Source organism: Triturus cristatus, chromosome 6 (assembly GCF_964204655.1).
Source record: "Triturus cristatus chromosome 6, aTriCri1.1, whole genome shotgun sequence".
In the NCBI taxonomy this organism is placed as follows: domain Eukaryota; kingdom Metazoa; phylum Chordata; class Amphibia; order Caudata; family Salamandridae; genus Triturus; species Triturus cristatus.
In genome coordinates, this window is record NC_140589.1 from 184,964,271 (window position 1) to 185,036,359 (window position 72,089).

A 72,089-nucleotide genomic window follows, 5' to 3' on the forward strand; every position below is an offset into this window, starting at 1 on the left:
GTCTCCTCCGGCCTTCTCATAGTCTTTCAAACTACTTTTAGTCTAATACCAGACTTCATTCATTCGATCATCTCTGGAATAACAGCAACAGTGCCCATAATTCTCGCTCTGTTTGCGGCCATCCTGCTACTATTTTAGCTTGTTAAAAATGGCTATGCTCCCTGTAGTAACAAGCATGTCTGGCAGAATACGCCTGTACGTGAAGCTACATCAATACCCTGAAAAAATTGAACAATTTTTCTGCTGCCTACCTCTATCTATTATCGGAGCCAGCTACAACATGACATTTATTTCCACATATACAATCTGCGTGCAACCATCTTTTTATTGTAAAACTTGCCCAATCAGCTGGTGGATGGATCTATGCCTTGCCAACATCCCAGCAAACGCTCCCGATATCCAGCAGGTAATGGAATATCTTGAAAACCATGAACTTGATTGTTCGGGCAGTGGAGCAATGGCGGATGCAACGCAAAAAAGTATCCTGGCGGGATGGGATTTCTGCGTAGCTGCAAAAGATCTCCTGCAATGTGCAACCTTTGAAAGATTGCCTGCCAATTCAAATTGCCACTCCAACATTCGAGGAACATTACTGTCCCTTCGAGGATATGAATTGGATCGCTTCGCTTTTCTCACACGATGGCAACAATCGCCTCTTGGAACTTTTCGCATCTCAAGCCGCTTAAGAACTTCCGGACTGCAATCTCCAAGACTTGTAAAACATTCACTTTATTCTTGGATTGATTTTTTCCAACTTTTTTGACATTTTCCTATTACATTTTTTAATACACTTCAATTGAACTATTTTCATGTAATAACTTTCTAAGTATGCTTAGGCATTTGAACTCTGATTTCATTATTGGCCCTTGCGTCTCCACACTAACCAGGGATGGATGATGTATGGCCTATGCAAATACGCTATTTACTTGCTAAATTAGCCTAAACCCGACATCCATTTTGAAACCATATATATTCTTTGTACACACTTCTCTCTGCCTGCCTCTTATCCACAAAGCCCTTTCACACAAATTAGCTCATCCTCAGCCTCTGCTCACGAACTAACGATCAAGATAAAAAACACGGCATTGTTTAGGAACTGGTTGGCACAGTGTGGTAATTGTATCCTACCTTTATTTTCATTCTACAATTTACAGTCATTCATGTCTAATAGGTATTGTTTATGTCACATGGAACTGTAACATGTAATGTGGAATTGACTGATGCAGAAACTTAGCTTTGAATACAGCAGAAGCAGTTGGAGTTTGCCTCAGCTGAATGCCTTAGCTCTAGTACCAATGGGTCCATTTATGGCACTTAAATAAAGACACTTTTTATATAACTTGCAGTCTCCATCTCTTTATCCCACACAGCCACTTTCTTAAACACACCTGATTTCACCATTTGTCTTCTGTGGCATTGCAACATTCTGCATTATATTCTTTACGATTAATTCTTTATTCCTGCTTGCTAAAACACTCCATTCGAGTCTTCAGACAGGTAGGGGTGAGTAGTTTGCTTCACACTCCTGCTATAGAATAAACCCATACTAACACCACTTGCACAGCTATGCTAGAGCGGTCAGTATGCTACAGCGCCCAGAGCACATCAGTTTACAGCAATCAGCTCACGGTTTCATTCCCGAGTGTACTGGCACCTCACCTCAGCACCATCTCACTCTGGGCAAATCAGCAGTTTCACACCGGTAGGGGTGAATACATCACTTCACACTCCCTGTGTAGCACACCCTAACCACCCCACAGACCTACCCTCCTCTTTCCTACTCTTTTTTCCCTTTTTTCCCCTTACTCGCTTCAATGGAATCACAAAATGGCTGCCAACACTTCCTAGTTGCAACCGCTCGCACCGCTCGCAGCCAATAAGCAGCAAACTTGTGCTAGTAACGCCTCAGCCAATCAGAAGGCAGAATTCCCAAATATTTGGGGTAATTCCGTTCACCCGTTCGACCTGTAGCCTTGTCTAAAGTTTCCTATGGAAATGAACATGGAGAAAACACGTTTTGGGACCCACTTTTTTGTGGCCCCCCTTGACGAATCACCCCCAACCGCTCAACATAGGAACTGATATGAACAAAGAATTAGTTTGGAAAATTTCATGAAGATTCATCAAAGGACACCAAAGTTATAAGCAAAACAAAAAATGCTCTTCCTATGGAAACTTGGTCCTAACTATAACTGCCTACTGGTGACTGCCAGTAGGTAATATATATATATATATATTATGTACTCAAGGTCGCCAGTAGATAGTTATAGTTAGGATCGTGTTTCCTTAGGAAATCCGCAACATTCTATTTGGAATAACTTTGGCGCCGATTGACGAATCCTCGCGAAATTTTCAAAATAGGTGGGGCGCTCCGCTCCGCGCCTTCCCTGAAAGTCTCGGGGGGATTCGTCAAGCGGGGGCTGAGAAAAAGGGGGGGTCCCAAAACGCGTTTTCCCCATGCATTTTTCCATAGGACCTTTAGTCCAAGCTACAGCCCGAACGGCTGAACAGAATTACTTGAAATTTGGCAGAGAGGTAGTCCTCAGGTCAGGGATGTGCCTTTTGCAGGTCTGGTGTAAATCTGTTCAGTATTTTCTGAGAAAATAGCATTTAAATCAATATATATATCTATAGTCGCGCTCCGTGCGCGTACGGTAAAATGTACCGTATGCGCACGCTGCCGTGCGCGAGCACGATTCTGATTGGTTGTTAGATCTTAGTAAACATTCGAATCGGTCGAAACCAGGAAGTGTCGGCCGCCATTTTGTCTCTCGCAGTCTGAGGGGGTGAAAAACAAAGGTGGAGAACGTGAAAAGGGGGCAGGATGGACAGTTCCTGACCCCCTAGCCTTTGTCAGGGGGTCCCAGAAGGACCCCCAAGGGCCAAAATTTCGTGAAAAACCATTGAAATTCCCCCGTTATAGTTAGTGCAGGCAACTATAACTCACGCGACCGCAATCCTCTGCTGATGACGTCAGATATTACATCACTGATGACATATGTGTCTTTCTGAAAAAAAAATATTTGTAATATATGTATAGCTAAAGATTAATGGAAGAAGACATGGGTAAATAGGTGTCTAAATACAGTGATGTAATATCTGACGTCATCAGCAGAGGATTGCGGTCGCGTGAGTTATAGTTGCCTGCACTAACTATAACGGGGGAATTTCAATGGTTTTTCACGAGTGAAATGTCCAGCTAACTATAACATGTGTGAAACCTATGGTTTTTTAAGTGAATTTGCAAGGTTTTTTAAATGCTAATTCCTAACTATAACATGTGTGAAACCTATGGTTTTTTCAGTGAATATATAAATATATATATGTATATATATATATATATATATATATATATATATATATATATATATATATATATATATATATATATATATATATATATATATATATTACCTACTGGCGGTTACCAGTACGTAGTTATAGTTACAACCTAGTTTCCATAGGAAAAACTTTTTTTGATTTGCTAATAACATTGGCATCGTTTGACAAATCTTTGCGAAATTCTCCCAAAAACAAAGTCTATCCAGGTCAGCTCCTATCCTAAATGTTTGGGGGTGATTCATCAAGTGGGGGCTGAGAAAAAAGGGGGGTCTCAAAATGCGTTTTCCCCATGTTAATTTCCATAGTAAATTTTGGGACAAGCTACAGCCTGAACTGCTGAATTGAATTACCACAAATTTGGCAGAAAGGTAGAGCTTGGTTCAAAAAGTGACCTTTTTTAAAAATTGTGCAAATCTTTTCAGTAGTTTTTGACAAATTCAAAGAATAAGAGTCAAAAAATCAATTTCCCATAGGAAACTTTGTGCAGGGCTAGAGCCGAAACTACTGAACGGAATTACCCCAAATTTGGCAAAAAGGTAGTGCTTGGATCAGAAAGCGACTTTCTTTTAAATGATGTTAATCCGTTCACTAGCTGCTGAGAAATTAGAGAAATAAATGTTTCGATATCTGGGCGGAGCCTAAGTCCCGTGCACTAGCTTCACTGTGATTGGCTGTCAAAACTCAAATCCAGGAAGTGTTCGCAGTCATCTTCTAGAAGCGAGTCACCAGAAAACAGAGAAACAAAGGTATAAAACAAGAGAAGGGGGCAGGGTAGAAACACCGTGACACCCTAGGCCTGCTCAGGGGGTCCCTGAAGGACCCCCAGTGCCAAAGAAAGCATTTAAAATAAATATATATATTGGCACCATTCGTGCTGGGGTCGCGGGTTCCCGCATTTTTATTTTAATGAGACCCCGGGGTGCGTTAGGTCCCGGGGGCATTTCTTAAAAAATAATAGTGGGGGCTCGCTGGGGCTGCGGGGGCCCGCTGGGGTCCCTGCAGACCCAGGACTTCACTTATGTTGGGAGGGTGGTTGAGCAGCCCCCCTCCTGGAGCCCTCCATGTGCTTATAACTTTGGCGTCATTTGACGAGTCTTTATGAAATTTTCCAGAAAGTTTCTCTTTTTTGATCAGCTTGTATCTTGAAAGTTTAGCGGTGTATTGAGGACGTACAAGGTTGGTTGCTGATTGAAAGCAAGTTTATTGCGAGATATTTGCACCCACGACTGGAGCCATCCAGCTGCGGAGACATATTACAAGGTGATTGGTCAAGGGGGCTGAGAAAAAAGGGGGGGTCCAAAAAAGTGTTTTCTCAATCAATTTTCCATAGGAAACTTTAGACAAGGCTACAGTTTGAATTATGCCAAATTTGGCAGGAAGAAAGGTCTTGGTCCAGAAAGCGCGCTTTTGTTAAAATGGTGTAAATCCGTTCAGTAGTTTTTGAGATTTTAAAGGAAAGAAGATATATACATCTGGACGGTGCCTAACTCCCGAGCACGAGCTTGCCTCTGATTGGCTGCTAACACTTCAAACCAGGAAGTGTTAGCAGCCATCTTGTGCCTCGCATCGGGTGAAAATATAAAAGAAAGGTACCGGGGGCTCTGTCTGTGCGAGATACCTCTTTCACGCTGCGTCTCCCTACATCAGCAGGTAACGCACCCTTTTCCCCCATCAACAGCATACCTCCAACAACATTCTTGGGCCCGCAAGTCTCCCTCTACGAACCACTTGTCGGCTCACAGCTCATCGGGTGCGAGTTCTCGGGCCCGCAGTTGTATCTGTGAAGCCAAGACTGGAAATATACCGCAGGTCTCTCTCTGCGGGATACCCCGTTCAAGCTTCCTCTCCCCACATCACTGTTGCTCAGCTATCCCTTTGGAAGCCGACGGCCCGGGCCGCGGTTCTCCCTCTATGAGCCTGCCAGTCAGCTCGCAGCTCTTCATCTACGAGCCAGCCCGCCGGCTTGTAAGTCTCTGAGAACAGATGCAATGGAGGCAACGATCATGTAGGTAGGACACCCAACACTGCTCCGACATTCTCCAGCAGGAGCTCCTTGTCCCCTCTCAACCCTCACCCCTACCCCCCCACAAACAAATGTGACAGTCACTTTAGGTTGGACAAATAAGAATCTTAGTCATGTATGGATTTACATATAAAAAAATGTATTTAAAAAAACCCAACAACAAATAAAACTATGTACAGCCATGTTGTGTCATCGTTGGACCATTTGTGAATCACAGCCTGCAAGACAAAAAGAAAGATAAGATGGTGTGTCATAAGTCCAGCAAAGGAGAAAGAGAGAAAGAGTGAGGGAGAGAGAAACAAAGAAAGAGTGAGAGAGAGAAAAAGACAAAGAAAGAGAGAAAGAGTGAGAGAGAGAAAGAGTTATATACAAGGAAGAGAGTAACAGTGTGGGAAAGAGGAAGACATAGAGAAGGAGTGAGAGAGAGGAAGAGAGAAAGATAAACAGTGAGAGAGAGGAAGAGAGAAGAAAGAGTGAGAGAGAGGTAAGAAAGAGTGAGAGAGGACAGAGAAAGAGTGAGAGAGAGAAAGAGTGTGAGAGAGGAAGAGAGAGAGAAACAGTGAGAGAGAGGAACAGTGAGAGAGAGGAAGAGAGACAGAAAGAGTGAGAGAGAGGAGAGGTGAGGTGAGAAAGGGTGAGAGAGGAAGACAGAGAAAGATTGAGAGAGAGAAGAAGACAGAGAAAGAGAAAAAGAGTGAGAGAGAAAGAGAGAAAGAGTGAGATACATGGAAGAGAGAACTAGAGGAACAGTGTGAGAGAGGAAGAGAGAGAGATAAAGAGTGAGAGAGGAAGAGAGAGGAAGAGACAGAGAAAGAGAGATAGACAGTGAGAGAGAGAAAGGAAGAGATAGAGAGTGAGAGAGAGAGAAAGAGTGTGAGTGTGAGTGACAGAAAGGAAGAGATGGAGAGGGAGAGGGAGTGTTGACACAGTGGAAAAAATCCTCACATCTCACCTTTCTGCCACCAGTGTGTCTCCAACCACATGCCAGGATATAGGACACCCCTCAAGCTTAGTCATCTGAAACATAGTATGGAATCAGTAATGGATGAGTACATACAACTGCACAAAACCGCCTTTGTGTATCTAGGCTAGTGTACCCCATCCACTTCCACTGCCCAGAGGTGTGTACTCGCTGTCTGGATCACTGGAACGAGCCATGACAGTGCATGCGGTGGGAGCAACTCTAAAATGGCATGTGCCCGGTCTTTTTTATTGGTAGGATCACGTGTCCTGTGACGCCTGTGCTGGATCGGTGTGGCATGGGTGTATACCAGCCATGAGGGAGTGGTTGTGGCATACTGACAAATAGACCTGTGACCAGCAGATCACTACAATGAAAATCTGGCCCATGTAGCATTGTTGTCCTTCCCTGTAAGCGTAAGCTGAGTGGGCTGGCCTGGCATATGCCAGTCCTGTGTGAGGCTCTGAAGAATGACTCCGGAGCTATGGGCGTGGCTCTATCGTGAGCTGTATGAGGAATCAAATGATGCGGCACTGTTGCCAGATTGGGCTAGATCACGCACAATTGGGCTATATTTTTCCCGGATGTGCAGTAAAATTCTGGTTTGTGCTAGTTGGATGTGAATGTTTATTGCACATTCAGTGGAGTATTGCAGCTGTAGCAATACTGGGCCATGCAAAGTCCAAAATTCAGTTTTTGGGGCATGGAGGGCAGCCAATTAGAGACAAGCTTGTTGTCGGAGTTAGGCTGCGCCAACATATTTACTTATACAATCACTCCGCCAATCCCCACTCACTTATAAATTTCACTATACACTCTCCTTGCAATACTCTAGTCATCCAGTCTCTACGTGCGTACTTATACAATGACGAGACAAAGTTACATAACCAATGTTTTCTCCCATTGTCAAAGATTAGTTGGTTGCATACGCTGTCCAGAGCACAATGTAATGTAGTAGGGCCCAGGGGCAGCATGTTGCATACATAATAAACACACGGACACAGATAGATAGTGGAACTGGGTACGGACACGTGCGCTCGACTCCTTTTTGTTACCAGGGTCACATGTCAAGTGACGTCTGTGCTGGATGCCTGTTGGGTGAGTGTAACCAAGCCCTCCGGGAATGGTTGGTGCTAGACACAAGTAGTTTGAGTTTGAGTTTAAAAGCATTTATAAAGCGCACGTATACCGGCGGTTTCTTGGCGCTGTAGCTAGTGGGGACTGAGGGTTAAGAGCAGGGAGAGAGGGATGGGCATTTATTCAAAGGATTTTGTGAATAGGTAGGTTTTAAGACTTTTACGGAATTGGGGATAGAGGGTGATGGCACGGAGATGAAGGGGAAGGGAATTCCAAAGGATTGGTGCTAGAATGGCAAATTTGGAGCCGCCCCACTTCTTTCTCCGGAAGCGAGGGATGGTGAGGAGGAACTGAGAAGAAGAACGTAGGTCCCTAGAGGGGACATAGGGGACAATCTCAGAGGAGATGAAGGCAGGTGCCAGGTCCAATCGGGCCAGGAAAGTGATGGATGCGAGTTTGAATTGAATTCTAGCCCACACTGGGAGCCAGTGGAGAGATTTCAGGAGTGGGGTGGAGTGGTGGAATTTGGGAAGGTTGAAGGCTAGGCGGGCCGCCTGGTTTTGGATCTGTTGTAGGCGGCGCAAACTGTATGCAGGAATACCGGCATACAGAGCGTTCCCGTAGTCCAGGCGGGACACCACCATGGCCAGAATAATAAGTTTGAGAGCGGAAAAAGTAAAGAAGCGGGACACCTTGCGGATAGTACGCAGTGAAAGGAAAGAGGAAGATACCACAGAGCTAACCTGGGAGTGGAGGGTGAGTTGGGAATTGAGCTTGATGCCTAGTGTTTTAACAGAGGAGGAGGGGACAGGAGGAGAACCAAGAGAGGGAGGCCAGCAAAGGGGGGACCAGGGGCTGGATGAGCCGCCCGTCAAAACCAACTCGGTTTTGTCCGGGTTAAGTTTGAGGTGATTGTGGCCCATCCAGTCCCTGATGTGAAGCATGACAGTTTGAAAGTTGAGGACAGCAGAAGGAGAGGAGAGATCAAAGACCAGCTGGAGGTCATCCGCATAGTTAAATACGGCGACCTCCATCTGTTGGAGAGAGAAGATAAGAGGGGCGATATATAGATTAAACAAAAGAGGGGAGAGAGATGAACCTTGAGGAACCCCGCACTGGACTTTCCGGAAGTCCGCTGTAAAGTCACCCAGGCGAACAGCCTGGGTGCGGTCGCTCAGGAAGGAGGACAACCAGACCAAGGCAGTCCCCTCGATCCCCACCGCCCTGACACGGGAACGTAGGATGTTGTGGTCCACCGTATCCAAGGCGGCTGAGAGGTCGAGGAGCACAAGGGCCTGGTGATGATTGGTGTCCATACCCTCCCTGAGGGTGTCGAGGACCGACATGACCACGGACTCCGTGGAGTGTGCGGGGCGGAAACCAGCTTGGCGGGGGGCAATGGCTCCATGTTTCTCCACAAAGGAGCTCAGAGTAGAACAGTAATCATTGGATCAGACACTGAGATTCAGTCATAAAGGGTCAATGATTTGTGCTGCACTAAGGTAAGGGCACCAGATGTGAAATAATACACAAAATATTATATTGTAAAGGGCCCATGACTTGTGGTACACTGAGGTAGGGGCATCAGATGTGAAATTATACACAAAATATTGTATCATAAAGGGTCCATGAGTTATGCTGCACTGAGATAGGGGCATTGGAAGCATTTAGAGTGTGCACAGCCATCGATGATGCATGGTCCGGGCGGGCCGCACTGGAAGCAATGTCTCTTACCTACTGCACTGCGTCATCTGCAATTGCGACTCTATGTGAATTTGTGAGCCCTGCTATCCGCAATGTAGATGGAAGGCACTAGTCAGCACAGAAATCAAGGAATGCTTTTTGGCACTTTGTCTTGACAAAATCTGAGGACATAGAGTACAATTCTGTCCCAATTAATAAATCATTTCTCAATGTAAATTGTGAGCTCTGCTGACCGCAGTGTAGGTAACAAAAGATGAAATATGTATGGAATACATTGTCGAAATTTGTAGGTTTCGGGCACATTATAGTTAGTTGCCTACTGGACTCTGAAATTCATGAATCAAGACTGAATTTGAACTGTGAGCTCTGCTGGCCGCAGTGTAGACTGCCATTCAGTGTTCCTTTGGACTTGCAAGATGAATTTCCTTATTGTTGTAAAGCTATAATTGATATCAAAAAAGTCTTGAAGCAAGGATACTAAAAGGATATTATTTAGGTTTCAAAGACGTTGAAGTTAGTTGCCTACTGGACTCTGTAATTAATGAATAAACACTCAATTTTAATTGTGAGCCCTGCTGACCGCAGTGTAGGCCTGAGGCAGCGGTCAGCAAGGGCCCACAGCCATGTGGCGTTCAGTAGAGCTGCACAGTTATTGGCAATTCAGCATGAGTGCAGCCAGCGATGATAAGTGGTGCACTGAGTTCGTGGCACCTGAAGCAACCAGCGTGCGCACACCCTGCGATGATGCGTCGTCCGAGCAGGCTGCACTGGGAGAAATGTCTTTTGCATACTGAATTCTGCCTTAATAAGTCCACGTGGCGATGACTTGTGGTGCAGTGAGTTAGTGGCACCTGAAGCACTCAGCGTGGGTGCACCCTGCGATGATGCTTGGCCCGGGTAGGCCGCACTGGTAGCAATGTCTTTTGTGTAATGAATTCTGCCTTAATAAGGCCACGTGGCGTTGACTTGTGGTGCACTGAGTTAGTGGTACCTCTGGTGCTCAGCGCGTGCGCAGCCTGCGATGATGCCTGGTCCGGGCGGGCTGCACTGGTAGCAATGTCTGCTGCCTACTGGACTGCGTCATCTGCAATCCCAACTCAAAATGAATTGTGAGCCCTGCAGCCCGCAATGTAGATGGAAGGCAGTAGACAGCACAGACATCGAGGAATGCTTTTTGTCACTTCCTCTTGACAAATTCCGAGGACATAGAGTACAATTCTGTCTGCAATTAATAAATCATGTCTCAATGTAAATTGTGTGCTCTGCTGACCGCAGTGTAGGTAACAAAAGATGAAATATGTATGGAATACATTGTCGAAATGTGTAGGTTTTGGGGACTTTATAGTTAGTTGCCTACAGGACTTTGAAATTAATGAATCAAGACGGAATTTGAATTGTAAGCTGACCACAGTGTAGGCCGGAGGCAGCGGTCGGCAAAGGCCCACAGCCACGTAGCGTTGAATTTAGCTGCACAGATTGGGAGCATTTGGTTTTCTTAATGGATTCTAGTCTCTTACACAATTTGCATCGGAACTGATCTTGAATTGTGAGCCCTGCTGACCGCAGTATAGACCGGAGGAAGTGGTCAGGAAGGGCCCAACGCCACGTGGCGTTGACTTGAGCTGTATAGAGTTAGTGGCAGGTGTGGCACTGAGCGTTTGCGCAGCCAGAGTTGATGCGTGGTGTGGGCAGGCTGCACTGGGAGGAATGTCTTTTGTCTAATTAAATCTGCCTCAGTAAAGCCACGTGGTGTTGATTTGTGGTGCACTGAGTTAGTGGTACCTCTGGCGCTCAGCGTGTACACAGCCAGCGATGATGCATGGTGTGGGCGGGCCGCACTGGGAGGAATGTCTCTTGCCTACTGGACTGCGTCATCTGCAATCGCCACTCCATCTGAATTGTGAGCCCTGCTGTCCGCTTTGTTGTTTGAAGGTAGTAGTCTGTACAGACAAAAGTCTGCGGTGTTGTACCACTGTGTTCGCAGGGGGCCTGTGTCGTGGAGGCCGGCGGATATGGCGGCAGCCATGTGGCATGGTGAGAGCCGCTGCTCTGGCAGACGCATTGGCTTTCACACAAGTGAACCACGCCCAGAGTCCCGACCTATTTATTCACACTTCTATGCTGGAGTGGCGTATGTTGGACCAGCCCACTGCGCTTCTGCTTACAGGGGACGACAATACAGGTACATGACTGAGATCTTGCCCACTGCCTGAAGTAACATGGTTGCGTCCACTGTTCACAACACTACAAGTACCAGCAGTATATGTACACATGGAGAGGTTTGTGCTCTGCATAGTGTAGTCTGTCCAGCACATCACCGCTACACTTGGTATTGTGGGCGTTATTATTGGTGGGTGACTTGCGTCCTTCACACATGTTTGGTTGCCAGATCTCGCAACATTCAGCTATTGTGTGGCTGAGGGGCCATGCCATTTTTGGAACGTCCACTGTCCTGTTGTGCACTGTCTCGTGGTAGTTGGGGGGTGGTCCGGGGTGGTCCTGAGGGTGGTGGCAGTGGGTTTTTGTGGCCTTCTTGGGTGCTAGAGGTGCATGATCAGTAGCTCTACGACATGTGTTGGTCTTAGATGTGATTCTGGGCTGGGCTCCCTTTTACACTGTAGGTAATTGTCCTGCTTTACACCAGTCATGAGTGATGTAATATGTGATGTCATCAGCAGTGCATTGCGGGGGCGCAAGTTATAGTTAGCTTACTAACCATGACATCTGAATTTCTATGGTTTTGTACGAGTGAAATGTGCAACTAACTATAACGTCCCTGAAACCTATGATTTTTTCAGTGAATATATATTATCTGCAAAAGGTTCCTTGTTGGAGCCCATAGCAAATTATAGCGACTTTGGGAGCAGGCTTAAGTGAGAAAAAACCTAAATTGAAATACTATCCCCAACTGACACCAGGGAACAAAGTCGACATATTTCAGGAAGCAGTGGTACAGGATATACACAAAATGAAAAACAACAAAATATATGGACAATTTGACAAAAGCAGAAAGGGAAGCACTTACATGCCTCACAAAGGATAATCATATTGAAATAAAAATTGCAGACAAAGGAAGCAACATAGTGATTTGGGACCGTAGTGCCTATGTAAAAGAAGCTCATCGTCAGCTGAAAGATGTTGAATATTATGAAAAATTAAAATCTAATCCAACTGCAGACATAAAAAGACACTTGGAAAAAAAACTTTCAACATGGGCCTCAAACAATTTGATAGATGAAGATGAAGTAAAGTACCTTACAGTCCATTTTCCTGTAACAACAACAATTTATTTCCTTCCTAAACTACATAAAGATCCCAAAAGACCACCGGGAAGACCAATTTTAGCTGCAAAAGGTTCCTTGTTGGACCCCATAGCAAATGATATCGACTTTTTTCTAGCACCATACGTATGCAAGTTGAACTCATACATAAAGGACATGACAAATCTTTTGCGAAATTTGCAAAATACCCCCTGGCAAGAAAGCTATCATCTTATCACAATGGATGTCATAGCCCTATATACCAACATTGAAAATGAAATGAGCATGAAGGCGTGTGAATCATTCTTAAAGGAAAGAAATATACACTATAGTGATCACAACAAGATGGTGTTAGAATTGATATCAATCTGCCTCACGCAAAACATCTCTGTCCTTGGGGAAGAAATCTATCGCCAAAACATGGGTACGGCCATGGGTTTTTCCTTCAGCCCAAGCAACGCTTGCTTAGCGATGGGTTGGTGGAAGAAAGAAGTAGCCTGGCATCCAAAACATGATCATTATGTAAATAAAATAATAATGTGGATCCGCTTCATAGATTATCTACTAATAATTTGGGATGGTACCAAAGCAGAATTCAAGGAATACTTTCAGATTCTAAATTCCACTATGACAAATCTCAAATTCACCTATGAGATAAGCAATGAGACACGGAAATTTACATCAAAAATGGCCATATTGAAACAACACTGCATCGGAAAACCACAGCTAGAAATGCTACACTGGAAGCAACAAGTTTTTATCAACCCTCCCTCATTGGGGAATTCCTAAGAATCCGTAGGATCTGTACGGAAGAACAGGAATGGAAGTGAAGCAACGGCAAAAAGATTCGAACAAAGAAAATATAATAAAACCATGATCAGAAAATGCTGGAAAAGAGCGGATGAAAGATCAAGAGAGGATTGTTTAAAACCCAAACAGGAGACAAAATCAGATAAACCTGAACCCATAAGAATGATTATGGATTATTCCAATGACACCAAAAAGATAACCAAAATATTGAGAAAAAATTGGAAAATCTTACAAATGGATGAAACTGTGAGCAAAATCAAACGGAATCATCCGACGATAACATATCGCAAAGCCAGGAATCTGAAAAGATCGATTAGTGCATAGTCACTACAAAGGGAAAAAGAGCACACAATGGTTAAAAACTAGTGGCTTTATTAAATGCCACAATTGCAAAGTGTGCGAAATTGCAAAACCGACAAAGGAAATCAAATTAGCCAACAACAAAAACTGGCAAATCAAAGAACTGATCTAATGCAAAAGTCAATGTACGATCTATGTCATTGAATGTCCATGCAAATTAAAATATTTTGGGAGCACTACTTGCGAACTAAAAAAATGTATATTAGAGCATGTCCGGGGGACAACCAACAAGGACAAAACAAATGCAGTGGCCAGACATATGGAACAAGCCCATATGAGCAATTGGAAGCTTTTGAAATTTTATGGCATTGAAACAATTCCACTAAACATCAGAGATGGAAACAGAGAAAAGATTCTGCGGCAAAAAGAATCATGGTACATCATTAATCTCAGGACACTGACACCTAATGGCCTCAACCTGAGTGAGGAACTGTATAGCCACCTGTGAAGGAAATGTTTTAAAATTAATGAAACTGAACTCTCTTTTTTCATTTCTTTTTTGACTTTTCGTACTACATGTTTATTGGTACGAACCCTTATAAGAAACGAATTAAATGAATAAAGGAGATACATATGAGAATGTTAATGATATCCCTCTAGAGGGATTTTATTGTCCTTGGAGCAAAAAGTAAAGGTTTTGTATATACAAGAACATTGAAAACTCCTTGAAACAATGGGCAAATTGAAACGAAAAATGAGCGAAAAAGAATAAGCTTTAAATTAATGGTGTGTACCAACATCCTAAGAAAACATGTTTTTAAATTATGATTTGTTATCCTTAATCACATAATTTCACATGTATATAAATTTATCACGTTTTGTTTCACTAATGGTACTATATAAGTGCATTTTTTTCTTTAAGGACTGCAAATCCCATAATGCTTTGCCTAACCATCTGACAGGAAATGATGTCTGTTTTCAAAAGTACTCAAATGTTGGGAATTGGGTGTGTAACATAATCGTGATCAAGTTCTTGTGCCAAGACCGAAACAAGTCGATTTGTGGCTTTCACAATCAATAATGAGCTGAAGAAATGAAATAAAATACTCTCACATTACCAATTTTTTGCGGAGTGCGACCCTGTGCCTTCTTGAAGGAATTTGATGAATACGTAATGGTCAGGCTCGACCGTAAGGATACCGCACGGGTATTGAGCGCTAGGAACCCGACAAGAGGAGCCAACGTGGGGGAATATATATATATATATATATCTCGCTCACTGCCCCAAAGCACTTTTTGGCGAATAGCATGTCACTCCTGACCCCAAAAAGGATTAATGGTGGGTTAGTATACGAAAAGTGGGAAATATATGTTCATTTGAGTGGTGGACATGTGAGTCTGTTAGTTTAATTGAATAGGATAATGGAGGTATGGAAGAGGGAAGAGTCTAGAAAGTGTTATTTAGGAGATCATAGCAGTAAATTGAGGATTGTGAGGTGTAAAAGGAAAGATGGAGGTGGGACGAGTCTCCAGAAAGCGATTAGGGAAATGGCAATAGTAAAATGAGGTTTGGGATACATGAGGGATAGATTCAGAAAGAGTTGGTTGGGAGATCATAGAAGTAAAATAAGGTTGAATATATTGAAAACAACACCAAAACATACTGCAACTAATTACGCTTTCAGAGGCTCTGCTCATCTTAAAACCCATAAGTTGTTTTAAAAATAAACTCAATGAAAGAAATTCAACACTGGAATTTACATGCTTTTACGCTGTGAACAGAATAAAATGTACCCCATGTTAAACCAATTGTGTTTAATTTGACAACCATTGAACCAACTCAATTGTGCACAAAATAAACTGGTCATTGATTACCAATTTAGAACAGAGCAAGTGATGCTAATTCATTCAAATCATGCAGTTTAAATTAAACACTTGACTCTAAAGGCTATATAAAACATTTAAAAAAAACAATCCAAATCACGAAAAAAGGAAAGAAACATTCAGACACGCCCTGTACATCAAACCCTTTAATGAATCAAACGTGCTGTGATAATATGATGTGAGCATAAAATTCCATGAAAAACAATTGTAGACACTAAAATACTGAATAAATATTGTGAGAAATAATGATAATTGGCAATAAAAAATATTTAACAACCAAATTTTGTTCAAATGTTGACCTTGACATTAACAAAAACAGTACTCTGTAACTTATTGTTTAAAGCTTTGATGATGTAAAGATAACTCCCGCTGATGGACTAAGTGCAACCCAGTTTTTTCAAGAGGCCTCCGAGATGGCATTTTCCTTGTTTATTCCGTCTTCTCTTCCAGAGAATGTAAGAATGTCAGATGTTTTGGTCCCCCTAGTATTTACACAAATTACAATGTAAATGCCACTATTTTGTTTTATTTCTTTTATAGCGCTTTAGCACTACAGTAGTGGTAAAGTGCTGTAAAAGAAAAAGTAAAATAGTGATATTTAAAATATTTGTGTACGTGCTCTGACTTCCTGCATTGGGATGGAAAGTGCCACAACTCATCCCAATGAAGGGTATCAGATCACCTTACATCACACGACAATCTTTTCATGAACATTTGCAGAGTGATCTTTATCTTGCCAGGAGCAGTGAGTGGAATGGAACCCTACTCGTAAATGACGCCACAAGTAGAAAGCGTCTTTAAAAAATAAAAAAACAGACGTGCTCTGCAAGTCAAACACGGAGCAATGCAGATTGTGCGGCCTTTTAAATATATTTAGGGATTGTGAAAGTGCATCATGCTTTGAGACAGCTCTGCTATTGTGTGACTTTTTAAATATATCAGGGGTATATTCACAAGAACGTGTAATAACTACCGCAAGAGTAGCGTAACGCAACTTTCAATATCGCAGCCTATCACGGGAAAATAACCCTGTGTCAACGTGGAATTCACAACAAGGCGGTAGCATGCAATAGTCATCAGATAACGCACCAAATCTCCGCGTGAAAATCAACACCACGCCGCATAACTGCGATACGCCGCGGTACAAAAAGTAGCGAAAACCAGCCTCAGGCCTGCAAATCCCACGCGTCTGGCGGAACAATGCACCATAAAAACCACAGAATAAATACACCAAAAACAATCCAAAGTGCATAGCAACATGGATGCACCCTGACACAGCGCAGGGGCCAACTCGAACCCCACAACTCTCACAGACTACCAGCAAGGAATAACGGGGTCGGGGAAGGCCAAGGAGAAGAGGGAGAGGAAGACGGGGTGCAGACAGCAGAAAAATAAGACCAGCGTCACGGAGGTGACAGAACACTACCAGCAACTGACCCACTAGCAGACCACCTGGATTGCAGTGGGAGTGCTGAGGAGGCCAATCCAGGAGGCCAATAGGCGCCGGCATGACGTGACTACCTAAACAAGGCACAAACCAGCTGCCAACAGGAAGGCAGCAACGGCGATAGGAGGTGGCAGTCCAGCGCCACCGGAGGAGCTGAAGGAAACCCAGGCCACAGTCATCAGTGTGGACACCCGGCCAAGGAGTAGGGAGTACGGACACGGCTCGAGAGGACCTGACACAACATCAAGAGGGAGTGCAATGAACAGGGACTGGGGGGCCGGGGGGAGTCGGAACAATGGCATACATGCACAATGAGCTGTAGCACACTGCACACCCACAATCACCCAAGTCCATGGGCCCGATCCCCTTGGCAAACTGCAGCACACACATAGCACGAACAACACACCCACATTGACGACAATGAGGAACAACGGGCATAGCCGACACTGCAGAACAGAGGACACAACTGGCTTCGCACATGCACAGAAACATGCCTACTACATCTGACGGAGCCGGAAACTCTGAAATGGAAATATACATGTACGACCTCACATCCGTCATGTAGACCAAATGAACACTGTCCCGCAGAAGAATCCAGCATCCCCAAAACAGGCACAATGTACATTGCCATACAGTCTGCATGCAAACCTGCACAATGGGCCAACATATATGTCAACACAAAGTCAATACGCACCTCCCCTTCACATCGCTGAAGGGCACACAACACCTTCAGCAGAGCACAGAATACAACACATCAGTGATGCCGGAGAGGACCACCACACCATTGACACCGACGCCCTACAACAGCACATGGATATACCATGCAACCCCCCACCAGGACCCAGACAGCCAAGCTACTCAGAGGAGAACACTGTGCCTGCAACAGACCACACAGCAGGAAGCACCTGCAAGCACAGCTGGCTCACGACACTTCACCTACCCACACTTCGCACCCCAATGCCATGTTCCTGCATGCCAAAGGAGGTGGCCCAATAGGTGTTGGTGGGGGCCGAACCCATGGAATGCGAACCAGGACACATACGTAGGTGTCCATCACCCTTCAGAGGCCACCAACACCCTACTAAGGAGACCCACACTGCCACAGAGACACATGGAGATGCACATTCACAGTACAGAGCCACGGGCAGGGGCGCTCAAATAGCAGTCACACACCCATGTTGGCTCTGCGTACAACGGCCCTGGCCACTACCCTTACGAATTGAGTGGGTGACGCCAAAGCTACAGGTCCAAGCTCCAACCCGCTGCCTGCGCTGACACGTTTGCATCCGATGTACACAGCACAATGTAATGGTGTAGGGCCCAGGGCCCTCACGCATACAACAAGACCACAGGGACACACACAGATATCATGTTGAACTGGCTACAGGCACATGCGGCCAGCCCCTTTATTGGCAGGGCCAAATGTACAGTGACGCCTGTGCTGGATGTGTGTGGGGTGAGTGTAAGCCATTCCGCACAGAATATCTGGTGCTGGCAACCACTTGAACATTAGACACCAGTGCAATGGAAACAGAAAACACATGCATAAAAGAGTCAACTGCTGAGCAACATGGAGGGAGCCGGAGAAAGTCCAGTGGACTGCCAACATGCAAACAGAAGTGTCCGTGAGTTGCAGTGCACTGGGAATGGAACACTAGAGATGAGCGCGCCCATGTGAAGAAAAGTCTCAGATTGTGTCCCTCCAACAGATACTTGATGCAGATGCAGTGGGGTGTGTCATACCTGGATCATCTTCCCCATCAATGTCTCAGGGCCCCAACACTGTTTGAGGTGACTTTGCTGCTCAACCTCTCCACAGCTCAAAACTCAATCAGTAACAGACAATGGCTTGCAGTGCACTGAGTCCTTGGCACCTCGAGTGCTGAGCAGGGTATCAGGCCGATGATGGCATCCACAACAGGTCTGAGCAACTCTGTAAGTCTGTCAGGACCACCGTGTTGACTGTGGCAGATGACTGTTGGAGGTGGTCCTTGCGGTGGTGGTGTGTGCCTCCTGCGGTGATGCCATGTCTGGGCCGGTCAGGACTCGATTTGGTGTGTGAGCCCTGGTGGGTCGCTGTTGGGCCCGGAGGCTGCGTACAGCACAGGGCTACAGAGATATGGAGTGGATGACCCCAAGGCCAACTCATCAGGGGCCATCCAATATCTCAGAAGAAGGGGTCCCGGACCTGACAAGTACAGAGTTAGTGGCCCCGGATGCACAGCGGCCGACACAGGCACCCAGCCACGGGACGGTGACTTGCGGTGCAGTCAGATGGGCCATGCGACCTGAGTGGGTCACCATCAATGTTGCGGAGGGCTTCAGGGGACAGTGGAAGGTGTCCTCCAGGGCATGACGCCGAAAGGTTTGATTTTAGCCTGAAGCAGCAAATGGAGGGGTGGAATGCAACAGCCTCATTGCCACCACCAATTCGGTATCAGCTACATGAGGATGAAAACTGCCCCCTAGTCCATAGACTCAGACACCACCAAAGTTCGACCAGAGAGTGTCCATGATTGTCGGGGAACAGACTTAGGGGCACCAGGGCTGAGAGGGAATGCTGTCTGCGATGATGCCGGTATGCTGATATGAACTCTGCCATTGCAAAGTGAAGAGTCTGTGACCTACTGGACCGCAGTGTAGGCCGGAGGCAGTGGTAAGCAGTGGCCCACAGCCATGTGTCGTTAACTGGGGAGGCACAGAGTTAGTGACACAAGGGCAGTTGTCGGTAGTGTTCGATCACCTCCATAATGATGATCTTGTTCCCTCCGGACTGCAAAGCGTCATCCTCTTATGTCTCTCCGTGCGTGCGATGACATGTATTCTGCCTCTTGAATAACCGGTGTTCAGTTCCAAATCTGTGACCCACTCGTGCGCAGCATAGGCCGAGGGCAGTAGTCCGCGTAGGGCCACAGACACGTGTGGTTGTGATGCCATGCACAGTCTTGTTTGCACACTTCGAAGTGAGTATAGTGACTTGTCCTATGCCTTAAATTGTGTTCACTCCAATGGTGTAATCAAGACTCAGTTCCAAATGTGTGACCTACCTGACCGTGGTGTAAGTCTGAGGCAGCAGTCAGCATTGGCTATTCAACGAGTGTCGCCGGCATAGGTTGGATGGCCCCACCGGCCTGCGTAGTTCAGGTTCAGTGGCACCATGTGTTCGGACACCTCCGTATATGTGACCCGGGTTTCGTCCGGACTGAGTCGTATCTTCCTCTTACTCCTCTCCACGCGACCACTGTTGTGGACTCTGCCATTCGTGAATTGTGCCTAGGTGCTGAATGTGGGACCTACTGGTCCGCAGGGTAGTCCTGGTCCCTCATCCACGTATCGTCGGCTGGCGTTGAACAGGGTTAGTGGCACCACATGTCTCAGGCTGGCGTTCAACAGGGTTAGTGGCAACACGTGCCGCAAGAAGTCCATATGGAACTATGCCTCACTGATCGGGTGTGGCCTGGTGCTGTTGCCGCTTGCCCGGATTTGGGGTCACCGCCATTCATGATTTAGGACACAGTTTCACACATGAGACCTACTGGACCGAGGAGTAGGCCTGAGGTGGCAGTAGAGTACGTCAACAAAAAAGGAGTAAAGCGGGCTCATATCGTGGAGACCGTGATGGTCTGAGGAGGCTGCCAAGGTCATGGGACTCGGGCCTGGAGCTTGCGCCGGAACGTGGTGGGCCCTCCTTGACACACGCCGGTGTCGGCAGGTGCTCAGTGAGGCCTAACTGCGCAGGGGCGGACCTGACGGGTTCGTGGTCCAGCGTGCCGGGGTCCAGCAGGCGCACAGCATTGCAGGCAACTCCGCTCTAGAGGACGGTGTCAGCCTCATGGCAGGGTGAGACGCACCCGCCATGGCAGAGACGTTGGGCTTTCCGGAAGGGGACCATGCCCAGGGCTACGTGCTTCTTATTCACACCCCTACGCTGGTGTGGCGTACGCCGGGCCATCCCACTCCAGTCACGCTTAGGGGGGGCGTAACAGGTAAGATATCCACAAGTTCCCCCACTGGCTGTGGTGACACAGTTGCGTCCACTGTCCACTACACTCCATACACCAGAGGTGTATGTCGCCATGGATATGGGTGTTTGCTGCATACTGCGGTCTGTCCAGCACATCTCCGCCACTCTTGGCATTGTGTACTTTCCCAATGATGGTACTACTTCAACCTTCACACATGCCTGTTTGCCACCTCTCACCACATTTGGTTTTTGTGTGGCTGAGGTGCCATGCCGTTGACGGCTCATGTTCACGGCTTGGCCAGGTAACGAGTTGTTCTGTCATTGCTGGTGGGTGGGCATGTTGTTGTGCATGCTGGTTGTTATTTTGTGATGTGTGCATTGCCAGAGTTGTGATTTGCATGGTTGTGGAGTTGAGGTAAGTGGGGTGTTCATTTGGAACTTGCCAAGGGGCTGTGCATTTCCCTTGGTGCAATCCTGGGAATGCTGGTTGCTGATGGGCTGTCGGAGGTTGAAGGAATCATGCACACTGGCTGTGTATTTGAAGGCGACATTGTTGGAGGTTCCACGGTGTTCTGTTATTGCCTGCACATTGGGGTGGGACGTGTGGTTTCTGTTGTGGTGATTGTGTGCTGTGTCACCAGGGGGCACAGGTGGGACATGTGTGCTGTGGATTGCCCCCAACACGTGCTTGCATCTAGCTATGGTGTATTGTCCTTTCTTGGTCTCCAGCGTGACCTGCTCATTGTGTTGGACGTATGGGGACTGGGGTACCAGGGTGATGGTGATGTCCAGGGCAGGTGTAAGGGACTTGGATGTGGCCGGCAGTGAGACTCCTCGGACTCTGGTGGGTGTTGGTTGGGGGGTGCCAGGGGCCAACAGGTGCAGCCCAGCCAGCAGCTTGGTGTGGGGTGGGATGTTGGTTGTCCGCTGTGTTGGTGCCATAGGCCTGTTGGGCGATGATGGTCGGGATGCATGAGATGGTTGTCCCTTTCAGTGTGGTGGACGGAGACATTGTCAAAGGGTGGGTCTGTGCTGCTGGTATGCTTCCTGGGGGTCTGCTGTCTTTGTCTGCGCTGCATCTGTGGTGGTCTGGGGGTGTTCCGGGTGTGGGTTGTGGTCCTGGGGTGGTGTCGGTGGGTGTTGTAGCCCTCTTGGATTTTCGGGCCGCATGATGGGTGGCTCCATGGCATCTGTTGCCCTTTCAAAGTGGCCCTGGGCGATGCTCCTTTTTGTTCTGCAGGCTGCCCTCCGACTTTACCCCAGGTCAGAGCAGGTGTAGATTTCCTGGTGCTAACACGCCTTATCGCCTGTTTTGTGTTTTCATCGCAGTTCTGTCTGGTCATTGAGAATGTTGAGGTGTGATGTTCTCGCGGCTTTTGGCACAGGAATGCCCACTTTGCATATCATTGGCGATAGTTGCGGAGGGCCTCTGTGGCGATGTGTTTTGCGGCTGCTATCGCGGGTAAACTGGTGCTGTGGGCTGTTAACTCCAGCTTGTGAATGGGGCGATATTATCACAACTTAGGCTGCAATAAAGTGCCATTGACTCGGCTATAGTTCCTTGTGAATATGCCCCTCAGTGTGTTCATGAAAGTGAGATAGCAGCGCTGTCTCAAAGCATGATGCGCACTTTCATGATCACTAAGATATTTACAAGGCCATGCAATAATTTGTTTCAGAAGCCTGCAGCCACGCTCCAATTACTAAATAGAATGCAGCAAGTGGCATGCCGGAGCATCTTGCTGCTGAACTTGTTATGACCATGGCAGGGTGAGACGCACCCGCCATGGCAGAGACGTTGGGCTTTCCGGAAGGGGACCATGCCCAGGGCTACGTGCTTCTTATTCACACCCCTACGCTGGTGTGGCGTACGCCGGGCCATCCCACTCCAGTCACGCTTAGGGGGGGCGTAACAGGCAAGATATCCACAAGTTCCCCCACTGGCTGTGGTGACACAGTTGCGTCCACTGTCCACTACACTCCATACACCAGAGGTGTATGTCGCCATGGATATGGGCGTTTGCTGCATACTGCGGTCTGTCCAGCACATCTCCGCCACTCTTGGCATTGTGTACTTTCCCAATGATGGTACTACTTCAACCTTCACACATGCCTGTTTGACACCTCTCACCACATTCGGCTTTTGTGTGGCTGAGGTGCCATGCCGTTGACGGCTCATGTTCACGGCTTGGCCAGGTAACCATTGTGAGTTGTTCTGTCATTGCTGGTGGGTGGGCATGTTGTTGTGCATGCTGGTTGTGATTTTGTGATGTGTGCATTGCCAGAGTTGTGATTTGCATGGTTGTGGAGTTGAGGTAAGTGGGTTTTCATTTGGAACTTGCCAAGGGGCTGTGCATTTCCCTTGGTGCAATCCTGGGAACGCTGGTTGCTGATGGGCTGTCGGAGGTTGAAGGAATCATGCACACTGGCTGTGTATTTGAAGGCGACATTGTTGGAGGTTCCACGGTGTTCTGTTATTGCCTGCACATTGGGGTGGGACGTGTGGTTTCTGTTGTGGTGATTGTTTGCTGTGTCACCAGGGGGCACAGGTGGGACATGTGTGCTGTGGATTGCCCCCAACACGTGCTTGCATCCTGCTATGGTGTATTGTCCTTTCTTGGTCTCCAGCGTGACCTGCGCATTGTGTTGGACGTATGGGGACTGGGGTACCAGGGTGATGGTGATGTCCAGGGCAGGTGTAAGGGACTTGGATGTGGCCGGCAGTGAGACTCCTCTGACTCTGGTGGGTGTTGGTTGGGGGGTGCCAGGGGCCAACAGGTGCAGCCCAGCCAGCAGCTTGGTGTGGGGTGGGATGTTGGTTGTCCACTGTGTTGGTGCCATAGGCCTGTTGGGCGATGATGGTCGGGATGCATGAGATGGTTGTCCCTTTCAGTGTGGTGGACGGAGACATTGTCAAAGGGTGGGTCTGTGCTGCTGGTATGCTTCCTGGGGGTCTGCTGTCTTTGGCTGCGCTGCATCTGTGGTGGTCTGGGGGTGTTCCGGGTGTGGGTTGTGGTCCTGGGGTGGTGTCGGTGGGTGTTGTAGCCCTCTTGGATGTTCGGGCCGCATGATGGGTGGCTCCATGGCATCTGTTGCCCTTCCAAAGTGGCCCTGGGCGATGCTCCTTTTTGTTCTGCAGGCTGCCCTCCGACTTTACCCCAGGTCAGAGCAGGTGTAGATTTCCTGGTGCTAACACGCCTTATCGCCTGTTTTGTGTTTTCATCGCAGTTCTTTCTGGTCATTGAGAATGTTGAGGTGTGATGTTGTCGCGGCTTTTGGTACAGGAATGCCCACTCTGCATATCATTGGCGATAGTTGCGGAGGGCCTCTGTGGCGATGTGTTTTGCGGCTGCTTTCGCGGGTAAACTGGTGCTGTGGGCTGTTAACTCCAGCTTGTGAATGGGGCGATATTATCACAACTTAGGCTGCAATAAAGTGCCATTGACTCGGCTATAGTTCCTTGTGAATATGCCCCTCAGTGTGTTCATGAAAGTGAGATAGCAGCGCTGTCTCAAAGCATGATGCACACTTTCATGGTCACTAAGATATTTACAAGGCCATGCAATAATTTGTTTCAGAAGCCTGCAGCCACACTCCAATTACTAAATAGAATGCAGCAAGTGGCATGCCGGAGCATCTTGCTGCTGAACTTGTTATGACCATCCATCCAGGATCTCTGCCACTACTACATTTTCATACCCTACAAAAAGGAACAACCGTTTTGCTCGCGCTGCTCTCGTTTCTTAAGCTGCAGCGCAAATCGGTCTCTGTGTAATGGGTTGTACAGTGAAGTGTGCGCGCTTCACAGGAGACACTGCACACTTGTGGTAGAACTAGTGCACGCGCGCACAGGTGTGCAGCTTCCAGGGAGCACTGCCCATAAACCTCTTGGTTTAAAACTGCAGGTCATGGGATGCCTTTAAGAAGGTGATCATGTTAGGATGACCGGCGTATGAACTCTTTTCTAGGATAGTGTTCATGGTTTAAAAAGGAAGTAACCCCATTAAAGTCTATAGAGGCAGTTTGTTTTTGAATGGCTGAATGCCAGTAAAAAGAAGGTAATATCCACTAGATTTTGGAGGCTTGACAGATTTGCTTTGTGTAGAGCATGTTATCAAAGGTTATGCCCATTTTCATTTGATTTAGCATTTGTATATCTTGTAAATTACTTCAAGTCCACAAACTTATAGGACACTATGAAAAGTATTAAATGAGCACTCAGTGATATCGCTAATGATGCCTACTGAGTGGTGTGATATGTGAGTTCATAAGCAGTGCATGACTGAGGCACAAATTACAGTTGGTCACTAAAATTAAAACTGACGATTTTCAGTGCTCTTTGTTATCTAAATATTTGTTCTTATCTCATTTAAACACCTAACTATAATTTCCCGTAAATTCTTGATTTTTTCAATTTCAGTTCACTCAGACTCTGGGACTGGGCTTTGGACACCTTGGGACACACCCCATTCCCACTCCTTCTCTTCTGAGAAAGGACATTGGTCCCTACACCCCTCCCACTACATTATGACCATTTGGGCTACTATTAACCTTTCCTACCACCCTCGGTTGGGAATTTCCTGAGCCACTCCCCTTAGGATCACTACCAAATGCCTTTCCAGACTCTCTGGTACACACACAGAGGTCTGCCTTCTGTACAAGTTCCCTGGATCAGAGAACTCGCACTCCAACAGGTGTTGGCATAGCCCTGGAAAACAACAACGGAACATGTGCCCTCTGACAATCAGATTAAACAGCCTTTCAAAATTGTTTGCTGTACTACCCGTCACCCAACCCTCCAGTGCATGACAACATTCTTCCACAAACTCCCACCAAGACTGGTGAGAGAGTTTCCTACTGCCCCTGAACCTCAGCCTATACCCTTAAGGCGTGACACCCTCTTCCTTGGAACTAGGTACCACGCTCTGGGATCTGGCAGTGGAATTTCTACACTGGACACAAGCACACAACATTGCTGCCACCACTGGACTCCACCCTCACTGGTGAATCCAGAACACTGAAACTACGCTCAGGGGACAGCCTATCCTCAAAAACTAGTTTCTCTCTAGCAAAGGACCTCTCTGCCTCCGCCATCCTGTCCTGAACTACGGCTCTCTCAACATCAGCCTTTTTTCTCTTTCACCACCAGCTGTGCTAGCTCCTTGACATGCTCCAATCTGAGCCTTTCCAATGCCAGCTGGTGCTCTCTTTCTTTACTCCAGTCCGCCAACTCCTCTGGGGACAGAGAAAGGAAGAGGACACTATCCCTGGCACCGGACCCTGCAAGGGACTCAATTTCCACAGGGTCCTCACTGACTACTGGCGTCCCTGCCTAGTCATTTCCTCCCTCCTGTTCAGACTCTTCAGGGTCTCCCTCAAAACTGCCACTTAGGAATGTGGGTGGGTAAAACACAGTGTCCTCCCTTGTCTCTAATACTACCCCCCTGCGGTCCAATTGAAAGAGGAACAGAGCTCTGTGAAAGTTGCCCTCTATTGGTAGCCCCCTTTCTCTACAGAGACCCTTTACCTCCTCCTCAGTGTACTCTCATAGGTCATCTTCATTATAGACTAGCCCCATTCTGGCAAGGTACACAACCAGAAGTGCAGTAGTAAGATTCCGATGCATAAGAGTGAAGCAGGAGTATGCAATAAAAAATTACTACTGAGAAAAAGCAGGAGAAATCAAAACACATGATTATCTAAATGCACAGTTTGTAGTGCAACCATGCGTCAATGTGGTACTGCGCAAACGCAAGTCCTATCCTCACTGCTGACAACAAATGTTAGAAATGGTGTTTCTGTTTGGCTAGGGTATGCACCTAAGCCAGGCAGAACGTGCCACTCTAGTTAGAGCAAGGGAGTTACCCCTGTAGTAACCCCTGCTCACCTCTTTAGTAGGTTAGCAGAGCAGTCAGTCTTATCCCACAGGCAATGGATGAAGTGTTTGCGCAACACACCCACATAGCAGTGACACACTAGACACACCACAAAAGAGACTCCACACAAGGTTATATTCAAATACCCTTTGTATTATTCAAAAAACACACTAGACCACAACCACATAAAGCACTGTGACACTAAGCACTTATCATGATGTCACAGATTACATTAATCACTTGGCTAGTTGGCCCAGTGTTATAAACATCACAGTTAGCACAACCCAGTAACTACTGCTAGAATTGCACTTAGCACAACACATTATGCATAACCATCATCAGCAGTGCACAATAGTAGACACTGACCAGTTGCACACATTAGGGAAATTTCATTCCCACATCAGGCATCTTCCTGAACTAATAATCAGTATCCAGATACTGTAAGGTAACAGGACCTATATATCACAGTATTAGGGCATGTAACATGCAGCGACAACCTAAGACCGCGCTCTTTCATTCCTGGTGCACATTATCTGGTAACACCCACTAGGGTACTAGGCACTGCAGCACCGGCATGCCTCTCCTGGGTAAAGCACGTATTACATCCACTGTGTAATCACTGGGTGAAAAAGTAGACTTTTTGTCAATTGATCGTTGGTTATTTTGAATAAGGGAAGCAGCAGAAAAAGATTTGATTGTTTTTTTCTGCTCTATTGATGTTGATCTACTCAATATATTTACTGTGCAACCTCACTAAAAAATGAAGTCTTCAAAAATGCTATTTATTACATAAAGTTGCACCCGTAATGCAAACTGAATGCAGATTTCACACCAAAGGGTTTGCACTATGCGTGGTACATGAGTAAAACAAACCCAAATAGTGATTTATGAAGCCACACAAGGTCACTATGCATGGTCCTGAGTGGCTTGATGAATCAGGAGTAATGCAGCTCAAATTACTACGTAGCATTACTGTGGCCCAGGGTGGCGTTGTATGTGTGTTCCCGTGCAGCTCCCATGGGATTTTCACACATTCTCAGATTTACCATTGCTGGAAGACCTGTGAATTCTCCAAAGTACTGCGCCTTCTCAGGTATGGCATAACATGGACAAATATGTTTTTCTCCTCATTACTTTCTATCTGTGCTGCATTCTGCAGAGCACATAGATAGTGGAATATGTCTCAGGGAATTGTTTTTGGGCAGGATGGTGCCCCTTCCTGCACAAAAAAAATCCTGCATGCAACGGAGGGAGCCTTGCACTATGGTGCAAGGGTGCATACGTTGGTGCTAGGCCCATTGTGCGCCAGCGCCGGGGAAAGAACAGGAATACGCTGTATTGGAATAAATACAGCACATCATTGCCCTTTCCCTGTAACTCAGCGCAGCAAGGCGACTTGCTGCACTGCATTACTTTGCCATCAATATTCCCGTGCATGTTTAGTAATGCTCCACCAGTGCACACTTTAATGTCCAAGGGCTACTATTGGCGCAGAATGACACGTATTGCTTCTGAGGAAAATGATTCTTGGCATTTTAATGAGGGACGGTCTGATCATTTGGACAGTCTGCCATTTCCCCAGTGAGGTATAAGCTAGGAGGCTGAATTCATGGCTGGATGGGATGCAAAGACACAACCTTACAAGTGAATATGCCATATATTTGAAAACATTTGTTGTAACCTGAACCAATCAGTCCTAGCCTTTTCTAAAAATCTTTGTGGGGGGGGGGGCATCCCTCCCGAACCCACTGCAGAGGTCCATGCTCTCTCACAACACTCCCTGCCAGATCTGAACTTTCTTTTTAACAGGGCTGGGTTTGGTTCAGATAAAGCATTGTAATGAAATCTAGAAACATGAGTAATATTTTTTAACAAATATGTTTTTCAAATCTAACATCTCTGTAAATCTGGTGCACTTGATTAACTGAAATCTGTGGCTTTCTTTTTCAGAAAATAAAAATGTTGGCATTATTGATCATGTTCATGGCTTTTGGTCTGCATCAATGCAATGAGGTATGGCACCAATCTTTATATTTAATAGCCTTTCTTTAGTTCAAGTGAGCAATCATGCTCCCAGAAGAAAACCATATGGCAAATGCAGTAGGGTTATTTAATGGTTTACACAATCCTGGTGGGAATTTCGAGTTGATAATTTACAAATGATAAAAAAAACTCATTCCCTTGAAGACAGATCTTATCGAGAGAGAAATCCGAAATTTTAAAAATTGGTAAAGAACGTGTAGAAATGTCCTTGAACAAAAAGCAGAACACATTTTCCATATATACATTTACATTAATGCAAAGATCATTTGTTCAATTGCTCAATACATGTAACCACCCTTTTCCTTGTCGATGAAGAGGAATGCCCTATTAATTGCCAGTAATCTTCATTACTCCTGGTCCTGTTGTTCTCATCCCATTAATTACAAAGTGAGATATGACTATCTCGTAGACAGAAAAAGGATCAAAAGGAATACTGGAACCCTTACCCCATACCCTCCCATTGGGAGTACTTAAGTCATACTTACCCAGCATTCCTTCTGAAGTACCAAGTCCAACATATGAAAGATGGCTGTTTGGGAGGACAACAGGACCAGGGGTAATGAAGACTGTTGGTAAGTAATAGGGCATTACCCCCCGGTCTATCATGTCCTCAGCCCATTTATTACAAAGTGAGAATACCCAAGCCAAGCACTCAACATTCATATATAAAAAAAAAATCACAAAAGATGCAACACCATACAGCAGCACATAAAACTGATTTATTAATACAAAACAACATAAATCAGTAGGTAACATTCTCCAACACTCCCAACCCAAAATGTGTATCCTCACCCAGTAAACTCTGGAACCTATAATGCCTGACAAAAGTATTAGAGGAGAATCTAGTAGCAGCCCTGCAAATCTCTGGGAGGGAGACCCCCTCAACTCTGCCTAGGAAACTGCCACTCCACGAGTAGAGAGACCCTGCACCCCAGTTGGAACCCAGACACAGATTAAGCCAGCTCAATCACCTGCTTAATCCACCAACCAAGGGACAAAGAAGAATCCTTCTCACCACAGTAGGAAATCCCAAAGGAAACAAACAAGGAATCAGACTTCCTGAATGATCTTGTGCGACCCAAATAAATTCTCAAAGTCCGTTACACATCCAACAAGGACCATGGAACACCATGTGCAGACTCTGAGTCTGCCCCCAAAGAAGGCAGAATCACCTCCTGACACCGATGGAACTGAGAAACCACCTTGGGCACAAAAGAAGAATCTGAACAAAGTACAACCCTACCAAAAACAGGAAGAATTCCCTTGCCTTCCGAGCCTCCAATTCACCAAGACACCAGGCCATAGTGATGGCCTCTAAAAAAACAACCGTAAAAGTTACAAACTTAATGTCCACCGGTTTTAAAGGCTGAAAGGGAGCAGCAAGCAGAGCCTGCAATATTTGAAGCACATTTCACAACAACAACAGGGGTTCACTAAAGGCTGAGAAAGATAGAAACTCAACACACAAACGAATTGAGGGGTAAGAGGAAATATTCACACTCTGACTTCCTACTCATGTATCTGAAACACAACCTAGAAGAGGGACTTAAAAATCTGATAGCTGTGAGTGCACGTTGGGGGAAAAACACATACGTGTATTAAAACTGCCCTTACACACAGCAAGCTGTGTCATGCTTCATCAAAGGGCTGCTAGCACACCTGCGTTTAAACCAACGCTGGATGTGTAGCAATAGGGAGGGCGAAGACAATACAACACAAAATAGACAATATTGTGGGATCACAGGTGAGAAATGTGCAGAAAAACGTGATTTAAAACTGGTTCCAAGGAGTCCCTATCATAATTCAAGAGGCGGGTTCCCCGACTGCAGCCGCCATTTTAGGTGTACGCAGGTCAGCGGGCTAGTCCCCTGACTGCGTATACAGCGACGCCCTGGCGAGAGCGCGCAGCGTCTAGAACTCCTGAGGCTTGAGCCGGGAGCACTTCCGTGTGACTTATGTGATTTGCGTTTTTTGCACTGCATACTTGCATTTTAACTTGTACTCCGTTTTTATTCTATTTGCTGCCACAGTTTTTAAAATTACACTGAACCGATCCTTGCTTGGTTACTTACTTGGCTAGGGGCACGTCTGATTCAAGAGGCGGGTTCCCCGACTGCAGCCGCCATTTTAGGTGTACGCAGGTCAGCGGGCTAGTCCCCTGACTGCGTATAAAGCGACGCCCTGGCGCGAGCGCGCAGCATCTAGAACTCCTGAGGCTTGAGCCGGGAGCACTTCCGTGTGACTTGTGTGATTTGCGTTTTTTGCACTGCATACTTGCATTTTAACTTGCACTCCGTTTTTATTCTATTTGCTGCCACAGTTTTTAAAATTACACTGAACCGATCCTTGCTTGGTTACTTACTTGGCTAGGGGCACGTCTGATTCAAGAGGCGGGTTCCCCGACTGCAGCCGCCATTTTAGGTGTACGCAGGTCAGCGGGCTAGTCCCCTGACTGCGTATAAAGCGACGCCCTGGCGCGAGGGCGCCGCTGGCGCGCCGAGGGCGCACCTAAGGCAAGCCCGTCTGCGCCCGTCCGCGCCAGCTCTGCGCCCAGTGCCAGAAACCCTGGCCGGATCTACCCGTGCACTAATGTAATCCTCAGATACGACGCTTGCACATTGTTGAATCTGAGGAAAAAGGTCAGCCCGGCCTGCCATTGCTTGGTGCCGTATGAGCTCCCCCTATCTCCTCTTAATTACTGTGTTGCTTGCAACTCGCCCATCCCAAAAATTTTCGACTCCCCCATTCATATTAAGCAAGGGATTGTGGGAGAGACAAAAAAATAAAAATTACAACTATTTAGCATGTATTTTGCTAAATGCTAAATCATTAGTCAAGCACAGTCTGGAGTGCGCTAGACTTTTGGACGAATTGGAGATTAAAGTAGCCTTCATCACTGAATCATGGACCGACCCTGCCGCTGGACCGGATATGGTGAAAGCCACTCCTCCAGACTTTCTCTCCTATAATATGGATAGACCTTTAAGAAGAGGCGGGGGTCTGGCGGTGATATATCACCACTCCATCAAAGGATCCTTCCAACCCTGCCTCTTACAGTCATGCGAAGCACTATTTTTTAATTTTACGCTCACCCATCATGAATCCTTCAAGGGCTGTTTGGTGTACAGACCACCGGGGAATCGGAATTCTTTCCTGGCCACGGTTGGTACCTTATTGGAGGAGGGGATGCTCTCTCGAGCCTTCACAGTCCTGGGTGATTTTAACTTCCATCTTGAATTAAGAGAAGATAGGGATACCATTGCTTTACACGATCTTATGATGTCAGGAGATTTCAGGCAACATGTGATAGGACCTACGCACAGGGGAGGGCATACCCTGGATGGGATATTTTCCAACTTTAGTAACCTCCACTTTAGGGGCCTTCTCCCTTTAGCCTGGTCCGATCATTTCGCAGTTAAGTTTGATATACGGCTAGACATTCCTGGCAAGGAAGTTGCCAATCGAAAGAACTATATAAAAATCCGAGCCTGGAATAAGCTGAATGAAGTCTCATTTAACAAAATGCTATCGTCTCCAACAGATTGTGTGCTGGATGACGTGGACAGCGCCTGCCAACACTATACGCGTTGGCTGCAGCGGGCTTGTGATAGTTTAGCACCGACTAAAGAACTTCGACCGAAGAGAGCACAGCCCTCTGCCCCTTGGTACTCACAGGAATTGAGAACTCAAAAGGCCATCTGCAAGAAACTTGAACGTGCATGGAGGAGCAATTATAATGAGGCCGATCGGAAAGCGTATAGATCCAGCCTTCAAACCTACAAACAGATAATTGCATCTGCAAAACAAGTATATTTTGCTGCTCAGATTTCAGAATCTAAAAATTCAGCAAAAGAACTGTTCAAGACTGTCAAACTGTTGGCCTCACCAAAGCCAAGCCCAGTCCAACCTAGCCAACAACTCTGTGAAGAGCTGGCCAACTTTTTTCTGACCAAGGTAGAACGCATTTTTGAGGTCTTTAACCCCTTCCATGCCCATGACGGAACGGTTCCGTCATGAGCATCGGTTGCGCTGTGCTCATGACGGAACCGTTCCGTCATGGCCCCGCCCGCGCTCGAACCCTTCAGCACCGCGGGGGAATTCCCGCCGCGCTGAAGGGGTTAACAAGGGATGTAGTGACACTCTGGAGTTGTGGATGGAAAGCCCAGGGCCTGAGCTTGTCTCTGGACCAACTTTTGATAAATTCCGGACCATCCCTATTTTAGATACTCAAACTGGCATGAGGGAAATCAACTCTGGCTCCCCTTTTGATCCTTGTCCCAGTAGAGTGGCAAAACTCGCATCGGGCCCGATTGGAGTGAAGCTTACGAGCATATTTAACCTCATGTTCGAAACCAGGCGATTTCCTAGGCAGTGGAAACTTGCTTCTATTCTACCACTCCTAAAAAAACCTAACCTGCCTTCAGATGACCCTAATAGCTTTCGCCCAATTGCCAGACTCCCCCTTCCGGCTAAATTGGTTGAAAAATCTATGAACAAGCAACTTAGTCTCTTCCTAGCCAAAACTCAAGCACTCGACCCCACACAATATGGTTTTAGGCCAGGTCATAGTACAGAATCTGCCTTGATCAAAGCTACGGAAGAAATCAGAGAGGCGGTGGACCAGGGAGGGAAAGCAGCTCTGATCCTGCTTGACTTATCGGCAGCTTTCGACACCGTCCACCACTCTATTCTTCTGAATCGTCTAAAAAGGTGCGGAATTGCTGGAAAAGCATGGGACCTTATTAGATCCTTTCTCACAGACAGGAAACAAGTGGTCACCTTGGGGGAATTCCATTCTAAACCTTTTTCCACACCCTGCGGCGTCCCTCAGGGGTCGTCACTTAGCCCCACGCTATTCAATATTTATGCGAGTGCCTTAGCCCCTGTGATCAGCGCTTATGGATTTGGGATCACTTTTTAAGCAGATGATACCCAAATCGTGGTCTCTTTGACCCCAGGGGGTGAGCTTGACACGGAAAAGCGCCTGCAGGACTGTATGCTAGCAGTGGGGAGTTGGATGGCAATGAATTGCCTCAAACTAAATTCAGATAAAACAGAGGTTATTCTGTTCGGAAATATTACTAATTTCTGGACCCCCGCTTGTTGGCCGGACTCTCTTGGCACGCTTCCAGTCCCGGTCGTCAAAGCAAAAAACCTCGGCATAATCCTGGATGATAGATTGACCTTGGACTCTCACATTAAAGAGGTGACATCCAAGACCATGTACACCATTAGGATGCTGAGGAAAGTGCTACCTCTGCTTCCCTTGGACAGTAGACAAACAGTGGTCAGGGGGCTGGTACTTGCCAGATTGGCTTACTGTAACGGTCTGTATTTAAATGCGCAAAGCAGAGCATTAAGCAAACTTCAGATCCTACAGAATGCTGCTGTCCGTCTCCTCACGGGCACTTCAAGATTTGCCTCTGCGTCCGTAGGAAGAAAAACCTTGCACTGGTTACCGGTTAATAGCCGCATTCAGTTCAAGGCCCTGACCCTGACCTTTAAGGCTCTGCATGGCCTAACCAGGCAGAAACCTACGTTCTAAAGAAGCCAATCTGGCGCAGGTCCCGCGCATCAGGAAAGCTCGCTGGGGAGGGAGAAGTTTTATTTACGGGGCTGCCAAGGCCTGGAACGAACTTCCTTTGTACCTCAGGTCGGCAACGGATTTGCTGTCTTTTAGAAGGGAACTCAAGACTTGGCTGTTCCGTAATGAATAATCCCGTTCTCCTCCTCCATTTGCCTCGACTCAGCTTCCTCAGGATCTTTCTAGACAGCGCCAGGACGCCTCCGGGTAATTGTCGCGCTATATAAAAATCAATAACATAACATAACATAACATAATTTTAATACTGGGTACCCTGTCCAGAATAAACACTGGTCACAACAGGACCAGTGGATGATGGACTGGGGAGCTTATAATGAGACATCAGTCCCTCCACTCTGCAAAACCATCAACATGTTTCAGCCGGCCAAATGTACTACCCCGGCTTTCATCAGGACTCACACCAATATGATCCCCTGGGTGCTAACCCTGCCTCCTTGCGATCCAGGGGTGAAGGATAACCACCCTTCTGAGTAACTGCTCAGGTCAAATGGTCAAATGTGGGAGAACCTCTTGCTCTCCACGAGGAACCTGTAACAGAATCAAATAAAAACAAGTGAAGTGTCGAGTGCAGTGCCCTCAGTGCAACACATAATACCAACTGAAATGGTATGTAACTCCCGCCTCACACACACAGTCGTCATTCAAAGACAAGTCAACACCAGCTCAGGCTAGCAAAAGTGGCGCCCGGCGGTGTCACTGCCATATTGGAATCCTCTCTTTAATATGCACATATGACTAATGCATAGAATATCACTGTAATACCATGTTACTAGTAGTTAAGGAGTTAAAAACAATGCAGGCATCAATGCTAGGAGACATAATTGACACCATCATGAGTGATACATCTCTTACTGAGTTCATTTAAAATCTAGACTCCCTATAGTCACACTCTATGAGACATAAAGATAGGAGTTAACAGAGTGAGACAAAAATTAAAGTCAATCATGAGAGTAATATCGATGTATGTGTCTTGGGGCAGGTAATGTCCATCCCGTATTGGTGCTGAGCCACACCAGTGGAACCGCGGTGCTTTCTAATGAGACTCGCCCATGAGTGCGGTATGCGTAATCACCGTGGGCCATCCTGGTTCAGTCTCTCCATACCCCCTTAGAAAACTTACTGCATCAAGGTGAAGTGTGGCCAACCCATTTGGTCTCTCCCGGCGCCGCGTAGAAGTGAAGTGCGGTGCTGCCGGGGTTCTGAATGCCTGATCCCGGCCCCGCCTCCGCTCACGTGATCCACGTACATGGATGCCGTGATCCCTGCGTGAGTTCTAATACTTTGCCAGTAGAGGTTCCTGTTGGCCATCTTGTATGAGGGAAAACCTCTGCACATGTGTGTCCTGAAAAGATACCAGGAGGTAAAAAGGCTCCATTGGTGTACAAATGTCAGTAGAAGAGGCAGGTTCCAAGGCAGTAAAACAAATTAAACAAATGCCAGTTACCACCTTACATGACGGGGCAGGTTGAGACAAAATGTAAAATAAATAATGCACGTACAACAAACACTAATTAGAGCATCAATCTTGTCCTAGGCTAGTTACAGGTTGTTCAGGTTATTCCATGGGATCTCGTCGTTCAGGCCCTTGGCGTGGCTCCGAACCCTGTAATTCCATGTTTGCTCCCTTATGAAGAGGGCCCTCTCAGGGTTCCTGATGTTCTTGTCCAGGTTAGGTTTATTGAGAACTGTCCAGAAGAAATCCTCAGCTGAGTGGTTCTTCTCTTTGTAGTGGGTGGTGAGTCTGCTGACAGTTCTCTGGCATCTGAACGTGGATCCATGTTCCATGATCCTCGTTTTCACCCTCTGAGTAGTCATCCCGATGTAAATGAGATCACAGGGACACCTTAGCATGTAGATCACGTTTGTGGAATTACAATTTGTGTGCCTCCGTTGTTCCCACGGGTAGGTGAGTCCAACGTTGACCGTCTTGGTGTTAGCAGTCAGGTGCATACGTCGAACATCCCACATCTCGTGTGCCCTGTGACCGGAGGGAGGGTCCACGTAGATCTTCCTCCAGCGGTCGTGTCTAGTCTTGGCAGGGTGTTTCTGGGTCTGGTATGAACCAATATGTCTTTAATGTTCCAACTCCTTTTAAAAGAGAAAAGGGATCTCTCCAGCTGTAAGCCATTTGAATTGAGAATCCTCCAATTCCGCAGGATGATCTTTTGGATGCTGCTTGAGGCAGTGTTAAATGTGGTCACACACACTGTCCTATTCGTTTCTGTTTTTTCTACTGACTACAGGAGGGCATCCCGATGGCAGTTGTTCGCTCTCTTGCGGGCCCTCTTGACGGTCCACTGTGAATACTTCCTCTGGAGAAGTTTCTGTTGTAAGACATTTGCTTCAGATCTAAAGTCTGCCACATTAGAGCAGTTGCGCCGGAGACGCAAAAGTTGGCCCACTGGGAGGTTCTCCCTAAGGGATTTAGGGTGAAAGCTCTCAAATGATAACAGACTATTCCTGTCTGTTGGTTTATGGAACATGGTAGTCTGAAGTCCCCCATCGGCAGGAAAGATCGTTAAATCCAAGAAAGGGAGGTTCTCTTTGGTAATTGTAGACGTGAACAAGAGTAGGGGGTTGCGGCTGTTGAGCCATTCCAGGAATTCATCTAGCAACTGCCTGTTGCCCTCCCAGATCAGGAGGACATCGTCAATGAAACGCCGCCAAACCTTTCTGTGGTTGTTCCAGGTCCCCCCTGAGGCGTAGATGTATTGGTACTCAAAAGTTACCATATAAAGTCCTGCTAGGCTGGGGGCAAAAACATTGTCGTACCATGCATCTGGAGGTACTGGGTCCCCTGGAACTCGAAAAAGTTCTTTGTCAGCGCAATTTCTGCCAGCTGTAAAATAAAAGGTCTTGGGGTGCAGAACTCCCAGTCCAGAGTGTACAGGGTCTCCTCCACCACACGCAATGTCTCCCTTCGCGGTATATTAGTATACAGGGACTCCACATCCAGTCCCACCAGGAACTCTTCATCGGGGTTGAATTGTAAATCCTTCAGTACAAGTAGTACCTCAGTAGTATCCTTGAGGTACGCTGGTCTCAACAATCTTGACACCAAACCAACCACATCTGACAGATTCCCCCCAAGAGGACCTAAAAGCATTAATAGCAGCCAACGTGGCCCGCAAAGTAGACACAGCCAACAGTTTCTTGAAAGCATCCCAAAGAAACTGCAACACACCTGTTAAGGGACATTCCAGGGGAGACAACTGGAAAGACCCACACCAACACTGAAAATTCCCCCAATACCTCCCAACACCTCCCATAGGACTTGAGTGTAGAAGGCCTACGAGATCTCTGAATGGCCACGGCTAAGTGCCGAGGAGCCCCTTGCACTGCAGCCCCCTCCTCTGAACTTCCAGACCGAGAGATGTAGCCTCAGAAGAGTTAAGTACATAGCAGACCGCAGGGGAGACGGGAAGCAAGGAATCAACCAAGGGCCCTGAACCACTAGGAGCTGGAGAGTGGGAAACCAAGACTGCCGTGCTCAGAAGGGAACCACCACCACAACCAAGTTGGATTCCCCCATCAGACGAGCCAGAAAATTGGGTATTAGAGCTATTGGAGGGAAAGCATACAACAGCTGGGCGAGAGGAAGGAAAGAACCCCCTGATGTGAATTGCCACCAAAGGCTGAAGATGCCCCTCTGCCCAGCAAACCAATGGCACCGCCACTGTATTCAGAGACTTGGAATTAATCCCCCCCTCCGATGGTTCAGATACGCAAAAGTCACCAACTTGTCGGAACGCACCACCAAAGTGCGACCCACTAGAAATTGACGGAATCCAAAAACAGCCCTGTAAACTGTCATCAGCTTCCTCTAATTGGAAGAACCTCTCCCCTCCCCGGAGTGGTGCCCCACCCAAATGCACTGGCATGCGTATTCAACACCACAGGAGGATCAGGCTGTAACAGCATCCCCTTGGAAAGATTGTCCTGCACCGTCCACCAGCTCAGATCTGTAAAAATGGCAGGAGACAGCAGAACCATTTGGTCGAGATCAGGAGATCTGGGATTCCAACAGGACAGCCGATGGACCCACAAAGGCCGGAGGTAAAAGCACCCCCAAGGAACTGTGAACACTGCAGCTGCCGTGAAACCCAGTAACCACAACCACATCTCGACCTGAAAAGAAGCACCCCCCATCATCTTCCCTGCCAATGACATCAAGACCATAGCCCTGGGAACGGGCAGAGAGACCCTATTCAGGTTGGTGCGAAAACAGGCCCAGTAAATGTCATGTCCTGTGAAGGTACCATCTGACACTTTCCCTGGTTCAGCAGGAACCCATGAGCCTTCAGTGCCGCACACACCACCTGCAGATCGTGAAGAAGCTGCTCCTTCGATGGGGCATGGAGCAGCCAATCATCCAGATAGAAATACAGGTGGATGCCCTGGAGTTGAGGTGAAGCAACCAAAGGAGCCACCACCTTGGTAAACACCCTCAGAGCTGACAAAACTGCAGCACACGAAACTGATAGTGAGTTCCCTGTATGCTGAACCTCAGGAAGCACTGACAGTGTGGATGAATTGGTACATGGTAACATGCATTCTCCAGATCTAGGGTGCACAATAGATGATCCTGAAGAACCAAAGGAACCAAGGTTTCCATCTTGAAGGGCAGGTGTAGGACAAACTTGTTTAATGCCTTCACATCCAAAACTAACTGGAAGCCCCCTGTTGCCTTTGCCACCCAAAAAATTATGGAGTTAAACCCGCTGCCTTTCTCCATGGGCGGAACCTCCAGAATGGCACTCTTCTGCAGAAGAGAGCAAACACCCTTTGACAAAACCATCCTCTTCATCCCAAGCATCTGAAGTGGACTTCTCCCAGTCCTGAAGAAAGTGCTAGATAAGTCCGCCGACCACAAATTCCTGATCCACCATCATATAGTCGGGAATGAGGTTTCGGAGGGGGAGACTTAACTTTCCTGTCCCCACCATGGCCAAATGGAAATCTGTCCTAAAAATGGGGAAACTGACGACAAGAAGGCTGACAGAAGGGAGACTTTGGCTTCAATGATTGTGTATCAGACATGGCCTGTTTAAGTAAAGACAAATGTTTCTTTCCCTTGAAGTATTTGTGTAGTTTGTCTTCCAATTCCACCACAAACAACATATTTCCCTGGAAAGGCAATCTGAGGGAAGAAGCTTTTGTGCCAAATCCGTTTACCAATCCTGCAAATCAAAATTCCAGCTGGCTGCTAGACAAGCCCCACCTGACTTTTCAGATTATCTCACCACATCCAAGGACACATCGGAGAGATATTCCAGCTTGCGCTCAATATTCTCCAACAACCCAGAACATTTAGATGTGTCATTCAAGGTCTGATACAAGGCTTTCACATCTGAGATCAGAGATTTGGCCTACTATGTACAATAAATACCAGCCCTGAGCACAAGGTGAGAGCAATAATACACCTTCCAGAGGGAGGCATCCACCTTCTTATCTACAGCATCCTTGATCACAGGATACTCCGCCAATGATGTACTCCCCACTAGGCTGGCCACAAGTGAATCATTAGGAATCAAGTCCGGCAAGCTTTTCTGCACACCCTGCAGAAGGTATAATTTGTGTGCAAAAGGAAGGTGACTGTTCCTAAAGAAAAGAGTAAAAATGGGGGGTTGGAATAAACTGTGGTTATGGAAATCTTCCTTATCAGAAGAAGGAGCCCTCACTCACCCAAATGGGGGCTATGCTTCATCATAGGGATTTGCTCCTCATGGGGCTGGCACTGCAATGCCCCACAGCGCCAGCAAGAGGGATCTTTATTGAAGATCTTCTCTTTTTGCTGTTATGATGAGTGAGGGGATGTGAAGATAGGGTAGTGTGTATAGTGAGATGTGTTTTAAAACTACCTAAGGAGTATTCTTTGGTTTTTATAAAGTGATCTCCTTGGCAGGCTTAAAAACAGAAATGTGAGTGCTGCCAGTGGGATATTATGAACTGTGATAGTCTCACAGTGTATCTACTGAGGTCAACATGCATCACGCCTGATTGTTCCAGAAGGGATCTGTGTAGTTTCTTTAGGACCGAGAAGTTGTATATCCCTACCCTACACCAAAGCAGGATATGTGACTGGAGTTACAAGGATGTTTAGAGAAAGCTAAAAAATTGCTATACCTATGTGTATGTTGAATCACTAGCTAAATTTCACCATTACAGAACATAAAGAAATAATACATACATATATAAGAAGGTTCACATGTATTCTGTAGCTTGTAGGAGTATTCCTTAAGACATATTGGTAGTTACTCCTTATTGACAAGTTTACTATGACATGTTTATCACAAATGACTTGAGAACATGCTAGGAGCACAAATGTGACTCCTTTGTGATCAGTGAGTAAACCACTCTGCAAATCAGGCAAGTGACATAATCGTGAAAAGAAGCACCATTATGACAAGACAGACAGACATACATATAGATAACAATTTATAAAACCAATTGATATTGTAACCCATCTAAGGGTAGTGTAGAAATATTACCCTGCTGGTGTCTTAGTAAATGCACCTTAGATCAAGGCAGAAAACTGCTTCTCACTGCAGCTCAATGTGGTCCCCCATGATCTGCATTTGTGACCTACCCCTCTCTGCCCATCTGTATGTAGTGTGTAGGGCAGAGGGTGGAGGTTTTTATGTTGGTCAAAAATTAATTTCAGGTGTGCGGCAGGCGTCCATCCCGCATAGTAGATCCCAGGAAAAGGGTGCTAACTATCAAGGCCATCTTGACCGAGTGTTTTAACATAGAATGTGTGCTATCATTTAGTATCGCGCAATAATCACAACCCACTAATTATTGTTATAGCAAAAAAGGCCACTTTATTAAGACAGGTGAATTTTCATCACTTTTAAGCAAAACAACTTTGTAAGCAACATTGGCATCATAAATCCCCTGAATTATCTCACAAAAAAAAAACAGCCTTTGAGAATAAAAATACCCCAAACAACTCAATCGAATCTTCCAGAATAAACCCCATATAATTGCAAACCCCTCTTTTCTCTTCCCCTCCTCGGCTTTCGGTCCTTCTCCCCGCCCCCGAGGGATGGATAAGCCAGCTCCAGACTTCCCACCCCCCAAAAAGTGCCACCCAGGAAAACCGAAGAGTTTTTCTGGCCCCACCTTACAGATTGCTGAAAAGGAAAAACATCAGAAACTTTGATTGCACCATAAATTTTCATTCCACAAGTTAGCAAGCAAATCCCTCAGCTCCAACAAATAATAGGCTTGCACCAGTTGGGATAAATGAACACCATTGTCCCGAAATAAGTGACCCTCAGATCCTGTAATATTGCCATGTGACAACACTTTACTGCCCATGGCTTGACAAAATATCTTCATAGCCCGGTTCAGTTTATGCCTGGCCTTTTCCACTGCGGCGTGACTCCTTGCCCCTCTCCAGTGTTTCCTATTGATAAATTCTGTTCAAATTAAACAGGTGCCCGCCCTATTGTTCTTGAGAATTGCGAGGTCCAGCTTCATTTGCTTAATGAGAGACAAACCTGACAAAGACTAAATCGTTTTCCCCCAATGGATGACTAGCATATCAGGAAAACCCTGAGAAGAACACAGTTTGGATAAAGTAGGAAACAATCCCGCCCACCGCATACCACCTTTAGCCTTCCAGAACACTTCATGCCCAACACTTGGACGTCCAAGAGATCTGCCATAAATTTGTTGTACTGCAAAATTCGCTGGCCAATTTTTGAAAGAATGTCCCACTATCCAGGCGTTCTTTTTTCCTGATAATGGGCCCTGCACGCAACCTAGATAGGAAAGGGAAATTGAAAAACAGTATCTCATTTTCTAACAGAACAACCACAACAGGACGATTTCCACTTCCCAATCCGCTGTATGTCAGCCCATGCCCAACCCAACCTCGGGGCCTCGGTGGCTGCCCAATACGGAAAGATCGAGTGCCAAACAGAAAAGGATCTTTACCCAACCTAACAAGGGCCTTCCTTAAGACTGCTAACAAGTGAGTACTAGTAATCTTATTGCCCTTTTTATGGCAAAATATTGCACCAGACCTGAACCAGACTGCATTAGTAAAATGCTCTCACTCACTCACAGGACAACAGCTCTCCACCCCGCCGCTGTTGAAGTGTACCCACATGCCCTTGCCTAATTCGTCCGTTTTGGATGTTCTCAACCAGATCCTGAGTTTTTTCTACTGCAAGACAACCTCATCACTGCGAATGCCAGCCTGGTCACGCAATCCCAATAACTCAGAGACCCTGAAGGCATCAAAAAATAACCAAATCATATATAACCTGAAATACAAAATTTCCCACTCATCATAGCAACATAAAGGCAACTGAAGCAACAGCTGTTGCAATAACTCAAAAGTCACTGGTTCCCATAGTGGAAATGTATGTCTCCTCTCTCTGCTAAGAACTTTTAACACTTTCCTCACCAAAGCACCCTCAACTGGGTCGTGACCCCACCATAACTGACTATGAAAGGGAATCCCTGCTTACTTTCCAGTTATAGTAGTGGGAGATAGGCCTTTGTTTATCAAATGCAGTACAAAATCCAGTATAATGTGTTAATTACTATCCACCTTCCCAAGATGAATGTCAATGTTTCCATATCTTAGAAAATCTTTCCAAGCCTGCCGATAGCTTCTGCTGGTGTTAGGAGCTACAGAGTTCTCAACTAGCTTGACGATCCTCAATCCCCCAAGTCCCAAATGCTCTGTGGAATCGGAATCTTGGTGGTGTCTGCCCCTGGCGCCAAACTGCGAAACCTCTGCCAATGGAAGCGAGACAGAGTATATGCTATGGAGTTATTGGTACCATGAATGTGTCTAGCCTTAAATACAATATTCAACTTTAAACTCTGTAACATGAATGCCGGCAAAAGGCACAAAACTCTCAAATCTTTTGCTCTCTGTTTGTTGATTAAATCCACAACAGCCATGTTGCCTACATGGAAAAGGACAGATTGGTCTTGAAATTCCTCCCCCCAGACAAAAAGAGCCACAATAAAAGGGAATAGTTCCAGGAAGGCAATGCTACACCCTTGCTGTAACCAGTGTGAAGGCCAACCTTCTGCGCACCAACGACCCTCCCAGAACAAACCAAAACCATGTGCCCCTGACGCATCTGAAAAAAGTTGTATCTGCCATAACAAATTGTCTTCAACAAAATACAACGACACTCCATTGAAATCCTCAAGGAACTGCAGCCAGATACGGAGATTTTCCCTGATAGCCTTGGAAATCCTGATCCTGTGAGGAGGGAGGTAAGCCCCAGACATTGACATTCCCAGATGCCTACAGAAAGTCCTGCCCACCCTGACCACTCTACAGGCAAAAGTCAGATGACCCAACAAACGCTGGACTTGCCTGAGTTCCAATTTTGACTGGTCAATGACATTCAACAAAAAGGACCTGATTTCTTGCACTTTCTCCGCAGGCAAACGGGCTATCATATCCAGTGTATCAATCTCAATTCCTAAAAAGGTTAACCTCATGCTGGGACCTTCCATTTTCTCTGAGGCCAAAGGGACACCCAGTTCTTGTGCCATGTCTTGGAAACTGTGCAAGGCCAACCTACACTGATCAGTGTGAGCAGCACCAATGAACATGAAATCATCCAAATAATGGCAGACCAAAACATGACCGCTCAACTGGGTAAAGCACCATTGTAAAAAAGTGCTAAACGTCTCAAATAGGGTGCAAGAAACGGAACAACCCATGGGAAGAACCATGTCCACATAGAAAGCACCATTGAAAAACATACCCAGTAGCTCAAAATCGGAAGGATGTATAGGCAAAAGGTGAAATGCTGATTGAATATCACTCTTTGCCAACTCCGCCCCTGCCCCCACTGACCTTACCAACTTTAAGGCATTGTCCACTGAAGCATAAGACACACTGGTGTCCAATGGAGAAATATAGTCATTGATGGATTGACCCTCCGGCCATGATAAATGGCGGATCAAACGATACTCCCCCAATGACTTCTTGGGCACTACGCCCAGAGGTGACACAATCAAATTCTCAAAGGGACACTTCCGGAAGGGACCAGCTATTCTGCCAGATTGTAGTTCTGAATCAAATTTCTGTTGTACTATCTGGGGAAGCTCCTTAGCGGATTTTAGATTGTCTGCCCATCTTATCTGCCCTTGATATCCAATTTTAAAACCATCTCTGAAACCCCAATACAGTTTAGAAGCAGCCTCTACGTCTGGATAATCACCCAACCATTGTTTTAAAACCTCAATTCTAATTGGGGTATGTGCCCTTTGGTGAATATTGAAATGATGAGCACCTTCCCCGCTGAAATCTTCCCTGGTCACCAAACTTGGAACCCGCGAAACATTACGTGAGTGTATGCTTACCCCCACATTGCGAGCATTTGTGTTTGTAGCGACAAAATTGTCTGTTACACAATCCCCTATTAAAGTTCCAGCATGCTCCTGACACAGGTGTCTGTCCTCTCCCATATCAACCCGCCCCAGCCTGGGCAGGGCGAGGCTAAAAGGGCCGATATGTGACCGGCAAACCACTTGTCGTATGCGTTGTGGCTGGTGGGTGAGTAGAACACATCAATTGGAGCCATAGCTCAGAATCAACATCACCCCACTGCTTGTCATGAAAAATACTAATCCTGGCCCTGAATTCTTCATCATAGCTTAACCACGCATAGCCGCCAAAATGCATTTGGGCTTTGCTAATGATGTCCATATATTTAAATATAACTACTGCCCAGTCTTGGAGGCGTTCACAATATATGCTCGCATAAATGAGGAAAGCTAACGTCCACTTTTCAATGGTTTTGGGAACCCTAGGCCATTTGGCAAGCTCCTACTCTTCCTCCTTATAACCCTCCTTTGCCTGAATGTCCCTGTGTAACAATTTAAAAACATCTACAAATTCATGCTTCAAAATTCTATTTCTCGTTTTGTCAGTAAGGCGGGACTCCAAAGGCATCGCAATACCCATTTAAGGAAGTTTCTTATGAATAGTCTGAACTTCTTCCTCCTCTTCTTTACCAGAATGAGTTAACTTAACAACCTTCTTGGACTGAATACAAGAGGTCCCATCTACTAAGCCACTACCCATAGCTTTGTCCTGCATACCTATATTCTGCATGACCTCCCCAGGTTGAGTGATCAAGTCAGTACACAACATCCCCTCCCCAACACCAATAGAACCTGTGCTGTGTGTCCTATTGTCGGATTGTGTCCAAGAGGCCCAACATTGCGCCTTATCTGATGGTAACTGGGATGAACGTCTTTGGAATTCCTTAGGATCGTCACGCTGTCTAGGGCGGCTTAGCCATTCTTGATCCATTGCTCGGTCCGCTCCTGACTGCTGCAATGCACTAAGCACATTTGTTGCCCCCGACAATCCCCTTGAAACCCCATTCCTGTGTGGCTGAAGCGGCACAGGATCAGCACAGACTCCCTCGCTCAACTCCCTCTCCTCCAATTCATTGCTGTCACCCCCATAATTTAATTGGTCATCATACATATCTAAACCAACATTACTTACTCCAGACCTTTCCCCATCACCCACATCCCCATCATACGACCTCTAGTTAGACAGTGACATCCGCTGCAAATGTCCGGCCGATGGAGGAAAATCCGCTCTTGATCCGCCTTGTGCTTCTGGACACCGCCGCAAAGCCGCATCGTGCTCTGCTGGCAAACCTCGGGAACCTCCTGACTCTGTCATGGTTGAAGAAGACGCCTTGGTCTTCAAGCCAACCCTTGCTTGAATGAGGCGCTATGTCCAGCCCCCCAACCTACCTCCGAAATGATTGGACCGAAGCTGCTGAAGGGGTGACCTCCGAATTTTCCACCCATACCCACTGCCCAGACTGAGGACCCAACACCGAGTCAAAATAAGTAGGAGGCTGAGCGAGAGCAGGGGAATTTGTAGGGAAAAACAAATCATCCCCATGAGATACCCCCACCTGCGTAACGTGAGAGGTACCTTTCAAGGCATGGCCTCTGAAACTAGGAGTCTTATAAATTGCTGCCTGAACACCAGGATTGGAGCACCCTGAAATATCCCCATAAATAAGAATGTGAGAATTCCCTACAGCAGATGAAGCCAGTAACTCAGACAACTCTAATGCGACCTCCTCCCCGCTGTCACTCGAATAAGCAACAAGCGTGTGGGACCGCCGACAAAGATTAGGGTTGGGCGCAATGTTTTCTTTAAGCCACCCCAGACTCACGCTGGAGAAAGCACTGTCAAATGGAAAACCCCCTCGGCCCCACCCGGCAGGGGAGGGACTCGCCCTGAGAGGTAAAATAGAGGCAGGAACCTTGCCTGCCAAACCCCGCCCCCATTCATTCTGCTGCGGGAAAGCGACACAACGAGCTTCTTTCTGGAGGCGCCACCCACCCGAGAAAGCCCGCGCATGTCCGGACGACCGCTGCGTGAGCCGGGGGCTAAAGACAAGTGACCCGCTTCCAGAGCCAAAGGAGGAGCAAAGTCGGGGGCAGCCGCATCAGCACCCATCCCTGCTAGAGAAAGCAGACCGGAGAAATGCCTTGAAGCAGGCCTAAGGAAAGAGGTATTCAGCGTATGCGGGAGTTCATACGTTGCAGGTTAGCAAGCGGCAACAGCCTCTGCTACCCCCCGTGATGCCTTACACTTAGGACAGTCAAGGCCCACCCATGCCTCCCCAGGGACACCGGGCTTCAGAAGGTCCTCCCGCCCCGCTTCACAGAGAACGTTTAACGTGTCTCTCACAGCCGTATTATCTGCCATATTAGTATGCATGCCACAAGTACCGCAAAGCAAGACAAAGTACCTAACAGGGAAATACGTCAACGAAAACCCCTGGCTCTGATGCGCAAGTGTCTTCCTGCCAAACGCCTCCTATATATATAAATATAACCTACTTAAATCCCACTCTCTCCCCTACCTACACCTATTTTGGAACGTGGCTCATTCCATTGCGTGAAAAAGCCCAGGGGGAGACCGGCTCATGCCATGCTCCCCCTGGGTCCCCATTCTGACTCCCAATTTCAAGACTATGACAGTAAATGAGCATTTGCACAGGTGTTTGCACTCACTTGTGTGCCCAATGTCAGTGTTATTCAGGGATTCTTGTATAGACAGACAGTCAATGAAAACTGTGTCAGCAGTAGCCCGTTCAGAGTGGGTTACGTGTGAGTTTGCTTCTGTTGCCATCTTGTTGCATTGTTTATAATGAGTATTCGTGCCATTGTCTAGTATTTGTAAAACAGAGATAAGACATTTGAAGAAATTAAGCGTGAACACAATCTGTGAAGAAAGAACACACTTTCATCCAAACCTTCAGTGGGATTTACTCCCACATAATGTTACGAGTATGTGGTGTAATATGTTATGGCAGAATATACTCCTATAAAGTGAGTCAGCCATTTTAATTTGTAAAAGTAATTTTACAACAGCACTTGCATTGTGTATCAGTCTTTAAGCACCTTCCTTCTTCACACATTGGACAAAGTCCAGTTCAGAGGCAGAGAGGATTTGGAAAAGTGGCGTCAACTTCTTCCACGTCATAATGTCATCCCATCATCCCTGAGCAGATGGATAGCCAGTGCGTGTGTTTGCTGAATGGATGAGCCACTCTCCCATATCTTACTGTAGGTTTAACACAAGGTTCACTGCACTGGGTACTGATTAAACATTTTAGAGCTCTTTAAAATGAACAGTTCAGTTTACTAAACAGATTAGAAGTATCCTGCTCCAGGCTCAGATGCCACGAGTACCAGTCATACATTTACATTTACTATGTACACAATCTTGGCTTTAACTTGCCAAACTACATTTTTCAGAAGGAATGATATTCTGGTCACCTGTCGTCCAGTGTCTTTCTACAGCCATGAGGGACTATGGAATATGGAAAATGCCTGCTAACCATGTGGCAAATTATGTTGCAGATGTGCTACATCAATAATTACGTGGAAAACGTAGCAACCACCGAAAAGCATAAATCCACTGGACTGTAACATTTAATAAAGTGCAAAAGTCCTAAGCCATATTATTACATCAATGCAGCAAAACCTGTGAAAAAAAAATATATTGATTTACAAATTGCATTTTACAATGCCTTTACACTGGAGACAAGTCTAATAGTCACATGGTCTTTTCACTGTGATTTTACTTTACTGCACATATTTAACTCCTCAGGTTCTATTATTGGTTTAAAAAAGACACACTCAATGATCACAAATAGAATATTAAAGTTTGTACTTCTGAACACATTTTATACATCAGAGTACTATATATCATCCGAATAATGAAAAATATCGTCTTGTATAGTATGTTTTCCATACATGCAATACTTTAAATTAAATGCTAGAGGTTAATGTGGAAAAAAACAAGTTTATGGTCCTCCACAAACATAAAGTAATTAAAGGGAGAGTTTTTATGAATAATGTCCTCCTTGAGCAGACAGAAGTTTTCACATACTATTTTATATTTTCATATTTTTTAATTATCATATGTTGTATTTACTTGAAGGCCCTTTACTTCTAAATGTTGGTCGTCGACTTTTATACACTTTTTAAATCATGGAATTTTAATATGACCTTATTTAAAAAAATGATTGTTACAATCGAAATAAAGACTTATGACTGACTGACTGACTGATAAATTAAATGCTTTATATTTCTATTTTGAAATCATGAACTTTACATCGGATATTCATGTTTTCAGGTATTTCCACACTGTGTTTCACTAGATGAAGTGGACACAAGCAAAGAATCTGTTCAGCAGCTGATTGTTGAGAAACACAATGAATTAAGAAGAGGAGTAAAACCATGTCCAGGCAACATGCTGAGAATGGTAAGTTTACTTTCTTAGCAAGGCATGATTTTGACCACTGATGGGCAGTCACTGTCCGTCGGAAGCACAAACCATAAACAGACACCAGAATGGGGCACACATTCCACAAACCCAGCTAATACTTTCCAGGGCAATTCATGTTTTCGTCCAGCTTGGAATCAATCAATCAATCAATCAATCAATCAATCAATGACACTTATAGAGCGCGCTACATACCCGTAGGGTCTCAAGGCGCTGGGGGGGGGGGGGTGCCGCTACTGCTCGAACAGCCAGGTCTTCAGCTTCTTCCTGAAGGAGAGGTGGTCTTGGGTCAGGCGCAGGTCGGTCGGGAGGGAGTTCCAGGTCTTGGCGGCCAGGTGGGAGAAGGACCTTCCTCCTGTAGTCGCTCTTCGGATGCGGGGGACGGCGGCGAGGGCGTGGTTGGCTGATCGGAATTATGGGTCTTGTACTGTGTGCATTTTTGGCATACGTTGCCAGAAAGAGTTAATGCATTTCTTAATATGTGTTTCGCTGTAGTTGAAGCTCATCAGAGGAATGTAGCAATGCGCAATGCTGGTCAGAAAACAGATTGATTTTACAGCAAAATGCCTGAGTAGCATTATAATTACAGCGGGCCCCATTCACAAAGGTAAAGTTAGACAAAAGTCTTACTTTACGACTTTTGCTATTCACAAAGGGCATTTACGAGTAGTAAATGCTCTTTTTGAATACCGAAAGTCATAAAGTTAGACTTTTGTCTAATTTTACCTTTGTGAATCAGGCCCAATGCCCTTACAAGGGATCAGTTCTGATGAGCTGTCCTGTCCCCAGGACGGTAAGCAAACATCTACACGCCAGAATAGGGCACATTCCCCAACAAACTGGCTTATAACTTGCAGATGCAATTCATGTTTCTCTTCACGGTTGGTATTCTGGGCATTTTAATTTGTGCCTTTTTGCTCACCCGTGGCCCTTCTGTTCCTATTGTATGGGAAGGGTGAGGACTTGTTACATAATGTGTTCAATTACACATATGCGTTTACTAATGGATGAGAGCAACACATGCTTGACAGGATAGTGTGAATTTTGTGTAAAATGATGTTGGACAGAAGAGGCCTCCTATTGTTCACTGCTTTATGATCAAAGCAACTGTTATGTGAATTAGGTTATTATTATAAGAACAAACCTTCAATTATTGATGGGCACATCCAGCCTACTGCACAAGTGATGAGGCCAGGTTCCACATTCTAGACTTACTCTGCAAACCCCGGTCGATGGTTCGTTGGTACCTGCTTAAAATTGTGGATGGGAGAGAAACACAATGGCCAATTCTACATTACCATTACTGATGCCAAAGTTGTTGAAGGAACACAGACTCTTAATCCGAATTGTAGTAAGTTTATAACACAGCCAAGAAAAGTTGGACATACAAACACCTCAAAATGAGTGTGTAAATACACATGGGCACTAACACAAAACCAAATCTACGAATAATATTTAGTCGGTGCAAAATGTACAGAATAACCGATTCCTGAATTAAGATACAAATGATTCTAGAAACTACTTCGAAAGACTTATTCATTTAGGATTGGAATTTAAAAGCAGTAATCTGTCCCTACTCTATTTCTAACGTGACATCCCTACTTAGCATTTCCCAGGCATGTTCCCTGAAAGGTGTCAGCTTGTGGAGTCTTTCTAAGAGGCACACTCACATTAAATGGGTCAAGTAGCATAAAGCAACATAACTCGTTCTAAGATGCTGCCTTCTCTCCAGGTAAGGCAGAAGTACAGGACTATGTCCCTAACTCCAATACAAAAGTCAATTATCGCAACTTCAAGTGCATCCCAAGACCACCTCATTCAGTTAGACACCTCCCCGTAGGTAATTTTCCATGAAGAAATAGAACTTTCAGACTCTTGCTCAGTGACCTTGGTTCCCAGGCCTTCCAGACATAAAAGACACCCTCCTACATTATCAGCTCCACTTGTTCAAAGGCATCCTCTCCTCCCAGGTCCGTCTAACTCCTGAAACAAAGAAGTTATTCTAACTAACCAGGACAAATCCTTGTACCTGCAACAAAAACATGAAAGGAAAAATTCCACAAGCACATAAGTTTTTATTAACAACCTTCAGCTTAAGAGAGAACAGGGAGAAACAAAACTTAGGCCTAACAACTTCGGCTAACGTAATTACAGTGCACACATTACATTTACAAACTAATATGAACCATTAATATGCATACATGATATGAGCATCAACAGAAAACCTTCATTAGTCAGGAATACATTTTACATGCTTATGATTTCCTCTAAATACATATATTTACTACGTTAATTCTTTGGTTACATGAAGAAAATACCCAACACCTCACTCATACGTCATTACAGTTCACGTCCTAATAACCCATTATTAATACAGCAAACAAATTACATGCAGATGCGGACTCATCATGATTATAATGCACCCTTACAAAAGAAAAGAGCAAGCTACGCTCCAGCAGCCCCCCCACTGATGACTAGTGTCATCACAATCAATATCATTTCCCTGTAGAAAGGTCTTCCTGTAGAAAGGACCGACCTAAACAGACGTTGTAGCCAGCTTTCCATGTCTAAACTTCTCCAGATTCTTGAGATTCTCATAGTGACTGTCCTGCAGTTTCTCCATTCCCTCTTCTGCCGTCTAAGAGAATTCTCAGCCTGGCTTGCTCTATGCCATTTACAAGGTCTAATGGTACCTTGTAAAATGATAACACAGACCACAACTATTATGATGGGCTTCAAAATATAACCAAAAAATCCACTCCAAAGGCTTGCAAACCAACTTCCAACTTTTTCAATCCCTTGGGCAATTTTATCCCAGATTCCCTATGTTTTCAAATCATGTACCTCATGGTGTATCTCAGTGATGTTACTTGTATATTTCCTCACATCCTTACTATAATCTTGGATATAAGTACAGGACTGTTGAACCCTCAACATTTTACAGACTCAGCCTTCTTTTGCTAGCAATATATCTAAGGCAAGACAGTTTTACATCACCCTAGCCCTTATCAACACCATCTCTCCATCTATAAGCAATAACGACAGTGCTGCGTTCACTGACAACTTTTCCACAATAGTTGACAACTTCCTAATCTTCAGATCATTCAAAACCACCCCCAAATTCAGTATCATTGCTGCAAACACATCCCTACAATCTCTCCTGCACTTGTATCATGTTTCTCTCAATGTGCTTGCTTCCCTTCTAATGGCCACAAATCTGCCACATGTTAAATCTTGGGCAATACAACAGCAGTATAACATTTCCCATATAAATTTTACTGCAATCGAAAAAAGTATTCCTTCCACCTACAAAATATACATTCACCATTACTTGCATCGTCTCCCACAAGGATTTCTTCAGAGTCCTCAATCAAAAAATATATGCTCCTATTCACTCTGTCCCACAAATATTTTATCATAATGTGTCTGTCTGATGCAAAGCTTCCCTCTGTGTTGCAAATCTAGGGCTTTAAGCCCATATCTTTCCTTTGCCTTATGGGCTAACTCCTCCTTAGTCCACACAATTTTCTTGTCCTTGCTGTTTGGCCTAAATAATGACTGCCTATGTCTTCTTCTATCTGATCTACAAACTTATTTTCTATATTGGTTAACATACAGGTTAAATTGTGTATATGGGCATAAGCTATATCTAATGTGACGGTAGGTACAAACTATTTTGCCATTATCTCTTCTTGTTTATCTGTCTGTAAAATCTTTATTTCGGCATAATAGCCATAGAAGAAGAACATATATAAAATAAACCCCAAAACTAGTTATATTATTAAAAACAGTTAAAAATGTGGAAAGGAAACTGCACATCCAGATTAACGATTTATGCAGTTTTCAGTAGTACTCGTCGCTTAAACCACATAGCAGCCAGGAATTTTGAAACAGCGAATACAGTAGATCTCGTCACATCTGATTTGAGTATTCAGAATGCATTCATGCAATGAGCGAACCCCGGATTTTTTTTACACAAAGGTACGAGCCAATGCCTTCTAGGCTTACTATAAGCCGGGCAAAAAAAGAAAACATGAAGTTCATTTTCATTATCACAATTGCAACCGGGACAATTCATTGGAGAAGAGGTAGACCACCTGGTTGTAAATGCTCTACGCGGTAGGGTTCCATATCTCCATTGCAGATACAGTTTCCTGGCTAAAATGGGGTAGATGTCATCTAAAAAAAATTCAAAATTATATACATGTTTAATCTTTAAAAAAGATTCTGTGAGAGTGCCCACCTCTTCATTATGGAGGAGAGAATCCAACTTACTATCATAGAACAATCTAGAGAGGTGTTTGCGAGATATCGCGTTACAACTATTCAAAGGGTCGTCCCGTAAGGCAGGTATGCCTAACCTACCACATTCGCTCTTAACATACATAAGCCAGGGTATTTTCCATATCTTGGGCATACATAGTATTTCTGCCAATTCCAGCCTGTAATTTGATAACTCAGGAGTTGCCCAGAGCCTACGCCAAAACCTTAAGGGTTTGACGCCAAGCTTGTGGGCGATCGGTCTTATACCCAGATCTAACCTCAATGGGAGGAGTGGAGTGCTGGATGGTAGCCCCAATAGTTTTCTTAGGAATTTATTTTCAGTCATGCTAATGTCAGACTTACAAACATGACCCCATAGTTCACCCCCATACATCACCGCACCCCTGGCTTGTGTTTTATAAATCTCTAATGGTGGTCCTATTGGCTTTATGGTCGACTTGTTAGCAAGCTTTAGAATGCCCCCTGCCAACTGTGCCAATTTCAGTTGGGACTTGGTTTGCTGGGAGGGCCACGTCATACTCTTATTGATAGTTACCCCTAAGTAATCAAATATCTGGACCCTCTCCAGTCTTGTAGTGCCTATTTTTGGACTGGGGCGAGTAGTCGCTGGTGGATTGAAAATCATGAATTTAGTTTTTAGTGCATTGATCTCCAATCCCCGCTCAAGGCAAAAGGACTCAAATCCTTCCAGTATGTGTTGAATCCCCATTGGGGATTTTGAGAGCAGGAGGGTGTCGTCTGCAAACATAATTGCAGGCACCCGATTTCCCGCCAGCTTTGGGGCATCAGTGTTTCGAACCGTATTCAAATGAGTGATCACTCCGTTGACATAGAGGCAGAACAGGGTCGGTGCCAAAACGCAGCCCTGCCTTACCCCCCTGTCAACGGAGAATCATGTTGTCAAGGCTCCATCCTTCCCGCACCTTACCCGGGCAAAATTTGCTTCATGGAGCCTCATCAAAATGTGCAAAAGATGATGCGGTATACCCAACTCATAGAGCACAGACCACAATTTCTGACGTGGGACCAGATCGAAGGCGGTGCGTAGGTCCACAATCACCATGTAGAGGCTGCCGCCCTCCAGCATAACCGCCTTCCGGAATAAAAGAGATAGACGGAAAATCTGATCCATGGTGGACGTGTTTTTCCTAAATCTCGCTTGGAATGTGCTCATTACCGAATGCTCATCAAGTACAGGGCACCTCCATGCCTCTCAGGATGACATTGTACAAGATGCACAAATATGGGGCCCATATCCTTGGTTCGTGTCTAAAGAGGTCACGCGGGAGTTTGTCCAATCCCGGGGCTTTACCAGGTATAACTTTACCTATTGCTTCATGGACCTCTTCTAGCGTAAATTCGAACACCGCCTTGGATGAGGTGGATATAAACATGTTCCTATCAATCCCCCCAGATTCAAAGCCCTCAACTGAGCTGTACAGGCTCCGGAAATGCTCCTCCCAAACCTCCGCTGCTATATTAGGTTCGATTGCCAACACCGGCTCCCCAGAGCCAGTGTTGACAATGGACCAAAATTCCTGATGGTTTCTAGTTGCGAGGGCAACTGTCAAATTTGTCCATTTATCATGGTCCCACTCAGTCTTTGCACACTCAAGCAGTCGTCTATATTCAACTCTCCTTTCTTTTATTAAGAGTTTATTGTTGTTCTGCTTGAGTGCCTGTATAAGCTTTGATTTAGACTTTCTGCAGGAGGCATTGTACCAGGAGGACGGATAAGCCCTCTTGGTCCGTCTAGGTACCGGAGGGTTCAACACTTCAGCCAGGGTACTTACTAAGGCAACATGGAGTGCCTGGAGTTTAAGGTGGTAATCAGTGTGGCAAGGTTGAGCAATTAAGGCGCTTACCTCATCAAATACAGGAACTATCCCTAAATATAGATTGTATAGTTCTTCCGGATGGGCTACCAAATTATCCCACCTGACTCTGCGCCTGTTGTTAGAAATGGTCAGCCTAGTGCCTAAGTCCACAGGGCTCGTGCGAGTTTCGTTCTGAAAACCAGCCAAGCTTAACTCCAGAATCAGGGCGTTGTGGTCGCTCTCAATTCTGGGGGAAACAGCAAAGTCGATAACCCTGGGCCACAGCCTTGTTTCAACCAGGATGTAGTCCAGGCGAGACTCGTGGCCCACTTTGTTAAATGTACACTTTGTTGGCATTGCAAGCCCTGATTGAGTGATTCAGGTTTAGAGAAGTAATTTGAATGGCTAAGGGAGACCATGACCCCGATACTGGGTCCTGGGGTAACGGAATTGCCCAATGGTCGTCCTCTGCCATTGAGACACCATCCCTTAGATCGGCCAGTGGCTCATAATGGCAGTTCAAGTCACCCCCCCACCACAAGGTGTACATCACTAGGAATAGTGTGTAAAAAAGACGACAATTCCTCAATGGTTGGAGATTCCTTAGCTCCACTAACCGGCCGTGCATATACATTAACAAGAGCAAGTTTAGATAAGTTAGACCCTTCAAGCACAACACATTGTATATCTTGAGAATGAGTGGTCATTGGTGTAGCCCTACAACCCAAATGTGAACCCACCCAGATGATGAGCCCCCCTGACGGGCGCCCCTTCTCTCCCCAACTTGCCGGCACACTAAAAGAAGCAAAGCCCCTACGTAGCTGGTTATCTCGTGCCCATGTTTCCTGGAAAAGGCATACGTCGCTCTTATCAATAAAGGATCCCCATTCCAGGCACGTCACTTTATTAGGCAGCCCTGCTACATTCCAAGACAGCATTCTGAGTAAAGAACGTGAAGTATCCCGGGGGGATCTAAGAATCCCTGCCCCTTTCCCAACGCTCCCTTCGGTCATAGCTTCTCCTGCTGGAACAGCGCTTGGGTCGGGTGTTTTGTCAACTGGGAATAGATCACTAGAGTCCTGATTAACATACAATGGTGGGGTTTCCAAAGATGTAGAGTTTGTGATCTCTCTACTAAGGCCCATATAGCTTCCTGCTCGATTGTATCCTAATGGTCCTTTATGTGAAGTTGATAGTTTGGACCCTCCATTATTGCACTCGAGCCCCACACTGACCCCCTGGTTGGGGTACAGTCAGTCCACCAAATCCAGGCAGCTGTACCGATTAAAAGTCGAAATGTGGGGAAGTGTATGTGGTTGGGTCAACCCAACCCTGTTATTCTGAGCCTTACCTCTATATACCTCTCCCGTCCAATCAGAATCCCACCCGTAGTTGTGACATACGGAGTTAGAAGGGTAAAAATAGGTCAAGGGAAATGGTTGTATGGTGGTGACAGTATCACTATGGGCCCAACCACATATGTGGGATACTGATACAGTTGATACAGCGTCCTCGCGCTGATAGATTTTCCTTCTTATTTGGAAACCTTTACCCAACCTGGTAAGGTAGAGGAAAACCTGGTTTACATTGTAATCACAACCTACAATGTATAATGATTACCTGATGCTATGTCTCATTGTGTATTTATTGTTTTCCCTCTCCTCTGTCCATGTGTGTGTCTCTCTTTTTTTCCTCTACCTTACCAGGTTGGGTAAAGGTGTCCAAATAAGAAGGAAAACCTATCAGCGCGAGGACGCTGTATCACCTTACTATTAAGGTACCACAGGTTTACAGCACAGCACTTTATAGAAACCTGTTTTTGATTATTCACAATTTTTTCCACTCACTTTTTATTCTTGGTCCTGACGAAGCGCATTGGGATCCCTTAAGGACCCACCCTTAAGCGCGAAACATGTTGACCCCCCATCAGTAGGACTTCCACTCACTATCCTGAGAGCAGCAGTTATTCTTCACATCTGCCCTCTCTATTCTTTTCTCAAAGAGGAGCTCCAGGATTATTAATTTTAACCTTTGCTAGGTAGCTCCGTGAATAAAGGTCTTGGACTCTATCCAGTAATTTTTAACGCACCACCCACCTCCCTTCAGATAGGCCCACACACCCCCATGCACAACTGCGGCATCTCCAACCAAAAGATCTCCGACAAAGAGCCCTCTTGCGGGGCCCGTGGGGGACTGCAGCGCCACCCCCACGAGGAGCAACGCCCCATGATGAAGCAGGACACTCGAAAGGGTGTGTGAGGGCACTATATACAAAAAGAGAAGTTCCCCACACTCCATCATACCTACCAACCACATCTTGAGAGCACACACATTTTTTAGGAACAGCTACCCTCTCAAAATATACACGTGATTCTGAGGGAGCACGGGTACTGGACCTACTTTCTAATTACGCTCCAGGTCCCCCCCTCTTTATGTAATATGATGATACCTTATTCCCTCCTCTACTGAGACTGGCAACTGCATACATACATAACAAACTCTGACAGCCACCATATCCACATATTCATACAGCAAATTCACATACGCATTTAACGTATAATCAACTTTGGACAAATCTACATGCAATAAGCAACTGGTTTCCTCTATTATAACTCTATCAGATCCTAGTGTACCCTCTTTTGTGCGAGAAATGGAAGGTGTGGATGTCCCTCATACTCCCACCCTCTCAACCTCTACTTCATGTGACTGAACAATGGATACAATAATGACTACTACTATAACTGCAACTACTCCAAATATGAGGGTGCCTATTACACACTTCTTTCTACAGTTCGAATTTCCAAACTCCATTTTGTATCGAGTCCAGGTTGTGATTTGAAAGAGGATCAAATAAAAGTCTTTCTCTGCCTCTCACTTGTTGCACACCAAGTTCGTACACGAAGTCTTGGAATTCGTTCGTGCTCAGTTAAAATACAGTTATTTACACGGTTCAAAGACTTCCCTAGCCCTCTTTCTTCTTCTACGGAAAAGTCCCAAAATGTATTCTTCTTCCAGTTGGACCTAAGTTATCTTCTTAAGGTATCAACTTTTATTTACAGTTCAATTTACATCATTTATGAGATCAGAACCAAGTTCCGCAACAACACGCTGCAAAATGTCCTGACAAAATGTTGCCATCTCCTGAGCTGAAGGCTGGTGGCCAAAGGTTGAAAATTAAAGTTCACTTAGAACCAGATTCCACAAGCCACTCAGTCTCGGGGGATCTAGTACAGTCAGGATTCCATGATCTTCTACTCCAGGGACCAACACTTCGATCTCAATTATTTCTGATGAGGTTCCGTACTTCACTCGTCCAGATCTGAGCCTCCCAGAGTTCGCTGTTCTCTGCAACTGTGATTAGATACATCCACTCCAGGGCAGTGTACCTCTGGCATGGCACTCTTGCTCTTCTGTATCTTCTTAAGCTTCCTTGATTTTGCTCTGTATCGCTTTGCTCTGATTCACTCATTTCAGATATGGGAGCAAGATCTCTCTCAGGTGCCAACCTCAAGTTCAGCCTTCCATGTCTCTCTGGCTAAGATTCTCTTTCGGCTTCAGTTCTTCTCCGCAGCATTCAACTATGTCCCACAGTAGTCTCTTCAGCTGAATCTGACTCTTTACCACTGAGAACGTTACCGACTCCCTCAGAGTCAGAACCTGGGCCTTGTGTTATTTGACCCCCCTCAACTTGACCTTGTTGGTGACCAGCCTCGTCAAGAACTCCCGCAACTTGTCTTGCCCTCTCCACCGGACTTCTGACCACAGCTGGATTTTCTTCAGGGAGAGGAGCTGTTTCTTCCAAGGGTTCCGGAACTCTGCGGGTATGGGAGGCATGAATCCAGTTTGGTAAGCCTTGGTACGTCACAACAGTATTTGTCACCAAGATCACCTGATTACAGACATTGCCACCATGCATCAAGGCAGTTCTTCCTCACGTGTGTCAGAACCAACACCCAGTCTCATGGGCCTAGGTCATACAAGTGGTCCTTCGAGGCCAGTGCAGTCATGGCTTCAACCTGGTGAGACACAGAATGAACCACATCAGCCAATCTCTTGAAACAATCAAGGATCATATCATCTGTGATGTTTATTAATGTTGTGGCTGGCACTTCAGGCCCGCGTATCGCCCTACCCATCAATATTTCATGCAGTGAAAAGTCCAGCTCTCCTATCTGGAGTGCTATGCAAACTCATCAGCACTAAGGGAAGTACATCAGGCCAATTCAAGGACGTCAAGGAACACACTTTTACCATCCTCATCTTGAGAGTCCCATTAACCTGTTCCGCTATGCCAGACGCCTCTGACCTGTAACTACAGTGCAATCTCTGATCAACTTGTAAGGTAGCACACAACAATTTCATGATCTCACTGTGGAAATGCGTTCCTCAATCTGACTCCAAAGAAGTTGGATATCCGAACTGCAGTATTAACTCCCGAAGCAGTAACTTTGCTATTGTAAGCTATCAAACCTCCTTGTTGGATATGCCTCAACCCATCATGAAAAGACACACACAACCACCAAAATGCACCTCAATCCATTGCACCTAGACATCTCAATGACATCTAACTGAATCCTATTGAAAGGACTTCTTGACCTCCCAATGTGACTCAAAGCAACCACAGGTTTCTTTCCAGCATTCATCTGTTGACAGGTAACACACCTGTGGCACACTGCTTCACCATATGCACAAAACCTCGGGTTAATCCACATTTGCCTAAACACTCACACCATAACATCCCTTCCAAGGTGAACTTCTCCATTAATCTGCCTTGCCATTGGACTCAACAAACAATCTGGCAACACTGTTCTGCCATCAGTTGAAACTCAAATGCTGTCCTCTCTTTTCTCACACTGTGTTTTAACCAAACCAGCTTCTTCCTGTTCTGACACTTCCTCCTGCAGGTTCTTGATCTCTTCCCAGGTGCCCCAGTGGCCAGCATCATGCTGGGCACGGTCTTTTATGTTCTCTCTCCTAAGTAATCCCCATTGAAAATGCAAGCATGCACAACACAAAAGCATGCAACTTCATCTGCATAGTGGTTTCCCTTAGTAACATAGGGCCCGATTCACAAAAGTATTCTAAGACAAAATCCTAACTGTACGACTTTCAGTATTCACAAAGGGCATTTAGGAGTACTAATGTTAGGAGTCCTAACTTTAGTACTCCTAAATGCATTTTGTGAATACTGAAAGTCTTAAAGTTAGGATTTTGTCTCTGATTACTTTTGTGAATCGGGCCCACGTCTTCCCCTTTCCCATGTGCAGCACATTTCCCCACAGCCACTTCCTTTGGCCGCTGCAGAGCTTCCAACAGTTGTCTCACATATTTCCCATTTTTGGTAGGAGATCCTGATGACGTTAAGATCCCCCTCTGTGACCATAGCTGTCCGAAGTTATGAACCACACTGAATTCATACTGGCTATCGGTGTAGATGTTGACTCGGATTTGATCAGAAACAAGACATGCATGTGTCAAAGCAATGATTTCAGCTACCTGTGTTGAGTGTACTCCCTGTAAACAAGCAGCTTCCACTACTCCAGAAATGGTACAGATAGCAAACGCTGCTCTCAAATAACCTGCATTGTCTCTTAGACATGAACCATCAACAAAAAGGACTTGATATGATTCAGGCAGTGGTTCATCAACAATGTCAGGTCTTTGTTTGGTGCACTGTTCAGTAACATCCAGACAGACAGTCATGGTCCTCACAATCTTCCCCCTCAACATTCAGAATAGGCATCAAAGTAGCAGTATTTAACAAAGAGCACCGTTTCAAGGTGACATTTTCAGAGGCCAAAACAACCCGCTCATACTGTGTGCACCTGTTATTGGTTAAATGTTGTTTTTTGGTTCGCGTCATCAGGAGCTCAACTGAGTGTGGAACGTAAACAGTAAGTAGATGACCCATTACAATACTTTCACACTGTTTTATGCTGACATCAGTTGCAGCAACAGCTCTGAGACATCCGGGCAATGTTGATGCTACAGGATCTAATGTAGCTGAGAAATAGGTTGCTGGTCTACGGACACCCCCATGTGCCTGAGTACGTACAGCTAGGGCACAACCTTCACGTTCATGGCAAAAGAGCAAAAACTCTTTGTTCTAATCAGGCAATCCTAGAGCCGGAGCGCAACACAGGCTCTCTCTCAGCTCCAGGAAAGCTACCAAGCAATTGTTATCCCATGGTACCGGATAACTCACATCCTTTTGTATCAACCTCTGTAAAGGCTTCGCCTTCAGTGAGAAATTGGGAATCCATTGCTGACAATAACCGACCATTCCCAGGAACATCATCACTTCCTTTTGAGTAGTGCGCGGATCCATTTTTAGAATCGTCTCAATACGATCTGGTGACACCTTTCTCTTGCCTTTCTCAATACAATGACCCAAATACTGGACCTCGGGCAAACATTACTGAAGTTTGCTCAGGGACACCTTGTGCCCGTTTTCTGCCAGATGGTTTAACAGAGCAACAGTATCAACCTTACAGGCTTCATCAGTCTCTGAAGAAATCAGGAGATCATCAATACATTGCACAATCACTGAAATCTGTGGCAACACTAGACTCTCAAGGTTTTTTTTCAGAATCTGAATATAGATAGATGGTCTCTCTTTTTACCCTTGTAGGATATGACACCACTTTAACACACAGTTTTCCAACCAGAAAGCAAATACAAATTGGCTTTCCTTGTGCAGTGGTATTGAAAAGAATTTGTGACACAAATCAATGACAGTGAACCATCCTGCTGCATTAAGGATGTGAAATAGAATCACAGCTGGATTCGGTACCACAGGACAACATGGAACATTCGCATTGACTTTTTGCAGGTCTTGAACAATCCTATACTTGCCATTTGGTTTCTGGAATCCCGTATTGGGTGAATTGCAAGGACTTCTAATCTCTTTTAGAATGTCTTGTGTGATCATGGATTTAATCACAGGTGTTATTCCTGCCACTGTTTCCGAGGTGAGGGTGTTCTGCGGCATTCTCGGAAATTTGGGATTTGGTTTGATCTGTATCTTAACAGGTTGAGTCCCTCAAATCCATCCTATCTCCTCAGCTGTAAAGTCCCATACCCCAAGAGAGACAGAGTCTCTTAAATCATATGGTGGCTCTTCCACAGTCAACAGTAGAAAGATTTCTGAACAAAGGTTCTGGTTCGCCAGTTTAAAGGCAATGTCATCATACACAGTCTGTAATTCTATCCCCTTGGGCATGCAATAGATAGTACTGTTTAGCTTACACAAAAGGTCTCATCCAAACAAGCAGACTGGATTCAAATTGCACACCACAAACTGGTGTTGATCCTGGAATGTTCCTATCCTTACTGGTAACTCGTCTGTCAAAGGCTCTGTCATTTTGTTATTAGCGACTCCTACAACTTGGATTGATTGTCCCGAGAGGGGTAAATTTGTAACTACTGTGTGCCACACAGTAGAACGGGTAGCACCAGTATCAATCAAGAATGTAATGGGATGACAGTCAACATCTGCCTCTACAAACGGTCCACTCTGGTATACCTCCAAGACTGCTCCAAGAGTACAGTCTCCTTCCCCCTCTGGCACAGTCTTAGTGACGGGTCCGGATCAAAATCATCGAAGGTCTCAATGAAAGGCATTTGTTGGTATGCCTGATTGCCCTGTGGGATTTTTGTAGGTTGGGGTACCTGCATTTGTTGACTTAAACCCCCCCATTCATGGACCTAGGTCTTGTCACAGTATGCATGACATCAGGTATTTAGACTACCTCTTCTTCTGGTATCTGACTAGCTGGATTTACTCAACAGTCGCGCTTCCAATGCCCGATTTTGTGTCAATAATGACAAGCAGTTTTTCTCCTCAAAGTGGCTAAGTCTACTCCTGACTTTAGATCCGTTCCTCTTAATCTTCCCTATCCCATAGGGGCCGATACACTTTGGGTCACTTCTTGATTATTTCCCTGTCTCCGACCCCAAGTTCCTCCACTTGGCTGTGTTTGCTCTGCCTTGTCCGCATCTCTCAACTGTACCAGCATTAGCTTGTCCTTCATCTTCTTATGCTCCGACTCCACTTCATCACTACAGTACCTAGCATAACGTATGACTTCATCCACAGACTTATTTTGCCAGAACATTAAATGCTGTTGAATCATGAAACTGATCTCTGGCCTCAATCCTAGCACAATCTTGGATACAAACTTCCCCATATCCTTAGGATCTAAGGTATCCAGCCCACTATACTGCTTGAAGGCTTGCAGAAGCCTCTCATAGTAGGCATGCACTGATTCTTTTGGCTTTTGGGTGATTCAATCTATCTTAACCCAATCAATATCCTGTGGGGTGACTTTGGACTATAACCAAGTTATTACTTACTCAAACATTTTCATAACCTCAGGTGAAGGGCCATGCGTTACAGGATCTCTTTCTGGTTCTGCAGAGGTCCAATCAACAGCAACCTTACATGCAGCTCATAGATCTGCCACAATATCAAACAAAGTATTTAAATCAATCCACAACACTTTTGAATTTCTTGCAAAGCGATCAACCTGCTTGTACCATTCAGCACGTTTCTCCCTCAGCCGGGGAAAATCATTAGCAAACAATGCTAAACCACCCCTGCTCCACGGCACATGCACATACCCTCCGCTTGGTACATCTCGCAAAAGGGTAAGCCTCTACTCTCGCGGCCCCCCTCCAGGTGGTGGCATATCTCCTTTCCATTTTTTTAACAGTCTTCTTCTTAGACCACCTTTCCTCCCACTGGTCAAGCATACTCCTTGCACATGTTCCTATGACCAACTCACAAATGTGTGTTTTTAGTCCTATAATACTCTTCTCTTCCAATTTCTGATCACTGTAGTTTAACCTGTGATTTCCCTCAACATTTTTGTTTTAGTCAGATCCACATTATACCTCTTGGCTAATTCAGTCAACTTCTCATGCACCCATCTTTTCTTACGGGTAATATCCTTCGCCACAAACAACAACTCATCATGACCATACAGTTCTATCCTGTCCAAAGGCAAGCTACCATAAATTATCTCATCTAGTTCTGCCTTCAATTTCATCACATCTAACTGCTTGGCCTTCATTGCAGCCTTGATCCTTACCTGACTCGATATACTAGTCTGTCCTTCTCTTTTACAAATTTGACCCCTCCCCCGATCTTCTGACTCTGTATTCTGTGAGACGTGCCGACATCCTGAAGCTCCCTGTCGCGTTTCTGCCTCCAGTATCTTCCCCATGGCCCTTCTGACTGGAGCTACCAACATTCTTAAATCTGACTCAGAATTCGCCAAGGAACCTGACCTTCCCTCAGTAGACCTTACACACACTCTCAAAGGGTCTGCAGTAGCTGGCAACGGTGTACTAGCTTCCACAGGCAGCACAAAAGTACCTTTCCCATTCATTGTTACATTTCCCCCTGTGGTGACTCTTCCTTCTAATCCTGTCTGATGCTGAACACTGCTTTCCCCTAGGTTCGGATCATACACTGAAACTACAGGACCAATGGTAACCGGTACAGTAAGGGCTTCTGGTATCCTTATAGCAGCATTGACTCCACTTATCTCTGATCCACCCATTAAAATCTTTCCCATTACTCTCGCACTAGAGTCTGTCTGTGACACTTCTGTTCTTTCCATACTTGTTACACCCACCAGTTCTCATCTTCTCACCTTTGAAAGTGGATTATAAAGTGGAAGATGCTCTGCTAATAGTTTGTCTAATAGGCTGTCATCTGTGCCACTTTCTTCCTCTCCATTCCCATTCCGAGTGTCTCCTTCCTTCACTAACAATGGATACAGCCTTTCTCCCTCAATGGTGTCTGCTCTCCACCTCTTCAACTGTGCATCCCACTGTGCATTCCAATATGCCTTCCTCACTTTTTTCTCCCTTCCCTGAGATTTTTCCCTATCTTTTGCAAGTGCTGCTCTCATCCACGCATCAAATGTCTCAAACTGTGTTGGTCTAGATGGGAGTCGTAATGACGACATCACTCCCCTCAACTGGTACAATGCGTCCAATCTGAATTACTCATAACGTGGAAAAGCCAATTCTCCCCCTTCTCAGTAATCTTGTGCCAAGTTTGAAGCCACACTATAGTATGAAGTCCTACGTTTGTTGCCATATAATGTGCTGGAGTATCCTCTGTCAACCACTCGAGTCAACACACTTTTGTGTCTCCCCTGCACAAATCTCATAGTACTCTAAAGCATCACATGATTACGCCAAAATTCTTTTCGCTAACAATTTTCCTTGCTTCAGTTTCTTGCTGCCACTCTACCAATCCCAGCGCAGTGTTACACCAACCAACCTATCGCAGCGTGGCTCACTCTGACATCACCTCTTCCTCCTCACAGTGGTTCACCCTCCTGCACAATCACACCGCACAAATTCACTCTCACACTCATAGAACTGAGTAGTTGCCTTACTTCCAAATGAATGGACAACCACAATACCAAAAAAACAAGTAACTGTTTGCCTTCCAAATGACCGGACAGTTACGATAACCAAGTAATTGTCTGCCTTAATAAAAGATTAATGGAATTCAATCACTCAAGAACATTCACGCACCATGACCCACGACCTGCACTGGTCACCTGAATTGATATAGTCCATCCCTGTACACAAGGCTTACCACACGATCGTAAAAAGTCCACTCACACAAATTTCCCTGTCACCAGTGGGTCATCAATAGCACTCTACGATTTCCCAACAAACTAACGGCCAGACAATTACAACAAATAGGTGTTTCCTACACCACAAATATATCCCAGAATCTTCAGCTACTCTTAAGCCCGATAAACTGAACCAAAATCTCATGGACAGCCTGTGTTAGACCCGATATCCCACAATCACTTGACTGTCATCGCAGCTCCACAAGACATCACACAATCAAATCACCACAATCTAACACACACATCCCTGTTCATACTCATGCCACCGTTCACCACTGTCTTCGCCGCACTACAAATCTTCGCCGGTCTCTGCCAAAACCCGTCGTTTTCAGCTCTCAATCATTGGGCTGTATTTTGGGGCTCCTATGGGTCTAGATCTATTCTAGATTTTCTAGATTCTCCCCTCACTTCAAGAGGGAACCATCCCCTGCTGCCAACTTATGGTGCCGGGTTCCACCTACTAGACTTACTCCGGAACCCCTGTAGGTGCCTTGTTGGTGCCTGCTTAAAAGTGTGGAGGGGAGAGAAACACATCAGCCAATTCTACATTACCATTCCTGATTCCAATGTTGTTGAAGGAACACAGACTCCTAAACCAAATTGTAATAGGTTTAATGCAGAGCCAAGAAAAGTTGGACATACAAAAACCTCAAAACCAGTGTGAAAATATACATGGGCACTAACACAAAACCAAATCTACGAATAATATTTAGTCGGTGCAAAATGCACAGAAGAACCAATGCCTGAATTAAGACACAAATGATTCTAGAAACTACATCAAAAGACTTATTCATTTAGGATTGGTATTCAAAAGCATTAATCTGGGTCTGCTCTACCTCTAGAATGACATTGCTTCTTAGCATTTCCCAGGCAAGTTCCCTGAAAGGTGTCAGTTTGTGACGTCTGTCGAAGAAGCACACTCATGTTAAATGGGTCAAGTAGCGTAAAGCTACAGAGCTCATTCTAAGATGCTCCCTTCTCTACAGGTAAGGCAATACAAAATGTCAAATATCACACCCCAAGTACATCCCAAGACTGCCTCATCTAGTTAGACACCTCCCCATAGGTAATTTTCTATGAAGAAATAGAACTTTCAGAATCTTGCTCAGTGACCTTGGTTCCTAGGCCTTTCAGTCACAAAAGACATCCTCCCCCATTATCAGCTCCACTTGTTCAAAGGCATCCTCTTCTCCCCAGGTCCGTCAAACTCCTGAAACAAAGACGTTATTCTAACTAATGAGGATGAATTATTTCACCTGCAACAAAAATGTGAATGGAAAAATTCCACAAGCACATAAGTTTTAATTAACAACCTTCAGCTTGTGAGCTAACAGGGAGATATGAATCTTAGGCCTACCAACTTCGGCTAACAGTGCACATAATAAAATGACAAACATATATGAACCATTAATATGCACATATGATATGAGCAGCAATAGAAAAGCTTCATTAATCAAGAATACATTTTACATGTATATGATTTCCTCTAAATACATACATTTACTAGGTTAATTCTTTGGCTACATGATGAAAATACCCAACACCTCACTTATACATCATCAGAATTCATACACTAATATTCATACACCAAACAAATTACATGCGGATGCAGACTAGTCATGATTATAATGCACCCCAACAAAAGAAAAGAGCAAGCTACGCTCCATCACAGGAGAACAACACTTAGAGTCTAATGCTAGCAATTAAATTATTGAAATGGCACAAAATACCATCCAAACTTGATGTTTGATCAAAGCACAGTTGTTGGAAAATGGTCCTCTCTAAAAGGTAATCTCAAACTTTTTGCCTTCTTCCTCCGATTTATTTTTACCTTCTTTTTTTGGCTTTAGAACTCTGATCACTTTACCACTGCTGACCAGTGCTAAAGTGCATGTGCTTCTCCCCTAAACTTGGCAACATTGGTGTATACAAACGTATTTAGTTTACTTGTAAATCCCTTGTAAAGTGGTATACCATATGCCCAGGGCCTGTCATTTAAATGCTACTAGTGGGCCTGCAGCACTGGTTGAGCCAACCACACAAGTAGCCTTTCAAACTTCTCTCAGGCCTACCATTGCAAGGCTAGTTTGTGCAGTTTATTGCCACTTCCCCTTGGGATTTAAAACCACTTGGCAAGTCTTTATTCCCCTTTTATTACACATAAGCCACCTCTAAGGTAGGCCCTAGGTAGACCTCAGGGAAGAGTGCTGTGTAAATAAATGGAAGGGCATGTACTTTTACATTTCCAGATAGTGACAGACAGTTACATTTGTGTTTCACCACAAAGGCCTACTCCTCTCATAGGCTAGCATCAGCAATTCCTTAATACACTTTAAAGCTGTAACTCCTGATAAGAAAGGAGTAGTTAAATCATGTTTCATATCTTTGGAATGGTAATGATAAATCCTTTTTAATGGTAAAGTTTGATTTAACAGTACTGTTTTAGAAATGCCACTTTTAGAAAGTGGATCTTCCTCTTCTCTTACTGTTTTGTGTTCCATGCAGCCTGTCTTCAAAACACATCTGGGATGGGTGACAGCTGCACTTTGCGCATTCCCGCTAGATAGCCACAAACAAAGGAAGGGTGGATGTGATTAAGAGCTCATCTGCATTCTGATAGCTCTTCCTGGGCAGGAAGAGAGGGAGGAGTTGACACTTACACCTCAATAGGCAGTGTCCTGTTTTCCACACAAAGGGCTTATTGCCCCTACTGATAGTCCGGATACAAGCCTGGGAAGAAAGGGGGACCTGTGCACTTCAAAGACACTTTTTAAGGCAGACCTATTTTCAAACTCACAGCTGGGTATACGTAGTGGGGCTCTGACCCTAACAAGACAGTAAACTGATGGACCTGTGAAGAACTCTGCCAAGAGAAAAGACTGATGTGCTACACGGATTGCCACTCCGCTTGACTGCTGCTCTGGAAGAACTGCTTTTCTGCTTTGCTGTGCTGCCCTGCTGCCTGCTGATCTCCGCCATGCTGTGGACAAGGGCTGGACCCATCTCACTTGAACCCAGAGTGACTCCGAGGGTTTGCTGGCTTGCTTCCTGTTCTGAAGTCTTAGGGCCATCAAAGACTTCCTTCAACCCATCAACAGCACCTGAACTCTGCCATTCATGAGTCCTGCCCTGCCAAATGGTGGCAATCTAGTTCTGGACCCCTGAAAGGTAATTTCCGCTTTGCTGATCCATCAAAATCGATGCAGTGAAGGCTTTGTGCTGATCAGAACTGACTCACAGCCATTCGATGCCGACACAGGAGCTGATTGATGACATCGCTTTGATTGACTGTGTGGCTTGAAGACAATGGAAAGCGTGGCTCTACGTCGACACAGCGCCTGCAGCACTACCAATGTAGCAAAAGCAGCGGACCTTGGAGACTGCACCTGACCAATTTGTTCCAAGAATTATCGTTAAACATTAATCAGTATTAATGTGTGCATACAAAACAGGCACCTGCTGCCAAGGTGCATGAACCAAAAAATGGTTATAAGCGACAATGTAAGACACGGAGATACACCACAACAATAACTAAAAAAGAACAATGTTGTGATTCTTGTCTTTATTTTCTTTTTTCTCTCTTTTTTGTAAATTTTCACACATGTGTAGAGGAAACAACCATAGCCTGCGCATTTCGTGCGTAGAATGGACTTCTTCAGGGTGGGTGTAATCAGTGGGACAGTGCGGCCTAGTATTCTTGTTTTGTTGCGGTTAAAATTTATGACCCCTGAGATGATGTGTGATGTCAATGGTCAAAGGACATGATTAATCCATCTTGATTGTCCACAGTGATGCCAGGTGGCTGCTACAATAACGACAGCCCTGGAGGTAGTCTTGACAGTTGAAGGGTAATCAAATTAGTAATGGTGGTTAGACAGGCCAATAGGCTCTGTGAAATACTACAATTGACGTTTGACCGGCGTACGTCCGCTGCACCTCTCTGTCATGCAGAAAATCTGTAAAAAAAACAAACAGCACCTGCATCTTGAAGAGGTATGGCAATGAAGCCTTCATCGTCTGCATGGATCAGAACTGACGCATAGAGTCTTCGACATCGACACTTCCAAGGTACCTTTTCAATGGGTCCTGCGTGAGTCCTGTAACCGGCCTTCCATCCATCGTGGTGAGCCTGAACTTTGGATTTACCCTTTTTATGCTTTCTGACTCTAAGCACTATAATTTGATTTAATCTTTAAAAATTCATTACTACTTATTGGATTTTTGTTGTTTTGGTCTTGTTGTACTCATAACATTATTTTCTATGTTTGTAAAAATTTTTGGAGTATTTTTGTGATGCTTTCATTGTGTTACTGTGTGTGTGTTGCAAAAATAGTTTACACATTGCCTCTTTAGAAAAGCCTGTTTCTTCTGTGACAAGCTGCCAGAGGGTGAACACACTTTATCTTTTAGTGTGTATCTAGAGTGGTGGTTTCTGCTTGTACAGTTTGTATACTCTCACAACCAGAAACCCCAATTTCTAACAACAGTCATCATCATTTTTCGCTAAGAACTGATACTCAATATAATCATTGTAAGAAATAAAAACTCTAAAATAAAATGTTTTGGGTCACTCTAGAATGCACGCCTATCATTGCTAATTATGTATAAACCTGTGACGGGTGATATTTGGATGCAACTAGAGAGAGGACTACTAGAGTGAAATGGCCATACACATAGATAAAATCGAGTTTGAATGCGTCAAAAACGACAGGAATAATATGAACCCTGTGACTATGAGGGATAGGTATAAGTAATAGATTTCCTCCAGCCTGGATGCCAACTCAAGTTGGTCACAACTTAAGTAGTAAGATCACACTACTGCAGATGTGTTCTCCATATCTTCTGCCAGAATGAGCTAATGTCAAGCAATATTGTAGCTGCAGGACATAGCTGGGACCACTCAACTAGCATTCTATGCTTTCTGCATTCATGCAGATGAGCTCACACTTGCCACCTCAAAATATAAGCTCGACAATGCTAAAAGGTATTGGCGCTGAGAGAGAGTAAGATTCAAGCAAAACAAAAGAGAAAATTAGAAAGAGCAAAATAGCTATATTTTTATTTGTTCAACTGTGAAATTTTATACTAATGGAGTTGACCAAGAAGAAGGCCACACACAAGAAGTAGGACAACTTTTGCTGCATTATTTGAAAAAAGATAAAAGCTGAAAGAGCTTATGACCATCACTATATATATTTATATATCCAAATGCAATCCTGATAATGTCAAACTTCACAAGAAGTGGGCACGGATGCCAAATGATGCAGAGTGCAAAAAACTGTTCAATTTATTGAATATTCGTAAAAACGTCCATGATGGGTTTAGGGTGTTTTTGTACTGTTTTTTTTTTTTTGCTCATTATAGTGCATGCAAGGTTCCTCTAAACTGGCACAGACCCATTATTGCGTTGATGGATCTGGCTTGTCCCTTCAGGGTCATGAATTTAGCAATGTTAAAAGACACGATTGCTAAACCTGCAAGAGTGTTTTTGTATGTGCTACAAACTGCAATAAAGAGATTTAAACCATAAAATGTCCATGACGGGTTTCGGCCACACCAAAATGGCCTTGATCACATGATAACGCTAAGGCATATCCGGTTTCTTGAAGCATTGAAACAAAACCACCTGACATAAAAATGCACTCTGTGATAACAACTGACAACAGACTATGAACTGACTGGTAGTTATCATAACGTGAAATGCAATGCACCCGTAACATTTCCAATTCCAATAGAGTATAAGATGAAAACATAATAAAATCTGGAAAAAATCTTGCCAAAATCAGCACATTCCATCACGTTGTTTGTCAAAGTCTGATCATCCATTTCTCGGTCAATCAATGTGCGTGGCCAAGGTATAGACATATGATATACAGTCCTAAATGCATGATGCAAATAAACATTGCATAGATATAAAGTGCATAAATAAAAACATTGTGCAAATTAGGTACATTTCCATAGTAGGAATACATATTCATAAAAGTCCCACAATAGCAGCCATGTCTATCATACCATATTGGGTTGTGCAAAGATGTCCAGAATACATTTTAAAAATTGATACTCCAGACAATAACTATTATAAAGTGCATTGTACATGAAACATCCATCTCCATTTTAAAAACATAACTACATGAATGCTAAACGAAGTGGGAATACTTCAAGATAAGACCTAGTTCAGAAATCTCTGTGTCAATCATTTTGATCTAA